We start from the raw sequence: 71574 nt of genomic DNA, 5'->3' as shown, positions 1-71574 counted from the left end.
GTTACGTGCATTTCCTCAGCCTTTTGAGTCCCTGAAGGAGAAGGTTGGGGGGTGGTTGTGGTTTTGTGCTTTTGCAGAGCAGTGCGACCCAGTGCTAATTGGACTAGGAAGAATCCCTGGGAAGAATTACAGCAATAATCTGCTTCACTTCCTGCACCAAAATTTTTGTTACTGGCTTTCACCTTAGCAGAGTCACATTTGCATCTAAAGTCATCACACATTAATGTACCCAACTCACAGCCTCAACTGGGGAACTGTTTTCTTAATATTGCTAGTTTAAAATAGAAATCTAAATGAACAAACAAAAAGAGAATACCTGGAGAGGTGGGCATTGGGGTTTTAAAGAGGCACAAGATGAATTGAAACAATATTTTGAAGTAGAAAAAGCTAGGGGGAAAATGTTAAATAACTTCAGGGCAAAAGGATTTGAAATCTAGCATTGCAATACCACATAAAAAGCTCAAATATTTTTGATCTTCAAGATACTGAAAAAAAAAGTGAAAAATAATATACTAGTACCTGCATATACTAAATTTCTTAAGTAATATGAACTTAAAATATACTGCATCCTAACAACTCAAAAGCCATTTAAATCCTCTTTAAAAGTTCTGAAGCATTTCCCTCAGTTCTGAGGCAAGAAAAGGGAGGTGTATCTAACAGGCATAATACTATACATTAAAACAAATGCATGAGATGGTAATTGAGGATTAAGCATATTTAAAAGCTTTAAAATAATCTTGATGGAATGCAGTGTTTTACTTAAAATGTAAAATACAGTAGTTTTAGCAAGAAGTGCAGTGTGTGTATGGTTTTCCTTTTTAGAAATCTAAAGCGTTTTGGTTAAAATCGCATACTTTAGAAAACAACCTGTTCATAAACACGTTCCTCAATCCATGCCTTCCTTAGGCAGGGTAGAGAGGGGAAGGAATACTTCTGTTACCAACTTAGAGATTAGCTCCCCCTTCCAACTTCATGACAAAATGTCAAAAAAATGTCACTTGACCCAAAAATAAAATCTAGTTTGGAACAGATCAGCTCCTTCAAACTAAGATAGCCCCTCTTAAATTGCACGTATCAAAATGGTTTTGTGTGCTTTTTTTAGGGCACTATAAGGCTGCACCTCTGTCAAAGTGAGAGATGTGAACAGATGGTGTGTTTGTCTTTATCCTTCTATCGGATTAGTGTACCTCGGATTTTTTTTTTCCAAGATAGTGTTTTAATACAAATCAGTTGGTGAAGAGCCTCTTACTATAATGTTGATGTTGATTGGGATGTGCTGCCATCTGTTTTCAGTGCTCTGCGTTTTGAAAACATCCATCCCTACATCACGTAGACAAATCTCTTGATCTTTAATAGGATCAATAGGGATGTGAAGTTGTTTGTTTGATGTCACTGAGGAAACTGCTTTGAATTGATTGTTTTTTAGAGAACCTTTTGGCTATTTGCCATTAAGAATTCACAGTAATGGGAAATGGCATAACCCTCTTGAATTAGGGGAATCTTACTGTGAAAATAATGAGGAATTAAGCCAATTGTTAAACTGATAGTGATTTATGCCAGTAATTAGGAGTATGGTTGCCTGTTGTCTCTGAGCTATTTTTAGTTGACACTGAGTTTGAACTAGACTCAGATTTCTAGTTCCACAAGAATTAGCTGTGGAGGTCAGTGGGATGTGCAGGTTCAAGGGTCTGGCTTTACCTACCATGAACAGATTTTTATTTTTTTCTTTCATGCATAAAGGAGGAAGAGCCCAAATCTTGAAAGGCGGTCCCTCCTAAGGAAACACACTCCAGGCTTTCAGTGCTGTTACTGGAAGGATCTAGCAATAGAAATCTGATCATACAAAATGCCTATTGGCCTTTAACCGAGGAGGAAATAATCTCTATATTCCACACTCAGCAGGAGATGTGCTACACAATATTGCTCACTGTCATTACTGGTGTTAAAGGTTGCCAAACTATTGGGTTTTATGCTTTGTATTGAAAGTTATCTAAATACAGAGGAATGTGGAAAATTAATTTCTGTTATTATTGGTATCTATTGCAGATCTCTTCTGTAGTATTGTATAATGGATATATCTAAATTTTCCTGCCAAAACTGAAACTTAGTGACATTAGTATGACTGATGTAGGAATACATTAGATTAAATGTTGTTTATCTAACTTGGAAAATACTAGATTTCATACACTTAAAGTCACCAGTTTGGATGTTCGGCAGAGTCATTCTGACTCTACACTAATATTTCAACATCTTTTGTCCCTACTGGAAACTTTAATCCTCACTTTTAGGAAAGAACTTGCATCTAACTTACTTTAGAAGAAGTTTGAGGTATTCTACCATTTGAGATCACAAAACCTGAAATGAAGCTAAACCTATCTAGAGCTGATGGTAGCAGCAACAGGAAAGACTGTACTAATTCCCAGGTCTGAAATTCGGCACTTTGTACATTGTGTGGCAGAGGCTTAGTTCATCTTTGATGTCTGAGCTCTGTCAAGTAAGTAACTTCTGGTCAAACCTGAGGCAAATCCTATTTAAGAATGACATCCTCATGAACTAGTCTGTGGCGGTTTTTTCTAGCTGGGCGTTATGGGAGGCATAAGCCCACGCAGGGCGGCAGCTTCTCTATATAACCCAGTTGCCTGTTTGGGCAAAGCAGAAACCAGCTACTGTCCTCTGCCTTGCTTGCTGGATTTATCACCCTGTTCTGCCTAAAGATGGTGCTGGATATGGAAGATACAGTTTACCTGCTAAATAATGCAGTGAGTATGCAGACTAATAAATCCCCACAGAGACACAAAAGCGGAAAATTAGTGTTTCAGCAAAGTATAGTTCAGGTAGCAGCAGTGCTCAGCTCTCCCACTGTACATGGTGGGGTGCGTGAATCTTAAATCGTTGCTGTAATTGTTACTTAAAACTGATACAAATGTGTAATAGCAAGGAAAATAGGTGAAATGTGGAATGGTGTTGCCTAGCATCCTTATTTTTGACAAAATGCATGTTATATTCCATGTACTAAATCAAGGAGCTGAGATTCCGATCAAATTACTAGCTCGGTTTTGCTCTGTAAAGGTTTTAGCAGAGGCTGAATGCCTCTGATATCTACATCATAATTTTGAATGATTTGAATTTCACTTGGACTTCGCCTCTGGGTATTACTGCACAGAGCAAGTCAAGCCAGCAGCAGCAAACAGTAGGTGGTGCTGAATGACGTGGATATACCTGTGTCCTGTACAGTAAATAAAGTAGTCTGGTAAAATGCTAAGACCGGCTGCTAATATATACTGCCTTGACTCTTACGTGAATGTAACAGTACTGTAAATAAGTGTCATAAATAACTGTTGTTTTGCGATTCCCTTTTACGTGTTAGCTTTTTTTAAAGCACCTATCTGAAGTTCAAGTGCAAAAGAAACAAAAAAACCCTGCTCCATACGTTGTGGATGTTAGTACGACCCAAGTTGTCTAACATACGTAGCTATCCAGTAAATAAAAGATGGTCCTCAGGAGCCTTGGATTGGATAATAAAGGTGTCCTTAGCTTTAAGATCATGAAATGGCATAAACTCCTGTTACATTAAATAATAGCATTGTTTCTCTGATAATCACAACAGTGGTGTGGTTATGGTGCTTATAGCAAACTTCAGGCAGCTGGGTTTATGCTCAGGTCTATACGTAACAGCTAACACATGTGGCTGTCACTTTTATTGGGGAAGGCTACTATAATCACAGGGCTCCACATGCGATAGGTCTCTGTGGTGATTATAGGCTACTTAATACCACTTTCTTTGTGGAATGGTAGTTACATGCTGAATTAAAGTCCTTTTCCTAGAAAACAGAAGCATTTTATCTTGGCGACTTGCACTTTTCGCAAACGTCTGCAGTCATAGTTGTTAACTTGTTAATTTTAGGTACCGTTGCACTGCTTGCTTTTTTTATTATTATTTTATTCTTCTGCTGCCTTTTAATGAGGTTAAAAACTATTCAACTATTCCCTCAGCACCTGGTTAGAGCTGGCAGCTTAAGTGCTTCTGTAGTTGGCTGTGGGCTGGGGTAGGTGGCAGCTGGGTGTGAGCCGTTAGCGGAGAGCCCTCACCATGGTGGGCCACGGGGTGGGAGAGCATGGGCTGGGGGCTGACCCTGGCATGGGGCAGGACTCGTGCTCGGTCTGCTGTGGCAGGGGTTCTGGTGGAGCGCTTGGACAAGCCCCTAACAGATTCCTCCTGTTCTTTGCCAGGAGCAAGATGTGGAGACTGTGCATGGCTCGGTCCATGTCACCATGTGTGGGACTCCCAGGGGGAACCGGCCAGCTATCCTCACCTACCATGATATTGGGCTGAATCGTGAGTAGATTGATTTAATAGCCTGTTTCCTTAACACTACTGCTGTAACCAAAGGTGTGGAGGCGCTGACGGTTAGGAAACCTTTTCCAGGTTCTTGCTTGTGACGTGGATTGCAACCTGTTAGATGGTACCTAATTCCTTTCTTATAGCGAGTTTAACGCTCAGATTTTTGTTATCCTTGCAAAGTTATTACTCGCAATATTTCACTTCAGCAGAAGATCCCTGGTAGCTCATAGTGACTGCGTCTAAATGCTGTAAAAACATCTGCGGGAGGGCTGAGGGTGTCTTGCCAGCAGGACTGAGAACAACGTAGCTGGTGCTTTGTCTTGGGTTCTTGTCTGATAACCAGTCTTATGCTGCCATGGGTTTATAAGAATTACATGTCGAATCAGGATGATGAAGTGAGTGCTGGCATTGTGTCCTTAGCCAGTGTTAAGAACTTTAAGTGCCTTTTTATCTTATCTGTCATACCCAAGAATATAATGACCTAATACGCAGATCTGTGCTGATTTGTTCTTTCATCAGTACTCTTTGCTTAACATAATTTACTGTTTCTCAATCAGTTATCAATATTTACATTTAAAAACACCTGCAGATCCTTAAAGTCTGGCTATTGCAGGGTGGTCAATATTACTCAAAAGAAAACAATTCTGTTTTATTGCCTGTTTTTTGTGAAACTGCATTACTTCATTTTGGATTTTCAGTGGATCGGGGCAGAGCTTCATCTGGATCCCATCTTTGAATAAGACTCCTCTTTTTAGAGTTACAAAGTCTATCTTTATGGTGAATAAACTTTCTCTCCCTTCAAAAGGGGAGGAACCTGCTCCCAAACTTGCATGTTCTCCTAAAGCTGGTTTTAGCTAAAAATATTTTGTATACTGAAATGATTTTGCTGGTATGTTGAAGTGTGAGGACATTTAGAAACACACAGGGAATACTGAACTGTTTTCTAGGCATCTCAGAGATGGTGCTACAGAATTCATGCTTTGCACTGCAGGAGGAAAATACGCTAACCCTCTTGCCACAAAAATAATGCTTAGAAATCAAGTTACCTCAAAGTTGGGAGCTTACAGCAGTGAGTATCCCAGAAGGACACTTTTGTCTTGAGCTGCCTGCAGCAGCCAATCATGTAATGTTTATCTTGTAATATTTGGGCAACAGCACAAGTCACGATCTCAGCCTTGGATACTTCTTTCCTCCATCTGTTTTGACACAATCCAAAGAAAAATGACTGGACAAGTAAATGGATGATTTAATCTTAAGCTAAAACCTGGGATGAGTACTCTTTGACTGCATTTTGTTAGTATTTTCACTTTGCATAAAGAATAATTCTTTGAGATTTTAGTGTTCCAAGCAAAAAATTCTGGCAGGTACCAGATTACCATGGGTGAATCTTAGCTGGCCATGAGGAAGGAGCTGTTGAGGGGTGCTGCTTCAAGGTGTAAAAGCAAGTTGGCACAGGTTGCTTTGTAGCAGGGCTTGGCTGGTCTTTCCTCCCTAGAAACAAAAGGACTACCACTTTTCCCAGGCTCTAATGTAGCTCGCCTGACTAAACTGAATTTTCATTAACCTGCAGGACAGGTTGAATGATTTTATTGCAGCTGCAACTTAGTATTTCCCCTCTGCACAATTGTTCTGTATTTTCTTTTCCTTCTCAAGATAAAACTTGCTTCAATCCTCTCTTCAACTTTGAGGATATGCAGGAAATCACCCAGCACTTTGCAGTCTGCCATGTGGATGCACCTGGTCAGCAGGATGGAGCACCATCTTTCCAGGCCGGGTGAGTTGTCAGGGAAATGGCCCTCGCTTTCAAAGCTATCCTCTTTCCGGAAAGAGAATCTTGTTCTGCACTTTACATAAAAAGCCCTTGCAGCAAACACAGTAGTTGGCTTTTGAACCGAAATCCTGATACGGTATTTAAGGTACTAGAGCTCTGGGAGCTCTGTTGCGTCGTGCCAGTTTGCAGTAGACTTTGGGGCTGTAATTTTGTGTTTTATCTCAGATAACTTGATAACTTGTAAAGCGGTTCCTTGACAGCTGTCTACATCTATCAATTTAAATATTGAGTTAACCTTGTTTCGTAATGACATCCTGAATACAAATACAAAATTGAATCATTACTGTAAACAAGATGGCCATTATATAGTGGCTAATGCCTTTCCTAAATCCATGGAATTTTATGGCATGGCAGCATGGTAGATGTTGATAAATAGACTTGATAACCTACCTGGAAGATCCAAGCTGGACAGTAGTGATGTACCCTCACAGAATGTCACAGGTAGCTGTGTACTATTGACTGCATGTCATGTAGGATGCTGTAACTCTTGGAAACCTTGTGTACCATGAGCACTGTCTTTGCCAAAATGCCTGTCCCATTTAGGTCAAATGAGAGAGGTGTGCCTTAAGATGTCCCTTGGTAGGAATCATCTTGGTTGAGGAAGGGAGCCGGCAACATGCCCAGGGGAGGATACAAGGCAAGGAATAGTTGTTCTTTAAGAACTAAGTACTAAGGAGCTTATATGTACCCTTATTGCATGAGCCAGTCTTTTTCCCTTCTTAATTTTTAAGCTGGTCTGATGCTGAGGAGGTCACAATGGGCCAGGTTCTCAGCTAGTGTTAACCGCAATGGCCCGGTCGTCTACCAGAGCAGCCTACAAAGCTATTTCAGTCATCCCACTTCGTATTTGTTGGAATCACGAGCCTTTAAGTGTCTTAACCCTCATGTCCTGAACAAGCCTTAACACTGGGGAGTTGTCAGCTGCGTAGGGATCATCATGATATCTCTAGTAAAGGCTGCTGCTTAACAACGTTGCAATGACAGTACAAGAAGCTGTGTTACCTCTCCCAGCCATCCAGCTGGGAGACCAGCATGCTCAAGTCAAGTCACAGCTCTTGAGGCGACGCTAGCCTTTGTCATGACAAGGTTTAGTCTCCCAATGAGAAAATCGAAGAAAATAAAGGAATTTTGCACTGTTTTGGGCGTTTTTATTTTGGAGAGTAAACTAGAGAATCATTAGGTGTAATCCTGACTGGAAACAAAGATTTGGATACATCCTAGGCAGACGTTCTCCAACTACTTCAGATGGAATTTTTTCCATGCACTGCTTAGCTGAGATTTTGCTCAGAATTTTATTTCTGCTCTGCTGATGACCAGGAGCATTAACTGACAGCTGCTTTTATTGAACTTCCTCAGCAGCTTCATAGCTCTTCCTGTGCCTTCATTTTCTCCATCAATATTGATAGAAACCTATCTTCATTTATCCTTTGTCAAGTGTGTGTACCTGAAAACATACATGCAAATTACTTGCTAGAGATCTGAATCTCATTGCTGTAGTCTGTGATTCTGCAACACAGGGAGACTTTTTTGTGGTGGACCAGAAGTACAAATGTGGTTGGAAACTCAACCCTCAAGTTCAAAGTTTTTCATAGATTAAGTGCTAACTTTTCTTCGAAGAGATTCATTACGGTCTGTTTAGCTCTCAGCTGGACCAAACATCTACCATCCTGTAACTCGCATAAAGTGCCATATAGATTATGTTCATATTTCTGCTAAACAACTTGTGCTTGCTCCTGATTTAACCCCAGGCCATACTGTCAGTGATCTCATAATGAGCACATTTGGTATTAAATCTACAGTGACTGTTGTGTCTCTGAACTATCACAGCCTACTCTACTGGAAGTGCTGTAATAACTCCACGACCTCATATTTTTTGTAGGTACGTGTACCCCTCCATGGATCAGCTGGCCGAAATGCTTCCTGGAATCCTGAAGCAGTTTGGGTGAGTGCAAAATTATTTACTTATTTTCCTGATTCTTCTCTATGCGTGGCACACCGAAAGAGCAGGGCAGAGCAGGTAATCTTGCTGCCCCTGAAGCTTCAGCCTGGCTATCTGGCATTTTGCTTAGTAGAATTACAGTTGCAGTGGTCCTTTGGTTCCTCAGTTGGAGATGGATTGCTTTTGCCTTTGTTTCTGAAAGAGCTTATTTTTTGGCTTCTTTTGAAATGTCTGTTTATTTTTAAACAGGAAGCAACTTCGAGTGAAATCCCACGTGCCTAATTTAGGGGCTTCCTCCAGTGTTTTCGGTGTTGCCCTTACAGGGGCAGGGCACAGACAATCTGTTCTTCCCACTGTAACAACCCACGTTTTCCTGTGGGGTTGGCAGAACCCCCCCCATGATCCCGCATGAAGAGGCTTACTGTTCCACTCCTGTGGCTTGAGTGTCTTAGGGGGTCACTCCAACCTCCTCCAGAGCCGCCTCTACTACAGAGCGCGGATGCCAGTTTGCCAGTGTCAAAGGACCTTGTGGCAGTGTTCCTCTGTTGTCTACCTGCCACGAGCTTGTGTGTCCTCCCTTAAAGCTTAGCTTTAGCAGGAGATGTACCTTCCCTGCAGGGTGGTGCTCCCGGTACACCATGGAAAGCACAGGCAGGCACCTCCCAGGGGGTTTCAGACCAAGCAGAGAGAACCTGGTGTTCAGGGTTAGGCAGCCTTGGAGAACAGACAGGCTAAACTGCTGGTGGGGCTTTTAATCTCAGACCAGCACCCCAGTTTAGACATTGTTTAGTTGTTCTAACCAGCAGTTACAGTACCTTGGATCAGTTTAACCCCACTAACTTCTGGAGAGATGTGTTTTTTGAAGTGCCTAATGTGAGGCACAGGGTTGCCAGTTCTGCTCTTGCACTCAAAAAAGTGCTAGGATCATGTTGTCTCCTTGAAAATCAAATTGTTGTGTGCTTACAAAGCCTTGTTTGAATATTGCTAATGAGAATGAAAATGATCCTCAGGTATTTTCCCAAAAGCATTGTATAACCTGTTTTTCTGAGTGGTTTTATCTAGTCTTCCCTTCCATGTATTTTCTAAGACCTTGAAGGCGATGCTTTAAAACCAGTTTCAGTTAATGCAAATATTTGTTTTGTCTCTGCCCTGTTTGGTTATGAAGTTTAAACTTAATCGCCCCAGTGGCTGGATACCATGAGATGTTTCCCTGCCAGCCCCCTGTCAGAGAGAAATCAGCATCCCAGTTGGATAGCTGTACTGGGGAGGGCAGGGGGAGCCTGGGGAAGGGGGGAGCTTTGTACTTAGCCTTCAGATTTCAGGACTGTATCTTTGAAGTTTTTCTGGCAGAGGCTAACCATTTCCTTCCAGGATCAGAACAATGCTGTGGTTGCTCAGTATATTTAAAGAGAAGTGAGAGTTGCCGCTGCCCTGCAATGCATGAGGACCACTGTCCTGCCAGTCTGCCAAAACCAAACCAGCTGCTGCATCAGGCTCCTTTACTGGGGCCAGTGACATTGCTGAGGGCCCAGGGCTTGCCCAAGCTGCAACCCACCCTTCTGCAGATACGCACTGGCATGTGAAAGGGGAAGGCTGCTGATGTGGGTTTGGTTATTGGCAGTGCTCTTACCCACTCACCTCTTCCGTTCTGTTGCTGCGCAGGCTGAAGACCGTTATAGGAATGGGAACTGGAGCCGGTGCCTACATCTTAACCAGATTTGCTGTAAGTTTTGTGGAGCTTCCCTAAAGCAGTGAACCTGATTTCCCTGATGTCTTGTCTGCCCCGTAGCATGCACAGAAATTTCCTGCGCTGCCGTGCCCATTTAAGTAAGCAGTTAGGCTTCTAAGTGAAATACCACAATCTGCGGGATAGCTAATCCAGGAGACCCAGATTTTCCATTTTAAGGCCTGGGCTCTACCCAGTTAATTTGCAGAAGGTTTTTTTAATGGGAGTTCTCTATTTAAACTGAGGGTGGAGAAAAAGTTAAATCTTAATGTTCTCCAGCTGCTCAGTTGAATTGCTTCAATGAAATTTTTTTTCCCATACATATACTTGTTTTGTGCAAGATAAAACTAGACCTACCGCCTTCCTCCCCAGGAGATAATTTGCTAATTTAATTTTTCAGCTGACTGTCAAGTTGCAAAGGAAATGTGATGAATCTTAAATCTTCTCTTTTGCAGTTAAACCATGCGGAGATGGTGGAGGGATTAGTTCTCATTAATGTAAACCCTTGTGCTGAAGGTTGGATGGACTGGGCAGCAACTAAGGTAAACATTTTTAAGTTAAAAGAATAAATCACACTGCGAGCCTGTCAAGCATGAGAAGCTGGGCAAGCTCGTGTGTCAGGCATGGCTGCAGACACAAAATATCCCAGGCTGATTCCTATGGGGTTTATTCTTCCATTTGCAAACACACCTCCTGCAGGGCTGGTGATAAAAATGAGTACTTTGAGGAAACAGATACCCGTGGTATAATGGAGCTACTGGATACTGGCAGTTCTTAAGAGCTAGTAAAGGCTGAGGAAAACCTAGTTTAACCTGGGTGCAGAGTAGCATTGGAAACAACTCCCTTTCAAGTAAACTTCAGGCGTAGTTTAACATTCAGTTCTTTCTTGACCATGGCTTTGTTTACCAGCACAGTCCAAAAGGTGAACAAAAGCACAGAAAAATGTTCAGAGCAACACTTTCCAGGTTTCAATCATCTGAGTCTTCGATGCCAACAAGACTCAGAAAAGGGCATTAGCTGTGGTGACTGTGGACAGATTGTCCCTACAACCAGATTTTTAAGTGAGAATGTTCACATATAAAGAAGTTTGTTAGCCGTATTTTTCTGTAGTTAGAAGAAAGATTGCAGTGTGGGAAAACAGGCACTGAGAACTGGTCTCAAAAATCTTCCTGGAATATATATATTATATATATATATAGTATATATAAATAAGTGTAAATGTTACATTACATGTCACTCAGATTTAACCTGTTAAGATACTTTTCAGGCTAAACTGATGAAAGGCACTTTGTATCATTCAGGGCCATGTTTAAGTGAATGGTAAACACTGAGTACAAAAATTAGCATGTCATCTTTTAACTACCCACATAGTCAAACCTATTGTGAGTGTCTAGGGTGATACTAAATGTAATGATAACCTTGTAATACTAAGAGAAACTTGCTAAGGTGGGATGTAACATTTTTTTAAGGCTTATTTTTTAAAAAAAAATTTGCATAGCAGTTTATTTTGCTAAGTTTGATATGGAAGTATATTTAGTAACTACTCTACATTGAGATGTACCAGCTGACCCATTTTGATTATCTCACCCAGTGTCTCACTGTAATTAAATTCTTCCATATCTGTGCCTCTGTCTTCCACCTGTCAAGTATTGCTGACCTTGAGAGTACAGCAGGTGCCCTGTATCCTTCTGTCCATCCAAAACAAGTGCACATACCCTGGGACTTGAGCTTTAGGTACCAGCTCCAGCATATTGTCAGTGTGGGTTGTTAGGGAGCAAGTTGAGCAGTGAGGTTAGATAACACCAGTCTGGCTGGGTTGCTTGGTGTTCTTGCAGGGAGTGGTTCCGTAATATACCTGTGCCACTGGTAGTGTGTTCCCTATATAACTGCATTAATAAAGACATCTTGTGAGAATGACTTAAACAAAACCAGCACCTAATAGTGTTTCAGTTGGGCTGAGGGGAAAAAAACAATCAATCCAGGATACTGTGCATATGAGGACAGCAGAGAAACATCCATGGGTCCACTTATGGGTAATTGAAAGGTTTCAATTGTTCAGGGGTTGTTTTAATACCAGCTACTTAAATAATCTTGCTGTTCAGATTTCAGGTTGGACAAATGCTTTACCAGACATGGTCATTTCACATCTTTTTGGAAAGGTAGGTATGTTGAAGAGATTAGTCTGATGTGTTCAGTCATCTGTACTTACCTCCTGGGGCTGGGGAGAGGGGGAAGCCTTCACCTAAACAGTAAAGTATAAAGTTAAACTGAGATAGGATTCACGCTTGTGTGCCTGGTATTTTGGAGGTGGTACGCTGCCATGGGGCTTGCTGTGTCCTGGCGACTCAAGTGCATCTCGGTCATGACAGCTCCAGTAGGGGCAGCTCCCTGTTCGAACAGCCAACACCGAAACATGAGTATAAGCATCATAGGTGCCCCTGTTCTGAGCAGAATTACCCCACAGATACATATTTGGTTTTTTAATACCATAATATACTTGTAACTGAGAAAGCTGGTTTTTAGTACTAATGGTGCTCTTCAGCGCAAGCCTACTTTAATAGAAAGCGCTATACTGTTTTCTGAGGCTGCATTTATTAACAGTTTCAAGTACAGCAAAGTAATGGAAAACTTCATTCTAGCGGAACAAGGAACTAGTCTATAAAGAGTTTAGAACCAAACTTTGAAAATGTTAGTGATTGAAGTCCTTGAAGCTTAGTTATTTACCATTGTGAAACTGAGCTCCACATCACATGTGTTTGTAAGCTTTCAACATTTGCTTTAGCCTGGAAACATTTATTGAGGCTTCTTACCCTGAGCCTTTTTTTTGTTTTTAAAACCTCACACTTGCATGACTGTAACCATCAGCACCACAACGACGTGCTTTGCAATTGTAAGATCCTGTCATTACAACATACTGAAGTTTTAAAGTGAAAAACATGGTACTGCAGTCAGAGGCTAACATTGATCCTGGGTGATGCCACTGGGTGCTAGAAGTTGTCCCTTCCTTAAAGGTGCACTCCTGTTGTGTAGATATGAGTCTGATAGACGACTGCTGTGTCATGTCTTCAGATCCTTTCAGAAATAGCCCCTATTCTGAATGATTCTGTCTCCACTGTAGGAAGAGATTCACAGCAACCATGACCTGATCCATACTTATCGTCAGCATATTATTAATGATATGAATCAAACCAACCTTCATCTCTTTGTCAACTCTTACAACAGGTAAATACATTTACCTGATTTCTAACTGGAAACTGTTTTAAGAGACTGTCAAGCTCTTAGAGATGGCGTTACTTGTGTGGCGGAATTCTTTGTGTTCCCCCCCAATATAAAGTTCTCCTTGACTATGCGTGTAGGGATCTCAGGTGGTTTGCTTATGGGAGAAGGACTTTGTGCATTTGTGGGGAGAAAGATGGTACAGTGGGACTGAACTAAGGCATTGATACTTCAGGCTAAGAGCAGTTCTTCCTCAGTTGTGGAGATGTATCAGATTAACATATGTGAAAGTGCTGTCTATAGACTAGAAGGATGTGGAAGTATCTGTAAAATTTCAGTGTATCAAGAGCCTTATCCTCTACATTTTATTTTTTTTTTGTTTTTGTTTAGTCGGCGAGACCTAGAAATTGAGCGCCCTGTTCCTGGAATAAATGTTGTCACCCTTCAGTAAGTATCTTATTTCCTACCAGTTCACCTGTACATGATGTGAGCTAAGAGGTGTGATCGGTAGGCGCATTGCGTATGCATGGCAGAGCTGCTGCTGAATGTGCTTACGTGCTAGAAAAGGATCTCGTAACTTCTTGTAGGAGATAAGAGGTTACTGCAAGTCAGGGGCCACCATTAGGAAGACTTCCCCTCTTCAGATTTCACAATCATATCAGCTGAAGGGGAAAGTTAAGTAGTTCCTGTCACTGTGTATCTGTAGTCTTGGGCTTACAGAATAAGTATGTGAAAAGTAGATGTACTTACCTTCATCCAGAAATACTTTGTAGTTAACGGATACTACAGCTCTGGATACACTTGAGCTGTGCCTATGCAACCAAAAAATCTCAACCCAAAACTATTAAAAAAAACCAACCAAACAAAAAACGTTCAGGGAGATGGAGCAAGTGTGAGAATGGCCATGTGCCAGATCTCCTGCTAATAGCTTTTTACTTAGGCTGCAACTTGTGCAGTGTAACACTTGTCAAGTCTTTCTCTGCTGATCTGCTGGTGCTTGCACACAGGGGACTTGGGGAATCTGCTCCTCTGCCAGTCTGGTTGAAATTGGATGGACAAGTCAAAAAGTCGGAGCTCAGAAGCCTGGGAGGGGGAGGGGATGAGACTTTGATGCTGATACCCACATTCAATTTCTTATAAAACAAGGAATAAGAGCACTAGGAAGGGCTGATGGGCTGGTGGGGAAAAGGACATGTTCTCGGGCAAGCTATCAGAGCATGTCAGTAGATCTGCAGCTAATACACTGGGTTTGATGTGTATTTAAGGTGTCAGGAGTAAAAACACAACCAATTTCACACACGTAACTGTCTCATTCTTCCAGTGACACAAAATGCAGGTTAGGGCAAGTCCAGGCCAGGTCAGAGAGATAATACGACTGCTTCTGTGTCCTTCCTTGCAGATGCCCTGTCCTCTTGGTGGTTGGTGACAGCTCACCGGCGGTGGATGCAGTGGTGTGTATCTCGAGGCGCGTTGCTGCCGTGCAGAGGGGCAGGCGAGCCAAGAAGCTGTGTGAGGCCGGCAGAGCTCACGCCCGCGCAGCAACCTCGCTGGCTATCGATTCAGCCCAGCTGGCTCTCCTCTTTCAGACCGCGGGAGAGCTGCCATTAATTCCTCACTGCTTGTCCCCTCTGTCTGATCACCATTATTTAATAGCTGCTGCATTAGGAACAATCGCCACAGCAGTTCCAGTGAACCACAAATACTTTCCTTTAGAGAGGAATCTGCTGCTGGTATTTTAACTTGTTCTCTGGTGTTGGAGCTGTGCCCTGGGTCACTGTGGAAGCGAAGAGCTTCTTTTTGACCATTATAACTCTCCCCAGATGACTGGATGACTTCAAATGTTGTGCCTCAATGGGCATGCCCAGTCTACTGGCCTGTGGCCATATGGCTGCTCACCACTTGGGATGCTACCAGATGACCCCAAATCACAAGATAAACAACACTTGTTGCCACTGGAGGCCCAGAAACAGATTTTAAAAATCTCTTTAATTCCCAGCTAATGGGTTGGTGTTTACATGGGAAAGAATACAGTCAGAAATGTGAACTGACCTACTCGGGTTTAAGGATGTATATACTTATACATAGAATCTTTATACAAAAGCCCACAATACTCGATTTAGTCTGTTTTAAGTGAGAAAACAAGGTATTTAATCTGTTCTCATCCAGCAATTCATAATTAGTTATGTATAATGCTTTACACTGCTGTTCTTTAATACAGGTTGAATGCAATTCAAAGCTGGACCCGACAAGGACCACACTTCTGAAGGTAATAACAAAAGCTGTTCTTTTAAAATAAACACTGCACTCATTTAAAATCAGCTGGCTTAACTGAAAAAGCAGAGCAATGTGCTGCAGTACAGATAACACAGTGAGAATGCGGTTCTGATGTGGAAAGGCAGTTCCTTCAGGGTGAGAGTATTTTAGTGGGATAAATGAGCCTGGGGGCTTCTTGTCAAGGTAACAACAGGGAATTTCTCAGCTCCTCCATTTTAAAACACTGGGGGTGAGACCTGAAATGCTCAGTATTTCACATACCCATAATGAATTTGACTGGAGCTGGCAAAATTGATTTCGAGGTATTTTGAAAGGTTTACAAAAAGCCATCAGCAGAGTGGAATTGCAAACCAACTCGTTCTGGTCCTGTGCTTGCCTGTCCCTCAGCCGTCTGTCCACCTGACACTGCTGCTATCAGCCACAGCTGTGTCATCTTGCCTTTTGTCAGGGCACAGTCCAGGACATCTTATGATTGGAAATTACTTGTTCTGTTTTTCCAAAAAGTTGATAAAATGCACTTCCAAACAACAAAATGACATGCAAAGGTTTTGGCTGATACATGGCATCGAGAGTATGGGTGCAGTCTTCAGCTCGTTGCTGGTGAGGTGGAATGAATGCAACAGCATACAAGTAGTGAAACCAGTTTGGTCATAATCCTGCTGGGATCCTTGACTGCATCTTTCGTTATTGAACTGGCCTGTAAAAATTATAATAAACAATGATTTTCTTATTTTTAAATGCTTTTTCCTCCTAACATTGAGGAGTTAGTTACACTGCTAAACCACCACGTGGACATGGCGGACCCACCCTAAGAAAAAAAAATCTGAACGCTATCTTTGATCCTGTGTTGGTGGCCGGCCTTTGCTCAGTCCAGGGGTAATCCTGCCGCAGGCCTGTTTTGCTGCTAAGTAATCCTAGATAGGATTTGGGGTTTCCTGTAATTTACAGCTCCACTGTTTTCTGCTTGTGGTGTGCCTTGGAACAGGACTGTTTTTGTTGGGTTGACTTTGAGGGGTGGAGTGGCAGGAAAAATGAAGTGCTCCAAAAATACTGCATGCACTCAAGATAGCTTTTCTAATTTGGCTTTCCCTGCTTCCCTTGGCAAGTCAGGCTGATGCTTGCCATCCGCAATCTCAGCAAACCATTTTTCCCTCTCACCTCTGAGGTTTAGGTGTTTGTTCTCTCTCCCCCGTTTGTTACTCAGGTCAATACAAAGTCACGTTATTGTAATTCAGAGTCAAACGTGTAACCGGGACTAATAGGCTAGTTTCTAAGAAACGGTAATCACAGCCTAGCAAAAAACATTCATTTGTAGTTCCAAACGATGCTTTGCCTGAGGGTCAAGACACTTTGGGGTTTTCTGGGGTGCAGTCATATCTTTTATAAACATTGGACTGCTTGCTTTGATGCATTCATCTACACGGTATGCTAGTCGCGCAACAAAAGAAATGTTTTTCTGCCAGATAGCTAAAAAGGTCATTATAATATGTCCTGAGCATAAATTAGTTCCTCTGGCATTATGCTAACAGGCTGTTCTCATCCCCGTTTCAGATGGCTGACTGTGGTGGGCTTCCTCAAGTTTCCCAGGTAGGATCTGGCTGACGGAAACTCTCCTAATCCTGTTCTGCCGCGTGTCAGACTGCAACAAATGGGTGTTTTTCTGTAGGGTACTTGCTGTTCCCAAATGTCAGCCAAAAGGATGGTTATGATTTCATGAGTAATGATGTCAGTCGGTCATCTGAGCTTTCTTTTTTCTTTAAAGAGCAATGAAGCGCAAAATTAAGGTTGGGAGGGGATATTATTTCCACTAATTAAGTCTTAACCAAGTAAAGGTCTGAGGTAGGAATGCGGAGGTATTATTTTATGCCTATCTACTAAGCTAACATGGATAAAGGCTTGAGGCACTAGTGTTTTAAAAACATATTCTTAATTGGGCTATTTATAGTATAGATCAGGAAAGTGGGAGGCAGGAAATAACAGTGCTATGTTCTTGCATACACTGACTCGACTCCACTGAGAATGAACTGGAATTTCTGAAATATATATAAGCATAAATTCCATGGCTGCTAATAAAACCGGGCTGGGAAAGTTAAAATTTACCTATGCTGTAGTGTTGCTTCGCTAAAAGAGCTGACCTGTAAATTGGCTTCAGAATGTGACCTAACATCTAAATGGATTTCTAAGCAACGGAATGTGGTGTTTGAAAACTGAAGGAAGAAGCTGAATTTGTTATTACCTTCAGCTGAGGAGTCCCTGTACAGGCAGCGTGTGCTCCAACAGTGGGAGGGGTGAAAAGGCTTTTTTTACAGCCACACAGGACTATGTGTGCATTGCTTCTGTTATACAGAGTCCATTCTTTGCACTGATTCTGATAGAATTATTCAAAAAAATACAGGCGATGCTGGCATGCCCAGTAATTGGGGTTGTGAGGGTTATTTGGCCCCTGCGTCAGCGGCAGGGAGTGTCTCATTGCAAGGATGTCAGTCACAGGCAGTTACGCTTGCGTATTCCTGCTAGGCATTTCCACCCTCTAAACATAACGCAGCTCTGACTAGCTGAATCTGTCCTCTGCTGACTGGGAAATGCTCAGTTACTGACCCTGTATGAACTGCTCGTGTATTTTGTAAGGCCAGTTGTTTTACTTTGGCTCACCTGCCTCAGTAACTGCGCAAGCAAAGTTTGGGCCAGGCTTTAGACCACATGTAGTCGCTTCTCTGGAAATCTCATTCTCAAACACTTGTGTCCATTTGGTAAAATAACGGGGCAGGGGAGCAGACTAGGGAGGAGAATGGTGGAATTCTCTCATGTAAATGAAATTTTCAGATATTCCGTAGAACCCAGAGAATATTTAAAATACCCCTGTTGAGATAGGGCATCCATGGCATCTATAATAGTGTCATGTAATTAACTTCCTGAGCCCTGCGTACAATAATACTCTTTCTTTTGCAGCCTGCCAAGCTTGCAGAAGCTTTCAAATACTTTGTTCAGGGAATGGGATACAGTAAGTATTGGGTTTATGGAATCGTTCACCTTGCTACCAAAGTTTGTTGGGTGTCTAAGCACCCAGAGCATCCCCTCGTCCCAGTCACGTGATCCTTTCCCTGTTGTATATGCATTTGCAAGGGAAAATAAAACACCTGGGGTGTATGGGCAAAGGGGTTTCTGTTCAAATCACATAGTAGAGGGCTTTGTAGGCAGCCTACATGCACAGATGCCTGCTTTACTTGATATTTTTAAGGTCGATATTGATAATGGTATCCCCTTGTTGCATCCCAGGATACGAGTCATATACTGCACACATTTAAAACCTTTTTAGTTCATAGACTTTGATTTGTAGCTGTTTATTCCTCATGTATGTGCTTCTGACAACTGCTGTTGTGTAGATGCATTGCTAGCCTGGGCTGCCAGCAAGGGTGAAACATCTGAAGGAGGTCTGAGTGTTGAGTTTTCCTCTGGGTTGTTGCAGCCACAGCAACGTGCCATAAAGCTCTGTCTTGAATCCCTCGGCCCTGGCCACCAATTTTGCCTTAGTAGTTTGGGCTCCTTAACTGTATGTCTGGAGCAGTGGTGGTACTTCTGCACATGGAGATACCATGAAAAGTATATATTCCACCTTGAAGGCTTCTCCAAGGGTGGTTAAGGCTGGAGAGGAAGGCAAGGGCTTCCTTCCAAGACCATGAAGCAAGTCATTAATGAAAGCCACTTCTTCCAGTCCCCTCTGCTAGCATGACCAGGCTGATGAGGTCCCGCACTGCTTCTGGCTCCAGCGTAACCTCTTTGGAAGGACAAAGGAGCCGGTCTCACACTGGGGAAGGCACGAGGAGCCGGTCTCACACTGGGGAAGGCACGAGGAGCCGGTCTCACACCGGGGATGGTGCCAGGAACCGCTCCCACACAGACACACGCATCGAGCTGACGCCGAACTCGGCAAGCAACACTGAACAATCAAGCCCCAAGTCCATGGAAGTGTCCTGTTAGGTGGCTGTGGGAGGTTTAAAACTGGTCACAGTGTGAAAAAGTAATGGAATGCCCCCTGTGTATCACAAAAACATAACTGGTATTAATCTCAAGCTATTCTGTAGGATGAACTCTGTTCACCAGGGTCTGACAGGGACCAAAGAAAAGCATCTCATTTGCTCTATCGTTATTCTTGTAACTCAGACAGTTGCTGCTATTGTGCCCTCCTTCAATGGATGCCAAATTCTAAAGGATACTTGCCAAAAGCTCATGTGGTTGTAAACACTTCAGAGTCAAACCAGACTTGCTTAATATCCTCCTTTAAAATCAAAGCTGTTATGTGCCCCTTTATCTCTTACTCTCTTGAAGTAAACTGACACAATTTGAGATGAGTTTCAAAGAGGGGGAGAAAATAAATCACTATTATGGATGGCTTTTAAAAAAGGAAACAAATGTGTTATGGCCTCATGTTGAAGCTGGAGTTGAATTCATTGTATATAGCTTGACTTCAAATGATAGAGAAGTTAATGTATTGTGCATTTATAGGCCTTCTAATTCATTAGTATTCAAGCCTGTTTTCCTATGTACAGTAATATACTACTAAAATAGGCGATTTTAATGTGACTTTGAGACGAACTAAATCTTTAAGCTTTTTTATTTCACTTTTTTGAGATTTAGTTGCTGTCTTCCTTTCCTCCCCCCCCCCCCCCCCTAAAACCCACTTACCCTAATGAGGACAGGATTTAAATTTAATAAGCGAGGTAGCATTTCTTGCTGGGTATCTTGGGCCAGAGGGTTTACCATACTGCAGAAGTTGGTGTAGTTGTAACAAGCAGGGTAGCCGTACATGCCAGCAAAGCAGAAACAGCTTGATTTTTCCCTTCAGACAGCTTCTTCTCTTTGCACCTCAAGTTTTTGTGTCCAGCACAATTGTGATAAATTTGGAATTCTGTAAGCAAAGCCAGATCCAGCTGTTCTTTGTCAGGAGAGATGAATAACTGTGGGATGGCATGTAATTAGATACTGTACATTCAACTGCCACTAATTGCTAGATTTGAAACTCTGATGAGATCTCACTGGTGCTGATAAGTGTATTCCACAATAGTGGAGCAGCAACACTGTATCTGTGAAATACAGTGTTTAATGACTGCATAAATGTAACAATCTGCTGGTTCTGCATCTTTATGTAGGCTCCTGATACCTTGGGCTACTTTCTTTGATGCTAGTGGCTTGATACCTTTCTGCCAGTCAGATTTTCACAGTTAGATGTTTGTAGGTAGTGGGACAGGATTTTCTGAGCTCCAGTATGTACCTGCTGCATTGCAGCCCTCACACAAACAAGAAAACTCAAATGCTGAGCAGTTAAAATAGCAAATGTTAATACTTTGGGATTGCTTGTTCAGAAGAACACCATTTAGGTTACTTTATATTGACTAACTTCAGCTCTTGTGTAGAATATCCATAACAGCTTGTGGGAAGAACAGACAATTTCCAGAAAGAATAAAGCTATTGTGTAAAGTCTATCAAGAAAAGTTTCTTAATGAAGTATTTGTATTTATTTCGAAACAAATAAATTTGTAACTTTGCAGTGTCTGGTGTCTTAATGTTTTGCCAGGAGTACAGTAATCTTTCTTAGTCAGAGCATATTCCTGTCACCCCTTTCTATCAATGAAATCCTTTTTTGTTCATATTTCTGCCATTCCCTACTTCTGTGATCAGAGATTTCTCCCCACTAGAACCTTCCATTAGACCATGTTGCTTGAAGTCCCATCTCATTTACACTAAGAAAACATACTTCAGTATTAAGTGTTCAAAGTACTACAGGATAATTTTGCTCAAACAATATATTTAAAAATGGATTCTTGTCACAGAGTGCTATTTATTTGCTGTTTTGAGTTTTCTTTGTCTCTGCAGATACAGTATGTCTGATGCATAGATCTGCAGTCTGTAGCTGACTGCCTTGCTGGAGTTGGGGCCGTGCTTGTTGTATCCTTTCATTCCCAATCTGGTCTGTAGATCCATTGACGTGGGATATGTTCCTCACCAGTTGTTTTAGGTCTCTTGACTGAGATTGCAGGTGCCACTGAGTTTCTAAAAGGTATTCTTTTTGGATCTCTTGCAAGACTCTAACTTCAGAAGAGACAAGATGAACCCTTCACAAATAAGTTTTAAAAGGACTCCACAAATACAAGAAGGAGAAGAATTTAAAGGTGCAGGAAAGAGTTAGAAAAATGTTTTATTTCTGTACTTAAAGCAGAAACAGTTGTCCTTTTTGACCTTAAGCTTCTATTTATCTCAGTGCTTCCTGTTAAAAGATTAGGGCTTTTTGTAAGTTGAGCAGTATGTGCCCTTCATGAGGAAGCATCCCTCAGTAGTTTTGGAGGCTCCTGTCCACGTGTTGTGAGGGGCTGGGAGCAGTGATACTCTTCAGGGTAGGGGATGGTTACGAGATAACGGATCCCAGTCACCAAAATGGCTCTGTGGTGCTTTCTGTGTTGGGACCTCAGTGAGGATGTGGTGCTCTTACCTGGTGGTTTGTTTAACATACTGGGTTTTTCAGGGACGGGTGGGTATGTGGCTTTACTGGCACTATTTTGGGCTGCTCCTTCCTCCTGTATCTCAAAAAATCCTGTAATAGGGAGAGGTAAAAGCAAATATTTGGTATGTCTGAGCCAAGGCTGTGCTAGATATGATGATTCAGCAGTCATGATTGGGCTGATAGCAGCGAAGGGCTTGATTTGGTTAACCACAGCCTGTGCCAGTGCCAGGGAAAATGGGAGGCACCTGTGCCAACTCTTACAAAAGAAGGACAAGTTGTGTTCTTTGCTGAGCTTTTCTGGGAATGGCTAATCATTCCTTCAAGAAGGACACCATGGTGTGCCTGTCAGGCCTTGGCAGTTTATTCTCGTTTAACAGGAAGGAATGCATCCAAGCCTTCTTGCAGCACAAAGGGATCTGCGAGCACTTCTGAGCAGTGAGGAATTGCCAGGGCCACTGTAAATGTCAGCTTTGCAACAAAAATATTCACCTGGCGAGGAACAGTGTGTACCTGAACAAAAAAGCTGGAGGGCAGTGTAGATGAGTGGTGGCTTACCTTTTACAAGGAGTTACGGCTCTTTCCCTGCGGTACTGGTCTCCTGGCATCTTTAATATGCTGTAACTGAAGAGATACAAGTGGCTTGCAGATTTTTTAGAAATTTTTATAAAACCCCTTCTTAGCGCTTGCAAATGCTGAGGTCTGCATTATTGTTGGGTTCAGAATTAACCCAGATACTGTAGCATCGTTAAGCCAGAAAAGGTAAGCTGAGGCTTCACCTTTTTTTCAAACTATGAATGGCCACCACAGAGCAAGTAGCTCCTGTAACATTGAGGAAATCCAGATTGGGTGACAGGAGGTTTCCAGAAAATGAACAGTTCACCCCTCATGGTGTTTTTAGGGTTATAAAGGGTGGAAAAAGACAGAATGGGCTCTCAGAGGGACCAAGAGACTTCCTGATTGCACCAATGTACCTCAATATCAAATCTTTGCCATGGTGGTGCTCTTCAAAACTGCTGGCAGAAAGGGTGTCGGTGCTGAAATGAGTTCTTCCTGCCTCTGCCTGGATCTTGACAAAAATAATGGCTAAACTTCAAGATAGCTTTCCCCCTCCCTGTCCTTGCAGAAGAGGAGTGGGAGAGAATGTTGCCAACACCATGTGGTCACAGCAGGACTTTTGTGCTGAAGGACGCTGCTTTCCTCTTTAAAAGTCTAGAGACTAAACAGCTGGAAACTTTAGCCTAGATGTGTTTGGGGGGTTTATGATTAATGTCGTGTGTTGCAAGCAATGGACTGAGCTGGAGGGAAAACTGTTTATAGCAAAGCTGCTTATTTTTTCTCTTCTAGTGCTGGAATCCTCATCCTCTCTGTTTTTGCATCTTGGGCAGAATTATTTGTTGCAACCCTCAAGGTGCAGGTAACATGGTCTGTTGTTTCTGCCAGGGCAGCACATTGAGCATCTCTCAAGTGCTGCTTGCAGATTTGTCCTCCCCCTTCCCACATTTTGTCTGGGTTTTTTGCACTATTTTGCACTGTTCCACATTCCCTGGAAAGTCTCTCCTGGTCTGTATATATGAACAGCTGTTTTGATGTGTGGATTTAGTGTTTCTACTGAGCCAAATATAGGCTTTCTGTTGATAGCTGATCACTGCTATGCCTAATGTTTAAATAACTGGGAGAAAGGATGTCAGGGTATTTTAAGAGATCAACCCTTCCCCCTCGGCCCTTTGTAACAGACAGACACAGCCTCTCACTGTTTCTATCTATTGCTTCATTAAGGGCTCTATTCATTTTATAAACAACACAGCTGCTGACCAATGTTGGGAGAAAAAAAAAAAAAAGGGAGGGAAAAAAAAAAAAAAGAGGCTTCTGATTGCAACTGCCAGACAGTTCAGTGTCTGTTCCCTGCAACTCAACGTGGGGATCGCTTCCTCACCCAGCACCTGCTGGGGTCTGGAGGAGAATTGTTATTTGGATGTAATTAAAGAGGCAGCCCCTGCCCCATACACCCTGCATGTTTTTGGCACTGGTGGCTATGGGATGTACACCAGGCACTGGATGCAGACAGCACTGGGCATCTCCAAAAGCGCCCAAGGGTTTGCAATGGGGATAGCAGGCAGCTTTTCCCAAGCAGCAGCACTACAGTGAGCTGTGACCTGTGGAAGAGCTGGAAAAAATATCCTTGGGTGACCCGCCACTCTCGGCAATTGCTTATGGATGAAGTGGATTATGGTATTCAGGTCAAGGTCAGCAGGCTGGGGGAAGGGCTGTTTGCCAGGCAGTCGCACGCAGAGCCGGGGGGGGGGGCGCGGGGGCTGGGGGGGGCCTGGAGCAGCTCCCAGTGAAGCCTACATGAGTGACAACACTTGGGAAAGAGTTAAGAGCTGCCACCAGCCTGGGCTTTGCAGCCCTTGGGTCTGTGCATGTGTGTATACATGTGTGTGTGTGCGCGTACGTGTGTGCGTGCGCAGGTTCCCGTGCGGCTCAGCACCTTGCATGCAGCAAGGTGGGCAGGGAAGATGAGGCTGTTGAGCTGGGGGTTTGCCCCCTGTGGTAGACCCGTCATCGGCACAGGTCATGGCCAGCTGCGGGTAGGGCTTGGTATGCCTGTCCCGAGCAAAGGTGCCACCCAGCCCCTCGCACACCGGTGAGATGCGAGCAGTCAGCCCCCCTTGCCTTACCTCAGGCCTACACTTGAATCTCGCCAGCTGGGAAATTATTTACTGACTTATTGCAATGCATTTTCATTTATTTTTTATGACAACCAGTGACCAAATAATAATAAAAAAATTCATTCTTTACCACCAGCTGCCAAAGTTAAAATTTAATCCAGTGGTGGTTCCCTCCCTGCCACTCATGCAGGCTTGGGGCAGGGGAGATGCTACAGAAGCAGAGCCTAGCACAAGGTCAGTGCTTCGTTTGGGAAGTGCAAAGTACTTAGGGGATGATGGGTTTCCCAGAGTAGTCCAGGCGCAGTGGCTGAGAAAGTAGCCAGGGAACCCTTCATGCAAGATCACGTGCTGGGCAGCTGCCACGTGCAAGCAGAAGACACAGAGGCCAGATGGGACTTCTGGTGCCTGTAGAGGCAGCAGGGAAATGTGCTACCTTTGCTGAACGCTGTCGCCAGAGGCTCTGTTGGCTGGGAAGTGCTTAAAAATGCAGAGGACTTCCTTTCCCAGCAAAAACTCCAAACCGTAACAAAAAAGCAACAACAAAAAAAACACACTGAAAGAGAAGGCTGGGGAGAGGGTGCTTTGTCACCTTATGTCCTGGTATCCAATAAGCAAGCCCAACACAGACATGTCACTGTTCAAGACAGGAGGCCACTTAAAGTTCCTGCTGAGGCAGGTAACCCACTTCAGGCTGGAAGGCCAACTCGATTTGTGGGAAAAAATTATTTTTTTGTAGAATTAAATAGTGGAATCCTTACTGAGGTTAGCTCTGAGGATATGTAAATGCAGGGGTATGGAGTAATGACTCTTGAATTTAAATGCTTTTTCCCATGTCTTTAATAACCTTCTTTGAACAGTTTCTGTCTGTGTGGCTGTTGCAAACAGGCTACTCCTGCAGCCTCTCAAGAGAACTGATAAAGAAGGCATGCTTAGGCAGGTTGAGTAACACACTCCACTATGCTCAAAGACTCGAGATGGGCTATCCGAAGTCCAGTAAGAGTGCTGGGGGGCAAAACAATAACAACAACAACCACCAAACCAAAACCAACCAAAAACCAAACCAACAAACTTAGAGTGAGAAACAGACCAGCAAACAAGCACATGTGAGTTGGGGAACACCTGGCTTTCCCAAGCTGCCAAAATATTCACACTGAAGGAAATGCTCTCAGAGCATCCTTTTTTACCACGTTACCGGCTCTTTATTTTTATTTGTGTGTCCTCCAGTTCAGGGCTTTGTCACAGATTGCAAACACACACTTGGACATTGGCCAGGTGAGGAGATCGGAAAAGGGAAAGAAATGGCAGCAGCAAACACATTTCACCTTCTTTTGCTTGCCTAAGCTTCTAAATGAGGTGTCAGTCATAGACTCATTAATCATTTACCATTTATGAGGCTATTTAATACCTTTAAACTATGGCAGCAGCATGCTACCTGTAAAACCTCACCATGTTGCTGTATAAACAAGTAATACCTGTTACATAGCTGGAGTAACTCAGACTGACACTGCCAAACCAATCTGTTTTTCCATTAATTTTTAAAATATTTCAGGATATGAAGCTTACAGAAGTAACTCTGTAGAACTGTTTCAGTCAGAAAGTCACAGTTTGAAAATGTGTGTGAATGGATATGTGCCTGTAGTTAATGAGAGCACTGTCTCTATCAGTTTAATAAACTGCTTCTCTTAAAATTTCTTCAAAATACTGGGAGAAAAAAACTCAAGGGTTTAATTTACAAGATGACACAGTGTTTCTGAATATTGCGGTCTTCCTGAAGTATGACATACGCACAGCACAATCCTAGCTAGCACGTCAAAAATAAAGCAACTGCCCTACGGCTTGTTTCCAGTCGCATGCACACCGAAATGGTGTTTTAACTTCTAGCCAATGCTCCATGCAAAGGCATCTTTATAAGTTACACGCTTGCTTCTTCAGGGGGTGGATAACCTGCTTTCTGGGGCTCCCAAACAAGGCAGCTTGAGCCACTGTACTGACTCTGGTGAAGTCCGTACAAAAGGCTAATGGCTATGGTCTCCGGAGCTGGTTGGAGTCTTGGCATTTGTATCAGCATGAGCGGACCCTCAAAATCCCATCCTCCATCCTTGTCCCAGCCTATAAGGCCAACAGGATGATTTTTGTGAGCAGGACATGTGTTAAACCATGTCAGCCTAGCCTGCGTTGCAAAACTGTCACTCCCATAATTTCTCAAGCCTTTCCCTAGACCATTGCAACAGAGGGGTCTAACACCACCTTGGATCCTGGTACCTCCTCAGTGCTATTACTGTTGCTTTCTCGGGTTGATGATAATGCTTCCAGGTCCCAGCAGGCACCTGGGTCCACTGTATGAGGCGCCATACAAACATACAGTGAGCATCAGTTCCTGCGGGAGGAGTTTTAACCCCCAACAGAGGCAATAAACAGCAGGGCCTTGTTCTGGTTCTGAAGAACTGAGGAAAAGCAAAGCGAAGGGCTGGATCCATGAAAGCCTTGGAGGATCTAGATCCTCAATGTATTTAAACAGTAACCACAAAAGTACTTTTGTAAAGATTCGTGATTTGCCCAAGCACACAGGGAGCCAGGGAACTGAATCTAAAGGCTCGTCTATTGCCTTAGTCCTCAGGCTAATCTTCTTGTAAACACCCATTAAAACGAAGGATCTCTACACCCCACCAACTGCAAGTCAAGTTCACTGGCTACAAGTGTTGTTCTTCCCCTTTCAGTGTCGCCAGACAGACAAGCAGTTGCACAAGCAGTAGGGTCAGTGAGGCTTGGTTTCCTGTAGAACTGTGTCTGGTGTCCCCACAAAACTCCTTTACAGCAGAGTAATAACCGCTGCTCCCCACCTGTGGTCCCTTCAGCTCCCCCTGCTCCGCGGCTGCTTGCTTCCAACTGGTGCATCTGTTCGAAACCCCTTCACGCTGCTGCTGGGCTTGGGCCCCACTGCAGACGCGTTGGATGTGTATGGGCTTGGTAGGGGCGAGGCGGTGGGCCTCTTCCCTATCCTGCTGTTTCATTTCATGGGGGTTTATTTCAGGAATCGCAATGCTTCCGAGATCTTTATTCTTCTGCCTACTTGGTTTGAGATTTCCTACAAAGGGCCTGACTGACAGGCAAACGGACAGTACAGTTGCATACGTTTTGTTCCCTTAGGAAGCCAGGCTAGAAACAGAAACATCTTGGGTGCCTTGGGCGAGATCCGTGGTTTCCAGGCATTCACTTCACAAAAAAAACCAAACCCACACCCACTGGAGCTGCGGGTCATCCATTAACTTATAATAGCTTCTTTTATCTCACAATGAAAGCTGTGTGTTTCAGCCGCTGCAGCGTTTGATATGGTGGTTGCCGCATTAGCTAATTGCAAAGCAAGGCAAGCCTATTAAGTGCCGTAGTTTTGGGTATGTCTTCTGCTCCCGTTTTCTTGTTTCTTTACGTGTACATGTAAGACAAGGGCTATATACATATAAACACACATTATATATGCACTCCATTTTATGCACCACAGACTGCATCATAGGAATATGTATATGTAAATATAGACATATATTCATGGGCATGTTCACATATGATTTTATATATAATATTATATACAACATCATATAAATGCATGCATATAATATTTTATATATATATGTATACATATATGTATAAACACACACACATATATATATAGTATTTTAAGATGGGTAAGAACTAGAACACAGGATTCCAAGTCATATTTAAGGGATCTGATTGAGACAGAGGTCCTAATATGGCTTCCCTACCAAGCACCTCAATACAAAACACTTTCCGTTTTGGAAAACTGTCAGCTTCTTGGCCTCTTTCTCGTATGTTCCTATGGACCTTTTCTTACCAAGTGATGGAGTTAGAAATGTAACATGCTCAGTCTGGCAAGTGTTGAGCTCTCATTTTGGGGGAGGTGAATAGGACACATGATGCCTTCTGTCACAGGATCCAGTGATGAGGCTGAATCTTGCAAAATCTTGGTATCCTCACCTTCCTTACCACCAGAGGAGCAAACAGGAGAGGCGATTTGCACCTGCGCTGGAACATGCAGACAGGGATCACCCTTCTTTTCTGCTACTGGGAATTTCATGGAAGCTTCAAAAAACAAGTGGCAAAAGCTTTGAATTAAGGAATGACCTAGCTCTATGAAAAAAACATGGGCCAAATCCTTGTATACAAACAAAGATGCTACTGAAGTGAACAGCTTTTGAAGATACACAGACTTTTCCCTGTTTTTACATAGGGATTGCATTATTTTCAGCCTGCTCACAAGAAGCTTTAATTTATCATAGCCAGAAAGATTTTATGTCTCCTGGGAACTAATCTGGATTCCTCTGGGTTATCAAGATGAAGACAGACAACTTGCCAGCTGAAATTAAAGCAGAATAAGTGACTGATTTAAAACAGTTGCATCATCCAAAGTTCAGCCCTGTACTGGTCCAATCTCCAGCCCATGTGTCACTCAGCAATTCTGCTATGCCATCAGGGATTTTGGAAGCAGATACTACAGTTCCCATGCAGAAACACATTTCTACACTCCCAAGTGAAGCAACAGCTAACATGCTATGGTGCATGGGTGCTATACTAACAATGTATTGGAGGAAAAGATGGCTCCATCATCCTTCAGTGATGATAAATTTATTGCCTGTAAAAGTAATGACTTTTTTACTTCTCCTTCTTCTTCTCTTAGCAAACATTTGCATGTAAAGCTACTTCTGCAGTAGAAAATGTTTGCATTTATGTTTACACTAAGCAGCATCCCAGCTGCAACTAATGCACCAGAAGCTATGCCAGGGGTTGTCCTCTCCTTTTGCATCCACTCATCCACAGAGTTGATGGGAAGCTTAACACCTGTTTTCTTATTTAGCACATGTCTCTTTTTCTCTACCCCAGCCATGTAAAACAAAGGTGTGTGTGACTGGCAAGGTGGCAGTGGGAAGCAGGACTTGTGTGATGGTAACGCCACAGGGAGGAGGAGGTAGTGGTCCCCAGACACCGTTTCTATGTGAATAAATGGACACATGAAGTATTGTCCTTCTTCTCTCACTTAACTCTCTACATTTCATCCTTTAGGTCTGCATAGCTAGCCTAGGAGCAATAAATAATCCATGGATAAGAGGATCTATCCTGAAAATATGAGCTCTGGGGTGACCATTTTGGGTTCAGAGTATTCAGTCTGTTCAAGATCAGAGCAGGTAGAGAAACTGTCAAAATGTCCCTGGCACAAGACACTCCAAGAGATCGACTTGAGTCCAAGGAGAGCGGGACACAGAGATTCTTTGACCCAGCCTTGTGCATTGAGACACAGACTCAGAGCACAGGGATTTCAGGAGAAACCTTCTTCTCCCTAGGCTTTTCCCATGAACTTTATCATGGGGTAGGATCTGACTGAGAGTGACAAAGAGGGAATTCTAGGACTGATCTCTGTGTGACAGAGACTGGGGTCTAGTCCTGAGGGTCAGCAGCATCAAAGACTGAATGTTGAGAATAAAACATCCATGCCAATGCTCATTTTCCAGCTTAGATTACATTATTCACAAAATTACATTAATGTTGTTTGAATCTCATATCTAAGCTACTGACAGCCATACTTTTGCTGTCATACTAGTGCACCATTCTTTCCTTTGGTCAATTAAACTGCTGGCCTAATAAATGGCAGTGCCAACAGGACTGTCGTTTAAGTCCTGGAATCTGTGCATAGAGGAATTTCTGGCTGCTGTTAATGGATGGAGGTCTATTAAAGTTGAAAATCCTGCTTGTTCAAGGCCTCTCCAAAAACAGTGCAGCAAAACAAGGAGATTTAACATCCTAACTCAGGAAAAAACAAATTGTACATTGGCAGCGGATGAAGATTCTCCTTTTATTTTAAAACCTCTGTAAAATCAGAGCAATGGGACAATTCCAGCATTCAGCCAATTTAATTAGCGATTTCAGAGTAATCATGGTAATGAGCCAAGTCAGCAAAGATGTCATTGGGGTTCTTGCAGTTCAGGTTGCAAAAACATGCATTGATCCACATGATTTTCCAGGAAAACTCTGTTCCATCTGGGCATTGAAACCTCACTTCAATAGTTTTGGACTTGTAGGGCGTGCAGCACCTGTTGTCTGTGCAGACACCGCAATATTTGGGTCTATATGGGCTTTTGCTCACACATCCTGAGATGGTGTAGTTCATTGGTTCATTGGCCCTGTAGACAGCCAAACACTTCTTCCCAGGCTAAATCAGAGAAGAACAGAAAAAAAGACAAATTAATATTCATTGCTGACACAGGTAGGACACACAAACCACCTTCCCAATATTTAAAGGGGTTTGAAGCCATTAGGAAGCATTTTACTGCCCTGATCTAGAGGGTGTGACAGATTTACACATTTAGACGTATGAACCCGAAAGCTGCAAGTAGGATACTCGCCATGTAGAGTTCATGGCCGTGACCAGCCGTGCACCATCACTTATCTGCTAGCTGAGTCACAGGGCTGCCCAAACCAGCCGTGACACAGCGAACCTGGCTTGCTTTTTCTTGCAAGGACCTTTTGGCTGGAACTAAAGCTCTCAGGGGAAGGTTTTCATACCAGCACGTGGAAGCACAGGGAGGACACATTTCTGACCTCTCTGCAGCACAGTAAGTCAGTGTAGAAGTGCAGCCTGCAGAGGCCTGAATGCTGCCCAACAAAGGCTGACCCTGTGTCCAGGCACAGCTCAAGGGACACGCGAAGAAACAGTCCCCACCTTGATGTGCTTGGTGATATCCACCTCACAGGGCCGCATGTTGCACAGTCGGCTTTCCTTCAGGAGCCGGCACTGGTCGTTGTCATTGGAAATCCTGGTGGAGATGCCGAGCCCGCAGGTCTTTGAGCAGGGACTCCAGGATGAGGTGTGAACGAGGCAGTTCTTCTGCCAGGCTTCATCCTCTCCCTCGTATGCTGCAGAGGTCAGATTAACCCCACGTTACTCAGCGGGGGGGGGGGGGGGGGGGGGGCAGTTTGCCATATTAAACACCCAGCTCATTACACATTCAGGCCACTAACCCAAATAATTAAATCACAGCAAAGTGGCTCAGCATTCCTGTGAACCTCCGTATCCCACCCCCTTTGCTGCTGACCTACTTGTGTCAGACCCTCCAGCGCTGCGAGCACTTGGGGCCCGGGCTCATTTCTTTATCCCCTTCGGAGCCATGCACAAGGAGGTCCTTGTCTGGGACCCCCAGGTGCTGCCACAATACAAACAATTACCAAAGCCCATGCCGGCCGGTGCAAAAAAAGGGATGAGATCTGACCTCACCATGAAGGTTTATTTCTGAGCCCATTCCATTGATCCCCTGTAGCAGAAAGCGGTTGTCAGTCTTTGCTGGATGGCAGAGGGGCTTGGGAAGCAGCCACAACCTTTCACTGGGAGGAAGAGCAGCTTGAATAGCTCTCAGAGAGCTCGGCAGCCACTTGAAGAAAGGGTGGGCTCTGTTTTGAAAGCAGCTGGCAACCCCAGCTCAGGTTCCTTCACAGCCTCAGCCAAAGTCCCTGCTGGTCTGCAGCTCACAGTACAGCCCACAGGCAAAACTGATAGAATCTCAGCTTCATTGAGCTTGCTTGGTATTGTATTTATTATTATATTAAATGCAATAATTGCTAGTCTCACTTCTATAAGACTTCTACTTACAAGAGAAAAAGTCAGGAGAGGAAAGCTGTGTGATGCCTGTTCTGGGACACACACCATGAAGACATAAGGCCGATTTCAGTAGTAAATGTTTGGAATTTGGACCTACCTCACAGTTCAAAGCTACCAGGGACAGAAGTGAGGATTGAACTCTGGTGGCTTTAGCTCACAAAATGCAGATCAAGGCTTTGTTTTGTGCTAAAAAAATAGACCAAGGACTGGGAAAAAACTCTTACCATCAAGGAACCCAAATCCTGGTTTGCCACAAGCATCCTGTGTCTCCCTGACCTCTGTTGGGCTAGTCTGGAACACGGAGCTAATGAGGCTAATGTCGCTACAATGCATCACAGAACGTTATGAGGATCAATTTAAGACATATGGCTAGGTGAACACATCTTAAACATTCGAGACTATGTTTGAGGCAAATGGTGCCACCTCTGTGCAGTGGGCTACGTGACCCTCACTATAAACGTGAGTGTGAGGAAAGAAGATACCTTATGTAATACATAAAATAGTTCAATAATGTCATCAGTCCAGAATTGCTAAAAAGCTATACTAACACAAAGGCGATTTAGCCCAATTGGCAGTGAAACTTCCACCACAATAACTGCTTTCATGTTGTTTTGTAAGTTTGGGACTTACTAAGATACAGGGACCTTAAAATCATACTACTGAAGCAATATGACACAGAGAGAAAGCCTCAGTCCAAATTTAAACTGAACCAATTCTGTTTTCCAGTGGGTCCAGACTGAAAAAAAAAACCCACCACCTTAAATAGGACCTGTAACATCTTCAAAGTACCAGCAGATGTGTGCTTCAAAGGTGGTTTTGTCACACAAGCACACTTGATGAATCTCATGTTGCCACTAAGTTCAAGTACATCACTGGTCTTTGCATGTCCTGCCCTTCACTACATGCTGTATAGGAGTCTTTGTGCCTCCTTCACACAGACTAGGTGCCTGCCAGGTCTGGCAGTACAAGGTGATGCTTCGGTTGTAGACTCTGACTTCAGTTGCCTGATGGCAAAGGAGAGGTCCACCTCACTCCTACCCTACCTGCAGAGGTGATGTGGCGTGGAGACGTCTTCCTGATTTTCTTGGAGTCATCGCAAATCCACTGCTCGCAGCACTTCCCTGCCATCTTAATCAGCTTTGGGTTTGGGCACCAGACAAGGGGAGGACGTGAGTTTGTGCACATGGGAATACAGCCCACGGCCCCATTGATGCATGTGCAGTTGTATTTGCAGTTAGGCTGAAACGTGTCCCCATTGTTATACCTGACTCCATTGAGGACACATCCTACACCGACAATCTCTGAAAGGAAAGAAAAAGAGAGAAAGACACACAGAGCACCATTAAAATAACACTGGGAACCAACAGTGCTGATGAGTTTCTTTACCAAGCTGCTCCCTGGGCTAATGGAGCCAAACGTGAGGATATGGCAGTGCTGTGGGGTGATGTGTTCAGCATGGTGCTGAGCCAAATGTAGTCATACCATCAAGGACGCTGTTTTCATTCTGAATCACAGCGGGGGAAAAAAAATAAAAAAAATAAGTAAGAAGAATCTTTTAATGTTTCATGGAAAAAAGCAGTTAGAAAATAAAACAAGTTTTATCCACAAATGCTTACTTAAAAAATCATTTCATGGCATGCTGGTAGAAGTTATTTGCAGTAGGAACAAAGTAATTGAAACAGATATTGAGTGAAATTTGAGGTTTTCATGGACATATGAAAGAACTGTATGGGACTGCAAATATGACATAGCTCTTCACAACACCTGTACCCATCTGAAGCAGAAGGGGGAGGACAGCCAACGTAGCGAAGGAACAGCTAAAACGGCACTGGATTCCTTTATTTAGGCAGCTAGATCCCAGTTTATCACAGAACAATTTTCTCGTAAAATGAACTAACATACGTATTCCAAATCCATGAAAATTAGTATTTGATGTATATTTTTAAATAAAATCACAAAAAAAAAATCACGCTTTTTGATTGCCAATGAACAGCGATCACGTTGATTCAAAAAGTAGCAACTTTTTTGTCTCAAAGGTATGGACAGTTACTTGGAACCAGTGGCAGAAATCTTCTAATGGAAAAGTCAAACTTCAGTTTCTTGTTTGGTCACACGGAGGCAGTGTGCACGCACCAGTCAGGTTGATTAAGTTTTAAATTGGAAGTTTAAATCAGAAGACTCAGTTTTTAAGTCAGAAATGGAGCTGCAATGTGGCTGCTTCAAGGCCAACTCAAATTGAAATGCTGGATTAAAAATCTGCAAAGGCTTCCTATTTTTAGAATGAAAACATCAAACACAAATCCCTTTTTCTGCACAAAAATGAGAGTGGTTGGAATTTGAAGCACAGGTCCAGTTCTCCAGTTCATGCTGAGCTCTGATTTTGATAATGCTTCAGCCTTTGTATTGAAGAGACATCACTCAGGGCTGGAGCCAGCGCTGAGAATACAGTTAAACTTATTTTTAGAAGATGCAGATGGATTGTGACAGTTCACGAAAATGCTGTATCTCCTGGCGTTTTGCTACCAGCATACCCCTCCCAGTCTGTGTTAACTCAGCCTCCTACAGGTCTCATACATCCAGAGGTTCGTCAAGAGAACATCTCCAAACACAGCGAAAAGGACGGTGGCATGCCCTCATGCAGAACCTTGTGGAGTCTGCATCTAATTAGGCCATTTGGGAGCACATCTGTGTTCCTGGTCGCATGTGCCCAATGCCTGCCTCGGCCACCTGGGCTCAGCACCCTGCGGTCTCTGTTTTGATGGAGAGAAAAGCCAACAACAAAAGGAGCGCTGTAGTGACTCCCAGCCAGCTCTTACCTGACGCCTGGGTGATCAGATCCTGGGACACACCCCAGCATGCCAGCCCAGATACAGCCTGAATTTCCCACAGTTTCACACCATTCCCTTTCCCACCACCAGTTCCTGGCTTTTTCAGGATCTTTATTTTCCACAAATTACATTGTTTCTGTAGTCCTGCATGCACTGGATTCTCTAGACCTAGCTTTTGGCATCAAGCTGCCAAGCAAATTCCTCAGAGCAGTTAGTCCCCACCACCCAGCACAGGAGTCCCACTCGTGTCTTCATTCACCCTGCAGTCAGGGCAGCAGCTCGTGTACTCAGTGCAGTGATGCAGCCTCTGTATGTCCCAGGACACGAGAAAGGACATGTCAGCAGATCCCTTTGTGTGCACGGGTGCTGAAAGCAAGGAGAAGCCCACAGCTTTCTGTGGCAGCCAGAGACAAGCCACCTCACGTCCTAACCATGGACAGACCTACTTCGCATGCCCCTCAGCTCTGCGCACTGCAATGGCCCTCACCGTAAAACCGTGAGTATCACATAGGAGGGGATATATAGTTCTGGCAGTAAGGATGTGGAAGTGCAGATTGGGAATCCTTCCAGACGTCACTGGAGAAGCTGGAGATCAATCTTCCTACATCACAGTGCTGTTGTCACAGGAATACCAAATGCCTGTGATGTATGGGAGGACTAAAAAAAAACCTCCAAAAATATCCAGCTAAGAAAGCAAGCATTTAAATAAATCAATGTGGAGCAATGTGAAGGTCTTTAAAGAGGCCTAGGAAGGCTGAGGTAGCTTTGAGACAACATTCAGCTTGTTTTCCTCTCCCAACTCAAGGCCAGCTGTAGCGATGTCACTGTTGTCAGGTGTTTGTCTAACCTGTTCTTACAGACCTTCCATGAATGTTCCACACACACTCCAGACAATACATTTGGATGATCTCATATCCTCTTTTCCTAATCCTGGATCCTTTCTAATCTTGAAAATAACTGTTTAAGTTTACTGCTCCTTGCACATACCTCCTCTTTTTGGTATTTCACCTGTATCCTACCAAAATCTGGTCAGACTGCACTTTCTGCATGTTTGTTTTTTGTGGCTGAGCTGATGCAAAGCCAAGTTCATTTCTTATTCCACTTCCCATTCTTCTGCTAAGGAACAGCAACCCCTGGTATCATTTCTGTGAGAAACTGCCAGCTACCCTGAAGCTCTTTTACTCTTCAGACTTGCCCCTTGATGAAACTTCTGCTGATATTCTAAGTTTATTGAAGCCCACTGTTTGCAATCTTTTATCTTTCCTATGGACCAGTTATTCTAGCTATTGATCTCGCAATCGATTCTCCTCCATGTTTCTTTCCCCCTTTACTTTTTCTATTAGTACCCCATGCATTCATGGTTATATTCCAGCCTAGAAGGTTGTCCCTCTAAAAGGCTTTTTCCTGTTTATGAACCTAAAGCCATAACCAGTATGTACTACTAACTTGCTAAACAGTCGACATCCTTTCTGATCAGCTATCTGTGTGACTGTACTTGTGGTTGGATGCTTTCCCTTTTAATCATTCCCAGAGTAATGACTTTCAATCATTTAGGATGTTTATGAGCAGATCAGACTCCTTCCATGTTCTGGATCTCTGAACAAGTGAATGTATCCGTGACACACAAAACACTACCTCATTTCTTCTTCTTCTTCTTCTTCTTCTTCCTGAATAAAAGCATTCCAACCACATGAATTATGCCACAATATGCGTTTGTTATGACAGGCAGGAAGTAATCTTTCTGCTTCGTGGTAGCTAATGTGACTGAAACCATTGTAAGATTAAGGCTCAGACCTTAATTCGTCACCAGGAAAGTTTGCTAGATGATTAATTCCTGACTGTCTTGACAGGATGTCATGTGCTGTCCTTCCTAGGGACCCACTATTGGGAATAAGACAAAAGCATCCCCTTACTGTCATGGTTTTCATGTAGGCGCCCTCATCCCTAACCCACTACAGCACCTCCTCCTGTTATGGGGAATACAGAATCATCTACTTGCCAACCTGAAGACCTTCAAATGCTCGTTGCTCCTTGCTCTCGGCTGCAGCCAACTCAAAGAGCAAGAGTTTGGATGTCATTTCTCATCCAGCCAACTGCCCCGAGAATGACTACAGCTGTAAGGAAATGGAAGACGATGAATGGAGAAGCTGATGCTCAGACAGTCAGGTATCTCATAAGCTAAATCTCAACCATTGCTCAGACTGGGGAGAGCTGCCAGTGTATAGCTAAGTCAAAAATATATGTACATCACTTACGTGCACATACTCCTATTTCGTACCTAGGTCTGTCTCCACTGTAGTCGCAGTACAGGCCCCTGTGGAAATCACAGGTGTCGGCCTCCGTGCAACTTTCTCCACGCTGCTTGGCACATGTCTTGCAGCAGTCGCAGCCGTCTGTGACCAGGCTGACACCTACCGAGCACCGAGGTGGAGACTTCGGACACTCGCATGGCCACTTACAGTACTGAGTCCGCGTGTAGGCCTCTGTCATGGCAGGGACGGCAGGGGTCATGGTGGTGGAGGTCTGGGCAATGGCCTACAAACAAAGAAGCACAGCTTGGAAAGCGTTCCAGAGAAAAAGGGGCTGCAACCCCTGCGGTGATTAGTCCTCAATTAAAATCCCCCTGGGTCTAAAGAGGCTGCAAGGAAACCAAAAAATAAACGTCAATGAGCCATGGAAAGGGAGAGGTCACTGCTCCCTTGTAAACCCCTTCAGATGCCAGCCAAGGGCAAATGCTCTGCAGCTTGGACTGGCATACAAACTGCAGAGCCCCCACCAGCTGATACTCAGCCTTCCCCAGACCTTTCCTCTCTAAACGGAGGTCTCTCTCCATGTAGGAACATGTCAAACCCCTTCTGACACATGAGAGGAGGGTGTGACGGGTCCAGTTTCTGTCACCTCGTGGTGCTTGGCTCTGGCAAAGGATTGTGCCACCCCATAGCTGTTGTCCCTGTTGGTTGACAGCTCTAGGGCCTCTTGGCTACTCAAAGGCATCTTCACACAACAGTTACTGCCCTTCAGGTCAAGAAGCAAGATGAAGGTCATCGTGTTGCAGAGTGAAGGCACATGTGGCCCTGTTTGGACCCATCTTACTCAGACTTATCCATATCTGTGTGGGTCTTGCAACCAAAATGCAGGACTCCATAAATACATGAAGGCACTGTGAGCAGGCTGTGAGCCCACCATCCTTACAGACACCCAGTCATGAACCTCTGTGTTGTGACGGTGAACTGAAACGCACAGGCTTAGCACTCCATCACAGACCTCCTGAGGATGCTTTGGCCATTTCATCTCTTCTTGCAGTACTGCTAATACCGCAACAACTGCTGCCTTGCAGTGTTCTAGCACTTGGACTGGAGTATAGATGAGGTTAGAGAATGGAAAAGATAACCTTTAAAACCAGAATGTGGCTTACCAGCTACGAATATCATGACATACAAGTTCACTCACCTCTCTTTGAAAAATGCTTTGCTTTTCTCCACCCCTATAACACCACACACATGCAGTTCAGCTCCCTGACAGAGTTCCAGTCCTAAAAAATGAAGCTACACTATGGCTATAACATTTTTTAAAAAATTAAAATAATAATTTAAAAATTAACTTCAAGTCAGTCATGTATTTCCTGTAGGCACTCTGAAAACCACCCTTACCCACCCTTCACAGTGTCTAGACTACTATATTCAGCAGAAAAAATGGTCTCTGTGAATCCTGAAGTAGTCATGGGGCTCCTAGGTCTGTCTGTGATGGGCTTTTCCAGGCCTCACACTGTAGTTCCCATCATGTTACCCTGGCCCACACAGTCAAGCAACTGGGATGCTTCTGCAGTGATTTTCCACCTATGCCTTTTGGCACATGCTTTTGTCCTACATTGTGGGACCTATAAGTCAGATGAGCATAAGTGAAGCTTCATAATGTTAGTGTTTCTCACATTAGCCATGCACAAATATTTGCCAGCATGGTGAGCAAGGAAGGAAAACTTTTATGGGGAGGATGCTGCCAAGTTTCCATTTCCTGACCACCATTTCCTTTGCAAATAAGAAAAAAACCCCTGCAAGTTAATTCCAAACCTGATAATCAGATAAAAAATCTGGTCAAGGTAAATCAGGAATAAACAGAAAAGGGATTTCCTGTAACGCAGTGATGGTACTGCAGTAGGCACATTCAGGTCACTATTACTAAGGTAATGGAGTGCTGGTGTACCTTAGCGCATAGCAAAATGCACAGAGAGCAGAAGTTCATTGCCTTCTGCACTCTCCAGTCCCTGCAGAGCACACTCTGGATGACATTTAACAGCACCAGCTGTTCTTGTGGTGCAGGAAGGGTGCAAACCAGCCCAGTGACAAAGCAGAGTTGTGCCTTTTCCACCAGGATCACTGCACAGAAAACCTGAGCTGCACATGGGGGTCAAGCGGGGCACAGTAGCTCAGGCACAGAAAAAAAAAAAGTGATTATTTACAGGCTATCAGCAGCAGATGGAACATGACCCTGCCTGGGCACATGTGGTCCAGAAACTCTTTCTGGTGACAAGGTGTGAGGGCTGCAAAGAGTAAGTGTGGAACCTTACAAAGTTCAGACAAAGAAAGTCAAGATCCTGAAATTACTAAGGGAATCCCCTCCATTCCTGGCTACCTTGTACTGTACTATATATTCTCCAGTGTTTTGTCCTCTTTACAGTTTCAGATGTCTCAAACAAAAGGTTTTTCACCACTTCTGCATGAAGAAAATGCCTTAACCCAAGACTTTGTGGGGAAAAGCATCCCCAAGAATTAAAGACCCACAGCCGATGAGCTGGATACCTCTGCAAAGCTCTTTTATTGTCTTCTACACCTTCTTTGTTAGCAAACTTAAATTTTACTGAAGTACACTCCTGAGCCTTCTACTGCTGTATCTGAAGGTGTATTTAAGTATGTCAGTAATTAGTTACCCTGTATTTAGCGCACAAAAGTGTTAACACATTGCTAATCATTGCCAAACAGGCAATGTGTTTGCTCTGGGCATAATTCCCAATTCCATTAAGGCCCCCTTTACAAAGAGCTGGCCTTAAAGTTGGCTTAAAATCACCTTTAAACTCATGTTTAAACTAAAACATACCAATATAATTTACTCCCACTTTAAGGCTCCTTGATGCTGCCAAAGTTGTTAAAAGAGGAACATTCAGATCAATGAAAAGCCCTGGCCTTTAAACAGTAGTATTTTTCATTCCACTCACAATAATTTCAGCAAGGTGCAATAATCTGTCACTTGAGAAAAGAGGCCTCTTCAAGTGCAATAAGCCTATTTACTTGGTTGCTGATCATTAAAAAAGTGCTTAATAATCAAATCCAGACACAGAGAGAAAAGTCACACAGCTATTTAAAGAGCACATTGCCACAGCCCAACCCTGTAAGTAAATCCCTTCACAGTCCCTTGTTTCGGTTGTCAACAGGAGCAAGCGAACAGCTTCTACTCTGTGTAGATATGAAAGGTAAGAAAGTGTTTGTGAATCAACACACAGTAGCAAAGAGGAGCCCTACTAGTCCTATGGGTTTAGTTCATATGGAAGGACTGAGGCTGAATTCTTGTAAAGGATTGGGGTCACTAGCTGTTGTGGTTCTCGGATGTGCCTGCTGAAATGTCCTGTGGTGTGGCTGAGTAAGCTACGGGAAGGACATTTAGTGTGGCCTACATGAACACCTTTAAATAATCAGTGTGAACAGGAGTCAAAATACTCTGACTCCCCTATTTCACAAATGGGGAAGGAATGGAGAGGTGAAAGTGGCATCATGTCTTAGGCTCCATCAGTACCCAGCCAAAACCTAACCGTTGGAAACTGTTGTCTACTGGACACTAGAACAAGTGCACAACTTATACAGCTTCCAGGCCTTCCTCCTCTCCGTTCCTCAGTCCCTCAGTTTTGCTATGGGAGAAACACTTGGTAGATTTATGAAATTCTTGTCTTTTCCTTTTCCATGGTCAGCTGTCATCACTGGGATATCTAAACCCCTTTGACAAAGTCGTTCACCCCTACTACTTCAATGTTGCAGAACATTTTGGGCTATAGACACTTTCTTATTAATACGTATGATGGTTATGTCATCCTGAATAATGTTTTATAAACACCACAATAAAGACAACCCTTTCCACAGGTGCTATCAACAGGAAATCACATTGTAATGGTATTCATCAATGGCCATACTTAACTAGAAACAAATAAACAAACAAACAAACAAGCCCCTCATGTAATTTAAGTTTTCAAGAATCATGCTTTCATGGCTAATATAATGTATTGGAGGACAATAGTTTTGTAAGAAATCCAAAGTGAGAGTGAAGAGAAACTTAACACCAAGAAGCACGGTGGTAGGGGTTTGACAGGTTTATTTTAAGATGTCAGAAAGATAAAAGAATGTGCCTGCTAGCAAATGAATTTTTCCAGGTACTGATAATTAACTTGTTTGGTATAATTACTCTTCAATCTTGGGGTCTGCAGATCTGTTATTTTGGATGCTAAGGAGAAAATATTCCATCACAAGTTATTAGTGAGCTCTAATTTTGCTGCTTTTGGAGGTACAAGCCTATTCTCATTAAATGATGAAGCCTTTCTCACCGTGCCATGACTGATAACTCTCTATTAAAGTTGCTCCTGATTTATGCTTGGTAAGCTCCAAAATTACTTTCTTTCTGAATCTGCAAAGAATACTATTTCACTAGCAACAATTTGCATCTGATTTCTGTATTCACATTCAAGAGGAGAGAAGGACAAAATAAAAAATGACTCACTGCTTGCCATGGCCACAAACTCAGTATTTTTAGTAGCCGTCAGTTTTACTATGCAAGTCTTAAAGATATAAAATGGATAGCAGCATTTTAGCAGCATGTTCTACCTACTGGCAAAGTCTATTTTCAATTTGTCAGAAAACACAAATTGTAGGTTTGGTTTAGTTTTGAAAACTGGAAAGACCAAGTTACGGTGTTGAAATTAGCGTATACAGTCCAAATTGCAAGCCAGCCAGATATACAGCAGCATTTTTACATGATGCATAAGGAAACCTCCAGCTTTGCTTTTAAGCAGCAAAGTCCTAGATGCATTGCAATATACTCCTTTGCTTCCAGTTCTTACACGTGTTTAAAAATATATTCATGTGTATTGATTCACTGTTTCAGTGCCGCAAGATCTCACTCTTAAAGCCTTTTTCTTTCAAGTATTTTTCTCATTATGATAAGCTGGGTGAAGGTGGGGAGAAGCTATCCATGTTCTTCCTTTCCAGTTTATTACTGGGAAAAAGTCCAGAAAGGACAGTGACTTCTAAATTCAATTCCTCTGGCTGTTGGCAGAGCTGGGGAAATGGTTGTGGGAAGCTGGCAGATAGAGGTCTGCTCAAACCACTGTACCTCATCACCTCCTGCTGTTTTCACCCTGGTGGTAATTTGTTCTAAAAGAAGGACTTTTGAGCTCACTCTTAGCTGCACAAGCTGTGTTTTGCAGGGCACATGCCAGTGGGTGGACCCCTTTTAATTTCCCACAGCAGAACACATTAAAGGAATATTTTTAACCTACAGTTCTGAGCAAATGCCAGCCTTTCTGAGCAAATGCCAGATGTCACTGATGGAGGGATACAACGTGATCTGGATTATCTCCTGTCCTGCATCTCTGACACATTCACAAGAGAAAACGGTCAGTGAGGAAATCTTTATTAAAATGTCCTTCTTACTACTGTGTGATCAAATCAGCTGATTTGCAGACTGACCCAAACATCCTTACTGGTGGGTGCTCATGCATCAAGGCCTGAGAGCATCGGGTTGTCACTGTTTAGAAATAACTCCAGATTTTGCAGTTCGGCTGTCCCAAACAGGGACACTGCAGTTACAAACACCACTTTAAGCAGGCACCGAGAGATATATCTCCCAGGAAAGGCTTGTGCGTTTGTACTGTCTCTCTGCCAGACAACACATCTGCTTTCTCCTGGTTCCACCTACTGGCTGAACTGTTTAGACAATACAAGAAGAAACGCCTGTAGAGCCAACGCCAACACCACGTACCACCCTAAATGTTCCCATTAACCAAAATGATTTCAAAAGGCATCCCAGGACACTCAGATCCACACTCACACTGTTGCAAAAATCCTAATGCTAACCTGATGTAGCACAGTTCACAGGGGAACACAGTGCCTGGAGCTTAATAAAGAAGCAGAAATGAAAAGACCAAATGAAATAGAAACAATCTATTAAATAAAGCCACATACCCTTCCATCCCTGGGCAAGCATAGAGATTGCTTAGTTTCATCTCAGAACAGACAGAGGTTAACAACTCCTAATGCATGTCAGGGAGATGGACGCATTAGCAATGAAAACAGGACCTGGCTTACATCAGTGGGTTTAAACCAGGCCCTCAGGGTAGAGGTTTTTTTCTCGATCTTGCTAAGTTGGAACTTCTAAGCTGAATATTCGCATTATTATTACACCCACAACAGATGGGTCAACAAAAAGCCAGTTCTTACAGCAAGATCAGTAGTAATCACTGTACTATCAGGACTTCCTCCCTGTTACACTCTTGCTACAAATCCCTAAGTCCCCATGAATGCTCATGAACTATCACAAGGTAACACTAGTGACAAGTAAGCTAGCATCAGTACAGAGATATAAATCAGATTCTGCAGGACATGTAATGGTAAGAGGAAAATATGATTATTCAGGGCTCAGCTTCCTCAGAGCACGCATGAGCTTCTAGATACCTCATTAAAATTGATCCCAAACATGAAATCTCGAGAGCATACTGTAAGAAAACAGACTCTGAACCCAGAAAATATAAGACAGTTTTATAGATGTCAGGTGCCAGCGGGATTTATTCTTGCTGTGCACTGTAGGCTGAGCAGAAAGGAACATTCTGCATGAAGTATAACATTCAATAGCCTAAGAAAATAAAATATCCACAGTGAGTCAAACATCAATATTTCTGTGGATCTATGAGTGATGAACAATCAACTTCCAATAACTTTATTTTGGGAAATGTATCTGTGGGAAGAATGTAGGCAGATGTTTGGAACAGTTTAGACAATTACAGAGTAAAGATTGCATACATTCACTTCTTTGCCAAAATATTGCTTATACTGGCAAACTCAGCGTGGCACTCACATTTTCTTCACATTTTTCCACAGAGTGTTCACAGGGAAAGAACTTTCCTGTTAGAAAGCAACCTGATGTTTCATAAGTCCCATTTCATATTGAAAAGTTTCATGCTGTCCAATTAAGAGTAGCACTTGCTTAGAACCGGGTGACCTAAAAATGTTTGGACACCATTAACAAATTGACACTGCCACCACAGACTCCACTAATCGGGATGTCAAACAGCCTAGTTTCTGTGCTCTAAGAATATTTTAATGTCTTGCACTGCACATGTTCAGTTTGTGCAGCTAATGAGCTCATCCAGTGAAACTAGCTTGAACTAGAGTTTGAAAAGTAAAAGGGAACATCTGGAGGAGCGATGGGGAAAGTTTCCAGAAGGGACAAGCAGACAGACTTCGATTTTAGGAAAGTGGAAAGTGCATTTGGACCATACAAGGTCATAGGGTTACAAACCGTCCTAAAACTGTACAGAATGATGTTGACATACGAGCCACAAGCTGGAAACAAAAGCAGCATCACAGTTCCAGCTCTGAGACAAGAGCAGACTGCTTGGGCAGAGGTTTTACTTTGCAATTAGCCACGTTCAGCATTTGCTTATTTCAAGTCACAGCCTTGAAAGCAAGAGGAAAGATGCCTTCTGTCCTCTTACTCCCTTGGGGACACTCTGTCCCAAGCTGGGCAAAAAAGTAAAGTCAAATTAAGAATCTCTACTACTATTATTTTTTTCTCCCATGGTAAACTAGCACAGATTCCATAGCATTTCTCAAAATCATCTTGGTTTTCATGATTTTTCTAATAAAACCAGAAATTTGCATTTTCAAGTATCAACAATTTTCTGTTTCTGTTCCAATGCAGAACATTTTGATGTAAAACAACTTTTCATTTTCGCTAGTATTTACAATCTCAAATCTGAAACACTTGGCTTGACCTAATACCTGTACTTCCCTAGAGCTGCTGATGAACTGACAAAGTGGCGCATCCCTACTCCTCTAAGTAGTAGTTTTCCTCCCAAGTCAAGTTTCGACTGTTACTCCCCCCAGCTTTGCCTTTCCAAGTTGATCACTTAATTTTCCAACTGTCAAAGCATCCTCCTCCTTGAAAAACCATACTAAGGGCTAATTACCTGCTCTCATTTTGCCACTTTGTTTAGATGGAATATAGAAAAGAATCTTGGTGAGATCTCAATAGCTAATTCACTTTCTGAGCTATGGTTTTGAACCCTCACTTTAAATGGGATATAAAGGAAATGGCAGTACAGAGGATAGCAACCAAGATGGTCAGAGACCTAAAGGTCATGATTCATGACAAGATGCTGAGGGAGCTGGGCTTGGGTAGTCTGGCAAAGAGGTTAATGACTGATCTAGTATCAGTCCACTCTTCTCAGTGGTAGCAGAGGGTATACTAATGGGCAGCAGCCATAAAAACGTAGTTGGGGAGGTTTAGTCTGAACACGAGGAAGGCAACTTCTCCACTCGAAGAGCAGTGCAACACCATGACAGGTCATCCAGGGAAGCTCTCAAATCTTCATCCTCAACTGTTTGATTAAACACCTCCAGAGGACACTGACAACCAGCGTTCCTGCCAGCCTGTGAATACACACCTCTCCAAAACCACACATGGAATAAAGAATCATAGAACCAGTTAGATCAAAAAAAGACCTTTGAGATCATCAAGTCCAACTGTTAACCCAAAATTGCCAAGTCCATCACTATATTATGCCCCTCACTGCCACATTTACAGTCTTTTAAATACCACCCAGGATGGTGACTCAACCACTTCCCTGGGCAGCCTGTACCACTGCTGAAGTGTTGCAGCACAAGCAAGCTATCAGGCTGCAACAAGGCGTTGCCATCAGTCAGATTATGCTGTCCCTCCTTCCTCCACACTGCTGCTCCTCCATCCAGCCCACACTCCTCAGGGCTATTTAGCCACCTGTCAAGAACGAGCTACAGCTGCACATCATCCATGTCCCTCAACCCACTGCCTTGGAGGCAAGGCCACGACTGCAGATTATCAGTGTTAATCAACCCATAGCTTTCAGTCCTCTACACTTGACCACCCTTTCAGTGAAGAAAATTTTTCTAATATCCAATCTAAACCTCTGCTGAGGCCATTTCTTCTTGTCCTGTCACTAGTTATGTGGGAGAAGAGACCGACCTCCACCTCACTACAACCTCCTTTCAGGTAGTGGTAGAGAAGCAGTAAGATCCCTCCTGACTCTCCTCTTCTCCAGACTAAACCACCCCAATTCCCTCAGCCACTCCTCATAAGACTCGTGCTCCAGACCCTGCACCAGCTCCATTGCTGGTCTCTGGACACGCTCCAGCACCTTTACATCCAGTTCAGCCCAAAACTGAACACAGTATTCGAGCTGCAGCCTCACCAGCACCGAGTACAGGATGATTACTGCCCCTGTCCTGCTGGCCACACTGTCTCTGATACAGGCCAGGATGCTGTCAGCCTCCTTGGCCACCTGGGCACACTGCTGGCTCATGTTCAGCCGGCTGTCAACCAGCACCCCCAGGTTCTTTTCTTCACAGTTTTCCAGCCGCTCTGCCCCAAGCCTGCAGCTTGTGTGGGGTTGGTGTGACCCAGGTGCAGGACCCAGCACTGAGCCTTGTTGAACCTCATACAACTGGCCTGGGCCCATTAATACAGCCTGTCCAGGTCCCTCGGCAGAGCCTCCTGCCCTCAAGCAGATCAACACTCCACCCCAGCTTGGTGTCATGTGCAAACTTACTGAGGGTGCACTCAATCCCCTCATCCAGATCATCGATAAAGACATTGACCAGGACTGGCCCCAGTACTGAGCCCTGGGGCACACCACTTGTGACCGGCCACCAGCTGGATGTAACTCCATCCACCACCCCTCTTTGGGCTCGGCCATCCAGCCAGGTTTTAACCCAGCACAGAGCACACCCATCCGAGCCATGAGCTGCCAGTGTCTCCAGGAGATGCTGTGGGAGATGGTGTCAAAGGCTTTACTGAGGTCCAGGTCGACAACATCCACAGCCTTTCCCTCATCCACTAGGCAGGTCACCTTGCTGTAGAAGGAGATCAAGTTCATCAAGCAGGACCTGCCTTTCATAAACCCATACTGGACGGGCCCGATGCCCATGTTGTCTGCATGTGCCATGTGATGGAGCTCAGGATGATCTGCTCCATAACCTTCCCAGGCACCAAGGTCAGGCTGACAGGCCTGTAGTTCCCCGAATCCTCCTTCCTGCCTTTCTTGTAGATGGGCATCACATTGCCTGACCTCCAGTCTGCTGGGGCCTCTCCAGTTTTCCAAAACTGCTGATAAATGATGGAGAGCAACTTGGTAAGCTCTTCTGTCAGCTCCCTCAGTACCCTTGGGTGGATCCCATCTGTCCCCATAGACTTGTGCACATCTAAGTGGAGCAGCAGGTCACCAGCTGTTTCCTCCTGGACTGTGAGGACTTTATTCTGTTCCTCCTCATCCCTGTATTCCAGGCTGAGTACCCAGAGGGAAGCTGGTCTTACTATTAAAGACTGAGGCAAGGAAAGCACTGAGTACCTCAGCCTTTTCCTTGTCTTCTGTGGGAATGTTCCCCACCTCATCCTATAAAGGATGCAGATTATGACAATATGACCATAAAGCCAAACAAACAATAAGATGTCTTCATCAGTTTGGTCCTTTGTTGTGCCACCTAAAGTCTGGTTCTGGCGCAGAGAAATAAAAACTAATCTTTTTGTTAAATGGTGCATTTAATGCAGACTAAAGAATTCTATTTTGCAGGTCCATCCCCTCTGATATCATGACCACAGCCAAAAATGCTATTTAGGAGCTAATTATTATTTTATCTGATAATAGGAAACCTACGAGAAATAGGGTCTTGTAGCTGAAAGTTTTCAAGAAACAGAAGGAAAGAGAAGCTGCTGCTACTGCTAGTTTAATGGCCCCTTTGGAACACACGGCATGCACAGCTTTATCCAAAAAAACATAACTGCCACTTAATATAGTGCTGTATCATTATATCAAAGCCACCTCAGGACTCTCAGTGAAAGCTGAGAAGTAAGACTGCATTGCTACATCCCTATGGTTAACTAAAAAACATATGAAACCTACAACTTGTCTGAATAAACAGCAGCATTTCCAGGTAATGAGTCCCATCATGAAAGGATATTTTTGAGCCAAGCATGGCATATTGTCACAACTGTAGCTTGCAGTATTTAATGAAATCTGTTAGATAGAGAATGCAGATGGAAGACATATAGGTCAGCAACAGCCTTAGGACCGACAAAAGACACCAGACTTTTGCACACTCTAGGAGGACCTGAAGCTAATTCAGAGTCTGATTGCAGAACATTTGGACCCAGCTTGAAATGATTTATCTTTCCCTTTGCCAGGCGAAATCAAGGCCAAAGCCTCTTATAGCATCTGAAGTGAGTTAGCTCTGTGTGTGCAGACATCAGCAGAGCAGCATTTGTACATTTGGAACAAAGGCATCCACATCAATATCTGCCTCAGCCTGGTCATCAGATCTGGGTATAGTCTGGCCACACTTCTTGGAGGAAAGCAGCTTTCCTTCACAAAATCATGGAACCAAAATGTTCAACCAGAGTCTTACTAGTGCTTACAGCTGTTCCTAGAAAACCAAACCAGCAAATCACTGAAACCAGACCCAGAGTGGGAGAGGGATATCATCAGATTGGATGTTACAGTGGGAATGAATAATGGTAATGCTGTGATTCTAAAGTACCATCAATGCCCATCCATGTGACTCCTGTGTTGTGCTTGCAAGGGCAAGTCTTGTGCCTTGGTCTCCACATGGCCCAACTTAGGTCTACTGTGCTTCTGGCTCCATCCTCTCTTCTGCTTCCCACTACAGAGACAGCCTGAGGGCGTGGGCACAGCTTCTCTGCTTCAGCAGTGAGGATGTGGAGCAATCAAATGTGACCCTTTCTGTCTTTCTCCTGGAGTGCAACATTTATTCCTCTTCCCAGCCAAGTGCCAAAGCAGAGCTGCAGTACCTAGAGTTCACAAATGACAAGAGGACATTAGAGGATATAATTTGGTCCAGAAGAGGAGAAAGTATTATCAGGAACGTACAAAGAGGAAGAACCTGAAGGATTCACCACTGGATAAAATCTCCCTTGCCCAAGATCAGGTCCCATTCAAACCAGACAGAATAGGAAAAAGAGATTAAGTGAAGGATGAAAGATGCAGAACCTCCCTCACTACCTCCAGAAACCCCAGCATGATAACAACACTCATTTGCTTCCCATATATCTTAACACCCCTATGTTCAACACATACAGCAATATTGCTATACTGGGAGGCCTTGTGATACTTTCACATCTGTATTGTGACAGGTTCAGCTGATATCACCCACATGAGATCCCCTGAGAATAAACAGGTTAACTTCCAAACATCATGGACCAATGCTTATTGCACTTAACTTCCCATACCCAGAAACATCTGTGCAAGGGTTTACTGAATCGCTGGTGCTCACTGCATGCAGCTAGAAAGGAGTACGTGATGTACCACAGTGGAAAACAAGTTCCTGTGTTTGGTACAAGTAACATGGAGTTCCTGTGCCCTGGTTATGGCTGGGACAGTTCATTTTCTTCTCAGTAGCTGGTGCAGTGCTGTGGTTTGGATTTGGCGTGAGAATAATGTTGATAACACACTGATGTTTTTAGTTTTGCTGAGTCATGTTTATACTAAGTTAAGGACTTTTCGGTTTCTCAGGCCCTGCCAGCGGGAGGGCTGGAGGGGGACAAGAAGCTGGGAGGGGACACAGCCGGGACAGCTGACCCGAACTGGCCAAAGGGATGTTCCATAGCATAGAACGTCATGCTGGGTATATACGCTGGGGGAAGAAGAAGGAATGGGGGGGTGTTCAATGTCCTGGCATTTGTCTTCCCAAGTCCCCGTTACACGTGACGGAGCCCCGCTGCCCTGGGGATGGCTGAGCACCTGCCTGCCGTGGGAAGCGGCGAATGAATCCCCTGCTTTGCTTTGCTTGTGTGTGCGGGTTTTGCTTGACCTGTTAAACTGTCTTTATCTCAACCCACAAGATTTCTTACTTTTACCTTTCTGATTCTCTCCCTCATCCCACTGTGGAGGGAATGAGTGAGTTGCTGGTTCGGGTTAAATTACAACATACTGATAACATTATGGGAAATACAGAAAAGTTAGTTTTCTTTTATAAGGCCACAGAAGTGTAAAGGAACCTTAATCTCTGTATATGAAAATCAGACTGTGTTCTAAAAAATCTAGGGATTATTAGGCAAATGGGTTTGATTACACTAATTTGGACAGATATAGGGAAGACTGAAGAGATGGCAAGAGCTGCACCCCTCCACATCAGCAACTGTGCACAGTGTGCAAAGTCTGACAGAAGAAAACTCAAGAGGGTAAAGGAAGTATTCATGGTGCTAAAAACTTTTTGAGCTAGGCATAGTAGTATTTCAATTAAGGAAGGGAAAATGGAGCTGAAGACAATGGGTTGTACTGATGTTCTGAACAAGTGCCAGGCATCTGGAAATCTCTGAAAACAGAACCATAGGGGTGTTAAGATACATGGGAAGCAAATGGGTGTTGTTATCATGCTGAGGGTGCAGAGGCAAAAAGAGACTTACACAGTCAGGACACAAACCACAAAACCTCCCTGCAAGTTAGTCATATGAAATGGTTAAGGCAGGGTGAGGAGTGAACCACAAACTTGAAATAACTGGCGTGCCCGTGTTGTCACAAGGATGAAAAGAGAACTGAACACGTCTACTTCCTCCCGCAACAAACTCTACAGGCACCTTGTCACATCAGCAGTGGGACAGAAACAGTGCCATGGCACGCTACTTTCAACAGTAAAGTTTTCTGTCTTCACTATTATGTGAGTCCCTTCTGCCCCTTTCAAAATCCTAGCCAATATTCCTATTACGTTTCTCTGAGTGATATAAACTGATTCACACAATTAGACACATATTCAAATAACCTACTTCAGGTTCAGGGATCTGAAGGAAAGTATAAAATGATACACAGCACAGAGCAGATGCTGCTTTAAATCACTTCCCCAAGGAATTGAAGCATTTAATTCCCTGGGAACACATCAACTTCCTGATCTCTTTTATTCCTGAATATGGTATCAAGCTTTTAGCCATATCACAGAGTACCAATGTCACATAAACTGCCTCTTAAAATCACCCCAAAAGATTTAATTAGACATTTTGTCACTGTGTTTTAGAATGTACTGAAAAGGCTCTCAAAAAGGAAATCTGAGTTCCTTTGCAACAATATCTGATGCCTAAAAAGAGAAGCAAGCAGCAGAATGCTAAGCAAACACTTCTGAACATTTTTTCTTAATCTGACTCAAAAAGTGAAAATCCACAGAACAAGAACACACACACACAAAAAGACTAAAGACTTTTAAATAAACCCAGTAGATTCAACAGAAATGTAGCTGCAAGCTCTGGATGGGTTCAGATGTGCGGAGCATGGCTGAAAGGGAGCCCGTGCCCTTGCACACCAGGTGGACAGCAAGCCAGAAACATGGTGACCCATAAGCTAGAGGAATGATGAATTGTTGTAAACTCATATTAGAATTCAAAGTGAGATTAGCACAAATGACCTTGCCAAATCTATGGTGAGATCATTTAGCAGGAGTGTGGTGATTAGCTAGAGGCCCCCTTTTCCCAAGCTTTGCTGAGTTTATCTGCCCCAAGTCCCTGGAACAAGACCAGGAATTTACTAGCTCAGCATGTGGAGCAAAGACATTACTTGCCAAAACATGTATACAAAGACCCTTCACACAGATGATATTTGAGGTCATGAGGGATAAAGCTATGAGGATGAACAAAACCAGTAAACAAATCTGGATTTTGTTAACTTTTCTAGATGATAGTCAATACCCAGAAGTAGATTGTAGTACAGGTTTTGTAATCAGAAAGGAGGGGATTGTAAAATGAATATACTCAGTGAACTCATCATCAGATGTACCAGATTCAGGACACTCCCGTGATGAGTTATTTTTATGATCTGTTACAAGAGGCAAGCCTGTCCACATAGTTCATAGTCTACCAAAAGGGGAATGGTAGAATGAAGCATCCTCTTTCTTTGACATCTGGGAAACTGAGATCTACTGATATTCTTACCCAGCTCCTCAGCTCAGTCTCAGCGGTGGTGAGGTGTGCAATGCCCTACAGTGCCAGAGCCTAAGGGAATGAAAAAGGACATCCATCAGAAGTCCACAAACTGAGTGCCATCTAATATGAAACTAATCCCTTAAAGCTGGCACCAATCTGAGATAAATGAGTTCTTCTTAAGAGACTCTAACCTATCTGGGGACCATGCTAGAAATCAACATCATCACTGCTTTCAGTGAAACGAAAAAATAATAAAGCAATTCCAAAGAGTGACTTTAATAAGGCATGGAAAACCATGAAGTGTTTTTACATTATTATTAATTTGCTGAATGCTGTCATTAACTTCACTTGAGCTACGGGTCCAACCAACCAACAAACCAACCTCCACTTCTTTCTTAAGAAAGGAAAAAAATGCTGCTTTCCAGACAAGTCCAACAGGAGGGCAAAACTTTGGAGTACACAGCCATCTGAGGATCAATTCATCCCGTTAAAGGCAGAAAAAGAACTTTTTCCTTCTCAGTCAATGTAGAAGCTACTCAGTTCTTGCACAACAGAGATGTCTGATCAGCTTTCCCTGAGAAAAGGAAAGAAAGGAGAGAAAAAAACAACAACAAAACTCTCACAAGATATACTTTTGTTTATCTGGGAACATTTCCTCTCACTGGAGAGTGAGAGGCAATCCGTTTTGATTGGGACCTGGAGGTACCAATGCAGTAAGACATAGTTACAGGTAAAACTACTAAAAGGAGACAATGTAAGCAACTTGCATTTAATGGCAGTTGCTTAAGAGAATGGATGTTCCTTTCTAATGCAGACCACAAGCCACATGGTTATTGCACAGGGATGCATCTTGTTTGCTTCCCGCAGTCACTGCAGTCAGGCTGCCAGAACAGCATGACTAAAACATAAATGCCTTAAAAGAATATTGTTGCTAATGAAATGCAGATGTTTGCACAGTCAGACTGATACAGAGCTAGTCACCAAATAACAACCACTGACAATCAAACGCATATCCACAATGGCTCCAAAGATGTCACTGAGCAAATCACCAGCTCACCGTCCAGTGTTGTAAAAGACTGCAGATTTGGTTATAAGCAGCTACCACATTGGCAAGACGCTCCCTCAGCAGGTCAGTGGGAAGTTTTGCACTGGTGAGATTATGTACAAAAGACCCCACTCTCTTCCGCTTCCCCATGCAAGAAGCTGCAGTTGCAGCTGTTGGATGCAAAGCCTTGACCTCTCCCTGCTGCCAGCAGACAGGACCACTGCACTGACCACACAAGAGACTCAGTAGCTCATCTAGAGAAAATGCCGAACTTCAGGGCTGCTAAAGGTCCAGAAGATAAACTCCAGTCTGAAGGACTAGGGCGTGACTTTGCAATTTGATCTGAGCTGTTAGCCTCCCTAGGCCTGCAGAACAGGAGTGGTAACGGTCCTTTTGCTACAAGAAAAGAACACCGAAGATTGTGAGCTGCCCAGACCATGGAGGAATGAGCAGCTGCCATCAAGGGAGATGGCAGTCAGAGAATAAGGGCAAGGGAGATCCCAAGAGAATTCCTCTATGAGGATATCAGTATGGATTGGGAGAGGTAGGAAATCCAGAGCTGCTAAAAGGGCTATAAGCCTGTCACTATGCTGGTGATATGCCTGAGAAGAGCAAAGTTCTATCTGTTCACCCATAGAAAACCAAGAATTCATCTTGTTAGCATATTAATTTTGCTGAGTATGACTTTCAGAGGTGTCTGTAGGACTTCAAACGGGGGACACTGCAGCTGAGCACCCTCAACCCATCTACTTCAGCAAAAAGACAAAGTTTTTCCCTTTTGTTCATATAAGAGGAATGATTATCTGACAGCCAGAGTATTCTTCAGCCTGGGTATACAGAAGCAGAGAGGTTTCACTCAGCATGCAACAGTTCCCCACCAATGGATGTGATACCACCAACGTCGTCAATTAAATAGCCATGCAACACCAGAATGAAAACATGCGATGAAGATTTTGTTCTGGTATGAAGAGCTGAAAAATCCTTGGCATATAATTTATCCCAAGCTGAAGTCCAGTAGATACTTTCTCATCTTATTCAATAAAAATTCTGTTTATAGAATTTTGGTACATCGCTTCTGCTTGGGATTTATTAATTGAATTGTAATTACTGTGAATTAAACTTGGAAGGTATAATTACTTTCTCCTCCCAGAACACAACACCAGAAAGTGGAGGTTTCAAAGGAGAGAAGTGTTTTCACCAAAAACAAGAGGAAATACTGGTCTTTGTGAACAAAGTGTTAAACCACAACGGGATGTATAAACATGTGGGGATGTGCACAAAAAAAAAAAAAAAAAAAAAGCTCAGAAAGCTCCTCTGGACTGATACCAGAGGGGAAATCTGCTTTAATGAGAGAAAGTGGTGATGCTGAAGCAACACAACTGCAAGATTTGAAGGGTTAAAATGTTTACTGAGCCAGTAGGAAACACACAGCTGTATCAACAGGAAAGTGGAATCAGGAGTCAGAAGCTCATTTTTTAACTTGTCTTTTTTTCCCCTCAAATTTACCAAGAAGATTAACAGTTGAGATTTAATACAAAAAAGAAAGACCTCGACTGTGCAAGTTCTGCAGCAACAAAGTACAGAGAGGGAAGAGAGCAGGCTCCAGTGTGCTGGCAGCTGGACAGCACTTATCAGCAATAGCATCCACTTTCCAGGCCACCACGAAGAAATAAAGCCTATTCAAGTTCAAGGAAGTCTCACACGATGCGAATTTACCAGCTTGAGGATGACTGCCAGACCCTATGGCTGAGCTGATCCAGAAGCAGCCAAACCACTGTGGACCAGACATCTCATGACTGTCCATTTCTCAGCATACACCACATTTCCCTGGGTCTCCAGGCCACTTTTCTCCTCTCTCCCTTACTCTCCTTGGCTGAATAACCCTATGAAGTTGTAATTTTGATTTTCTATTTCCCCATTTCTTCAGCCAGGTTCACAGCCTCAGAGGGCTGTCCAAGTCTCATTCGTTTCCATTTGGATTCAGACACCAGCAGAGAAAAATAGAGATATTGGAACACTGATGTGGATCTGGTCTCAGGTTCCTGACCCTAAACAGAGCTCTCATTAACCTTTCCAAGAACACAATTGAATTCAGCATTGTAATTGTAACACACAAGGGCTTTTCTGCCCACCCCCACCACCCAACAGAAACTATCTGTTAATGCACTGTGTAAGCCTGGGACAATGCTCGGTGTCTGAAACCCCTCCAGCTCATCAGAACCACAGAAAAAGGCATGAAAAGCATTTAGCTTTATCAGAAGGTGAGCCAAAAGATGAGAATTTTGCTACTCACATGGCACTTGGGGTGTCCTTCTTACTCAGCGTCTTAGAGTGATTTAGATCCATATCCTGGGCTTTTTGTCTCATGGGATTACACGATTCAGGTTAAATGTTGATCTATCATTTCATGCAGTAGATCTTAATAGCATCAGATAATTCATATAGGTAGCAGATTGGCAAAAAAATAAGTGAAAACTGTAGGAAATGTACATCACTTAAATAGCATTAAAATGAAATAAGATGACCACAAAATATTATGAGATTTTGCAACAGAAGGAAACACTGGGGCTTTCCACAGGCAGAGGCTGAAAAGCCAGTGCAACTGCTAGGAGACAGCAGGTCCACTGGTAACATTCAGATCACTGGGAATGACTACTAGTCGTATTACCTCATATAGGTTTGTTTGACATGAATGAGAAGAGAATAAAAGTAGTTTTGTCCAAAACAGTGCTCCTTCAGCACTGAACTGGGATTCATGAGGAAGTTCCCATCCACGGATGCTCTGAGATCTTCTCTGCACTCTGAATTCAAAGAGAAGTTTCTATTGAATAGTTTGGCCACTTGATAGCATTCTTTAAAGAAAACCTTGTATTTGGATTCAAAATATTCACTTTGATATTCTCTTACAGTCATCAAAGTTTCCTTACCTTGTCATGGACTGTTTCTCTACATCTTGTCTGTGTTGTCTGGATATCCATGGAGCACCACATTTAAAATGTTATGGAGCTGGCATCGGAAGGAACCGTCTTTTGGCTGCTAGCTCATGGCTAGGAACATAATTCTTTCCCTTTCTGAAAATCAGCAGGGCTTGTCCCAGAGTATTTGGCTTGCAAGGCTTGGATGAAGCTGGTTAAGCCTTCATGCAAGTTCACACGGCCATCACATTGCAAAACAGTTTTGCAGCAGGCCAAAAGCCCATCTCCTGCTCTGGAGCCCCATGTCAAGAGGGGGCCACCTGAGGCTGTGGCTGCACAGACACCTGGGTCACTAGTCTAGGCTTAGCTGCCTTGGCCAGCCCCACGCTGTAGCCCCAGGAGTGTGTCCTGGATGCTGTCAGGATAAGAACATGGGGTTCTCTCACCCACATTTTGGCTGCCCATAGTGGTAGCTGAGCAGCGCACCAAGGATGAGGAGCCATCAGGATCACAGGGAGAGACAGCCAAGGGGAGCTTGGTGAAAAGATCACCCATGTAAGTCTCCCATGCAAGGCTTGAGAGATGGACTGATCCAAACAACTTTTCTAAGGGGCATTTTCTTTTTTAGCATGCACTGCTACAAGGCAGCAATCAGCAGAGTGATGGCTACAGACAGCATCTTCTCCCATGTGTTATGGAAAAGGAGGAGGAGTGGTGGTGAGCCCCAGAACAGGGGGAACAGGCTGTTCCTGAAGAGCTGGCCCAGAAATAGCAGAAAGAGCAAACCCAGGCAACGGGAAGGAGGGGACTCAGAAGGAGTTAGAGCCAGCTCTCAAGCCAGTCTGGTCTTTGCACTACAAACATTATTCCAGACACATTTGAAGCTCAGATCCTGTTTTAAAACACAACAGAAAGCCCCCAAGAGCATCTGTACCTTCCCTCCCACCTCCCACAAAAGCTGACACATTGCAAATGGGGAAGGAGGAAAAAGAGAGAAGCCAGTAGATTTGCCTTTGGCTTTTACAAGGCTCCGGGGACAAAGCCATTGCTTTCGAATTAAATACAGTGGAAATTACTAGCAAGGAAATGAGAACACCTCCTGGCACAATTACGTGAAGAAAAAAGAAAAAGAGTGAAGATATTAGCATAGGAAAACTATGCATTGTGCTGGAGAATTAATGGTCCTTCCCCTGAAGCCAGTGGAAACAGAACTGAAATTCAGGGCTTCGGTGAAAAAGATGCCAGAGTATGAACCTAAAGTAACTGGTGCAAGCAGTAAATGCAGAGGCTGATATACTCAGAGGTGTCAGCTCTCCGGATGGGAATGCACACATGGCACCTGCATGAGCAAGCAGAGCATGTTGCATTCTGCTTCTAGGAGGGATTTCTCATGGTGGAAAGCAGCACCTTTCACAAGAATGAAATTATTGAATAACTCTGTTTTCATCTGGGACCCAAGAGATGAAGAGACTGTCCCAAAGGCAGAGAGGATGTCTGTAGTAGAGCCAAAAAAAGAAGTGAGATTTCTTGTTCCTACACTGTAACTATACCATGATACTCCTCCTACACACAGCTAGTAAACTAAGTTGTTTAGTTTTTACTGGATGCAAAAATGAAATTGTTCCACTGAGCTGACTCTCAGATGTTGTCAGTTCAGCAAAGTCAGTTGCTTAGTGTTTTAACTTTGAACCATCGCATGCACTTGATGCCTGCAGAAGGGCAAGACTCTTTCACCTCTCCAACACCTTCCAAACCAACAGATCAGTGGTGATAAGCAGTTTATAACTTGCTGGATCTGTGCAAAGTGATGAAATGAGTCCTTCACCTGTGATTCACTCTTGCCTCCATGCAGCTACGATACCTGCTGGAGACGAGGTCTAAACCAACGAGGTGACAAAATTCCCATTTCTGATCCAGACACCTGCTGACACTATGAATGATAAAAAATAATAATAATAAAAAAACCTCCAACAACCAACCTAAAACCAAACCACAAAAAAAAACCCCACCCAAATACCAAGAAGCCTTGCTCAGGCCAGGGTATCACTGCAGCTTTATCATAACCCACTGACATGGGGAATCTGGCACCTTGGCACTGAAGCGCTTTGGCAGGTCGCAAGGAGGAAATTGCTTAGATTTCATGCCCATCGGTGCCCACATACCTCCCAAAACCCACAACATGCAAATGCTGCCACTTCCCCATCCTAAAGACCCCAAACGGGAAAGCAGCAACATCACAGCCTGTAAACAGTTGACACTACTGCTTTCGTACACAGAGGAGGACACCAGCTCTGTGGTTTGTCTCCAAGAGGATAAAGACGAATTTCTAATTATATGAGTACCGACATTTTTGCTTGTCTCCCCTAACTGGCGCTGGCTGCCTGGGGGTCCAGAGAGCGGAGCCTCGGGCCAGGTTCGGGCACCGGCATTCCCCAGCCACCGGTGCACGTGTGGGGGGCAGCGGTGCCCCCTCCCCAGCAGCCCTGCACAGTACCCTGCTGTTTCCGAGCATCTCCCCCGGCCAAGGCTGCCCCTCAGACGCAAGATGTGTCAGAAAAAAAATAACACTTTTGGGAAGTGTATGGGGAGTGAGTGTTAAGCCAAAATATTCCCAGCCACCCAGCTCCCGCTGTAGAGACAGTTTTTCTAAGAAAGCTTCCCCTGTATGTTACAGGGTGAACAATAAAACCAGGCTCAACACCTTTATGGTCATACAGTCCCATGGGAATGAGACAAATGCAATTCTTTAATTATTCCTCTATAAAATGGTACGATCATCGAGGATGCAGAGGTGTTAAAGGGATTTCAGCTTTGCTGCCATAATATCCATTTACTCCTCTAATAAAATACTCCAGCCTCCTAGATGATACTCCGAAAGCATTTTAATATAGTTAGGGGAAGGGGGGCGACAGTCAAAGATATGGCACACATGTCACCTCTAGTCCAAACAGACTGCCTATATGATACATATGGAAAAAGTGACACAAACGATAAAAATACTCAGGTGTGGGGGTGTGGGGTGGTATATGCGTATGTGTATTATATATATGTATATGTACATCACACAGAATTGGGCATATAATCTAAAAGAAGCAGAAGCATCTTATCTGAGCCTGAAACCAGGCACATAATGTGTCGCTCCACCACAAACTCAGGAGCCCACCCACACACAGGCAGCTTTTGGTGGGCAAGGAATTCACCAGCCTGTGTGTGCATGATCACACCACCTCTTTGGGGAACCCTAGTGCATTGAAGAAGCTTAGTACTGGTTTTGATGCAAAATCTGGAAAAATAAGTCAAGTGACCTCCAGAAATCCACTGTCTCACAGATGTCAACTTGCAGTCTCTCTGACCCCTCTGCCAGGCTCATGGAGAGCTACACCTCATAGAAATGTTCAATTAAATGTGATTTTAAAAATGTACACTTGGCACTCTAGTAAAACAGTGAAAATTAATACTGAATGATCTCCATGAATGAACTGTTAAATAGCAGGGATGTCATTATTTATTTAATTACAGTAACTGCAATAGCTAGGGTCAAATGTGAAAGAAAAACTCACAGAAAGAAGCCAATGGAATTTGCCCTCATTCTCTTACAGCAATGTATATCAGCCCACATACAGATGCTGTGGGTATGACCTAGTCCTCTCAGACCAAGATCCAGCAGGAAGTATTGCCAGCAGTGCTGATAAATAAATCACCTGCTGAATGGCCAAACTAGTTAACGGAACCTGGATATTTTCCTAATTAATTTTCCATCCTTATTTTCTCATAAAAATGTAACCAAAGAGTTTTATCATGTAATCCACTTGCAGATTCTCAGCACTGGCTGCAGGTTTTGTGGTTTGGTCCCTCCTTGCTAAACAGCTAAAATGACCCAGCTGTTACTCTAAAACCAGGGAACTAGTAGCCTGCGGGCAGTCAAGTACATATGCCAGCCGTTCAGAGGAGCACTTAATTCCTCCCATATGGATTTCGATGCCTCTGCCTTCTTATCAGACCAGATACAGAAAGTTCTTTGTCAGAGCAGGTATAAGCTGGTGATCATCATGCGAGCTATAGCCTGCTTGGTCATCATACACATCCAGGAATGTATTGGTGGACTTCAAAAACCAGAAAGGAGGGCTCACAAGTCCAAAAAACACAGATGCAGTGTGACCTCTTGCTTCACAAATGTGAGAATGCCACGGACATCATGTAAGAGGTATGGCAGTGACAATGAGATACGTGTTCAGAGCAGAGTCAGGAGATGCTTTGAGATAGTGTAGAACTTCCTGGGGAAATGGCCAGTCTTTTTGCAGGGGCCTGGTACATTACTTGTCAGCCCAGGGCAAGAAGGCTGGCCCCTTCATGGAGTAAAAATAGTTCACCAGAGTCACTGCTTCAGGTGATTCGTGCTGTCCCCAAAAGGCATCAAACCGAGTTTCAGCAAAGTCATGCTCCCTTCTTTCCACTAATCTTCCTTTCACAGGCCAAGCACATCTATATGGAGATGAGGAAGCTTCAGCAAGAGAAAGAGAAAATCCCCCACTCATCTTACTGTTGTTTTGTTACTCAAAAAGCTTCAGTAAGGAAAGACCAAAAAGGAAGGCAGGATGGTAGTTTGGAAAGCTGACAGAGCATGGAAAGGAATCAAAACTTCTAAACCACTGAGAAATTAAAGTTTGAGTTGCATTCATGAATGCTAGAAAGGGGAAAGTGCAACCGTTCCTGTACAGCTAAAAATTTGCTACCTTCTAATAAAAAAAAATAAAAATAAAATTAAAAAAAAAAAAAAAAGATAATCCTCGAGTCATCAAGAGCAATTTTGGTCAAAGTTGTGAAGTCTGTGGGGATTGCACTATTTCTGGTGGCACGTGGCAAGTTTTGTGTCAGATACGGTACAGAATGACAAAGTTGCTTACTACTACTGACGTTACTGTGTTCTTTCCATTATATACAGATACAATTTTTCTATATTTCTAAATCTAATGTAGCTACTAATTCAGTCAAGCTAGACAGTTGCATGCTAGAGATGTAATAATCATAGAATACCAGGTTGAAAGGGACTTCAAGGATCATCTGGTCCAACCTTTTTTTGCAAAATAAAACCAATGCTTCATATCCACCTGGAAGCCTTTCAGTGGAGGTGATTTCAGTATGTTAGGAAGAGAAAGGACAGGTTTACCTCAAGCTGGGTAGAAGAAGTTTGTTTCAACTCTAACAAAAAGGTATAAAAGCACTCAAAGCACTACAGGTTTTGTGATTTCTGTTCATCTGTCAATGAAATGCTAGACCAAGTGATCTTGCTATGCTGCCCCACCACCAAGCATGAGACATTTTTTCTTCTAACTCCATCCGAATCTGCAAGGCAATCTCTTAGGAGAAGGTCCTTCTGCAGGGCTGGAGTTGCTCCATGACAGCAAAGACATCACTGTGCATATGTCCAGCAACATCAGGATCTAGGTGACTCACAACCCTCCGTAGATGATGCATAAGCCCAAGATTATTTCTGCAAATACCTCTCAGGTTTCCCTGTGTGCTCATTGCACACCATTCTGGAGTTCATGAAACTTGGCCTTCCAACTTGCTCATCTCTCATTTGTTAAGTAGAATGACAGATCCAGACTAGTAAAACAGAAGAACAATGTGGGAGCTATTGGGAAAGAGAAGAGGAACACAGAGATGACCACACAGTCCAGGAATGCATTAGTAACCCAAGTATTAGAAATCCATTTTTCAAATTGTGCTGCAAAGCTTAGCTTAAGTGTTATCTTCTTCCACAGCTGTTTCAACCTAAAGGATGTCCTTTCCTTCCCCATCCACAAGAAGAATTACTTGTAGAGCAGAGCCAGCTGTTGGCGCCCACAGAGATAAAAATGCCTTTTCTCCCTTCTACCTTCCCACAGCTAGCCCAGATGCAAAGAGTACAAGTCAAAGCCCAGCAGCAGGCTATTAGAAAGCACAAGGGATTAAGAGGACTCCATTAGCTTCATCCAGGATGCCAGAACAAGCAGCAGCAAAGAGGGAAACACATAAGGTTTCAGTATGGAGGCAATAAATAGCAGAGGCACCAGGGGAGGTTCCATCCAGACCTGGGAGACCACCAGGGTGCAGGAGAACCAGTCATCCTCACCCACACCCAGGAAACCAAAGCAGCACTAAGTAGCTGCTAAAGTAGCAGAGTCAGAGTCCCTTGGCCCAGGAACACATCTGTAAATATAAAGCCCTGTGACGCCCCTGCCAGCCTGCAGGAATGGGATGCTGAAGGGAACTCATCTCAGGACGCAGCAAATCCTGGGTGGGACAAAACTTGAAAGAGGGAGTGATGGGGAAATTGGGTGCTATAAACCCAGTCCAAGAAACTAGGTCCGAATTCTTGGTGGACCTCAGAACACAGAAAGAAAACGAATGGGTAGGCTTTGTTTGGGCCCATCATTGCCCACTGACAGCTGTCACTCAAAGTTTCTATTTAATAGAAACAAAAAATTCTGGTTTTAACATAAGGACCCTAAGAATGAGGATGATTGAGCTGTATTATAAGAAACCAAAGGGGCAATCAGGGGGAACACCTTAATCGAGGGTGCCCGCCTGCACCTCCTGCTGACAAATCTGGAAGACTTAGGAAACCTTACCCTGCTTTCTGGTCCACAACATGGGACACCGTCAGGCTTGATACTCAAATGTATCTTCAGCTGAGGCTGTGGGCATTCAGCTTTTGCCAGGCTGCAGCTGCCAGTGTTCACATACATGATACTATTTTATTTATTTATTTATTTTTTTTTTTTAAACAGCCTTATTTTCACTTGTGCATGAAAGCCAGAGCTGTCCAGACAGGAATGCTCAAGGCCCCTCTGGGACACTGAGGCCATCCAAAAAGAGCAGTTTTCACTAAGCTGAGTACTGGAAAGATGCTAAAGCAACTCTTCACATCCTGACATGGGTGCCTATAGCTTCTGAAGAAAGAAGTCAAATGTCCCATATGGCTATGGAGGACTTCAAACGTTTTTGGCTGGTGCCTTTTCATAGCTCCTGGGGAGGGCAGGAGAAGCTAAACATGCACAAGCCTTTCAAAAGACAGACACCCAGTATAATTGTGTAAATCTCATGCTTTTGCTAAAACCCACAGCTATCATTTTTAATTAATACCTTTCCCTGGAGAAGCCCCAATAGCAAAGTACTCTCAGCGCAGACAGGACTGTGTGAAATGGGGACATGACCTGCCCGAGGGGACACAAATAGGCAGTGGCACACTGCAAGGGTGGTGAGGAAGCCAGTTCCTGCCCCCGGCTTTCTCTTGGTTAACGCTAGCAAGAGACTGTCGCACACTGGCTACTGATGGCTACCAAAGCAAATTCAAATACTGACAGAAGTTAGGAAGAAAATGCATGAAAACCTGCTGCTCTTAGCAAAGCTATGTGTGAGTTTGTGTGTTTAGGAGGCATCTTCATCAGAAACAGTCTTTGGTCAGGACCTCTGATAAATGTGAAGCACATTCAGTGCTACCTTTAGGATGTTGCCTTGGCAATGATTTCCTTCTGCAAGTGGATTTGTGAGGGGGACTGCCAAATAAAAGATCAGTTTTGGGAAAGCCCCACATATGATGCAGCCATACCCACAGGGATTAAGTCTACCAGCTTTGAGCCACCAGATACTCACTTGCATAGCTGAATCTTAGCTGCTGTAACCAGGATAATTTTAATCAACATCTACAATTTATGGACGTGTAGGATAGGAGACTTTCTAAAGAGAAGTTTATCAAGCCTGTCTCTGGTAATCAGATACTGTCAAGCAACAGGGAATGGTAGAAGGTCAAAGGGACAAGACACATCAACTTTGAACCTACGCTGCCTAAGATTATCTGTGCATCACTATCCATGTTGCAAGCCTGTAGCCTTCCGTTAAGAAGCACTCAATAGCTAAACCTCAGCTCACCTCTCCTGGAGAGCCACAGGATTTTGCAGGCGAGAATAAAGGTGTCTGGAACCTTTAGCTTTAGACTACATATGAGCTTCTAGCAGAGCAAATAGATAAATTAATAAATCATTATGTAGCTTTTTTTTTTTTGGGGGGGGGGGGGAGGGTCATGTTTGGTCAGAATGTGGTTTTGCCTGGAAGTCCAAAGAAATGTAATCATTTTTTCCTGCCACCAAATCCAAACATCTTACAAATTCTTGGCCTCACATCCATAGCAATAATTTTAGAAAAAGAAGAAGGAAAAACCACGCATTATGGTTCTCAAACCACTTTCCACACAGGCGGAGGCAGCCCTGAACTTGGGTCATTATCAGTGACTATCTAGTGAAATCAGTGTTCACAAAGGAGATGGTGCCTTTATAAAACCATCTTTGAACATCTCTCTCCTCCCTCCCACCCACTAAAGCCAAAAGTCTGGTGTTGTGTGCCATGACTGCCATCACATCAAATAGAAGTGTCAATAGTTGCCTACTAGTTATGTGATGAAGTGCAACACTATTCTTTGCTATTTGACTTGCTGCTCACTAGCACCATTAAAGGAAAAGCCTGCAGGTTTGCATTCACTCCTTTTCTATTTATTTTAATTTAGATTTCTAGATCTACACACCACCCATTCCTCCACTTCAAATGTTTTATATACTTCCAGTGCTATTCTTCTTCCTATATAATCTCCTTTACTAATTTTCTACAAAGTGCAGAATTTCTTTTCTAATCATCATCCTGGTTTGGGACATTTCGTCCCATCTAAACAAGGGGTCTCATATCTGCTGAGTCATCAGGACTAAAGGCTGAAGATCCTGGCTCCAGTTCCTCAATGTACCACACTGAAAAGGGGTCAACACATCCAGCCTTAAAGTCCTTGCTGAAAAAATGACTCAGCCACTGAGGAATCTCAACCTACTTGATGGGACTTGGGCTCTCATGGTCTCTGCCCTTATCTCTATGAAAGGAAAACAAATATTTAAGAAATGTTGGAAAACTTATGCCTGAAAGTCCAGCTATGCTCAGCTATTTTTCTCTTCCCAAGCCCATCACCCGTGAAGTTATGCCCTAATAAAAAACTTGTTGATAAAACTGTTTAAGAACTCATTAACTGCCTGTAGCTTAATACAGTACTGGGGGGTAAGGGACACTCCCGCAGAACCTGACAGCTGTCTTCTGAAATGCCCTTTGAGGCCTGCCTGACCTTCCCATATCAACTCTGCCTTTTTCCCTCAAACAAGTAGGTATATTCCAGTCATATTCCAGATAATCAACCATCCTTTTTCCCAGTGGAGCATCTTTTTCTGTCCATATTTCTTCACCTATGTGAAGAGTGACAAGTCACCAGGGAGACCATGGGCCTGTGTACAGTGACCTGCCTGCTGCTGCCACTCCATGGATGCCTCTGCAGTGTTGAAAATATCTTTATTACTGTTATGATGATGCCACAAAGATGCAACACAATAGACAATGAGGTGGGATAGTGTCAGAGCTTTATCAGCACTCATTTGTTGTGACCATTGTAACTTAGCTAAAATATGTCTCATGAGCAGGGTGGCCAATACCAGCTAAATATTCACTATATCCCACAACAATGGCAATATCCCTTTGCTCCTTCAGACACTGTCTCCTTAAGCAGACTAAGCCTGCTCCTTTCCTAAAAGTCCTTTAAGTATTATGTAGACTAATACTGCCTGCCAGTTGCACTCTGCAGCCCCTCTCATCTATCCATGCTGTACACTCTTTTCACCCCTGTTTCTCCATTTCCCCATTATGTATGCCTTCATCAGCTTACTAACCCCCCCATCACATCCCAGTTCAGGTTTGAAAAGACCCACAGAAAGCCAGTTCATTAGTGGGGAGAAATCACCCCAGCTCAATGATTTCTAAGCGCAACCTTCTAAGGTCCAGCTCCATGGGGGTGACGACAATGCCCCTGGGACCCTCCAGAAAGACATGGCTTCACCTGCTCAGTTCATTGGACAGCTTGAACTGAAACAGCTGAGACCCAGGACTCTTTGTAGGCTATTTTTGATACTGTTTCAAACTCTTTTTAGATACTCTTTTGACCATATATGCTGCCAGCAATATTTGGATTGCACTCACCCCCACAGCCGGCACATGTGTCTGCATGCACTCACCCATAGTTACATGCTACAGCAGCTTTTGTTACAAGCATCTTTGATATCAAAGAAACTCAGGACAACCACTAAGATTTATAAGGCTCACACAGATCTTCCCTAGTAACACTGTCAGGGGGTGGGGGGTGGCGGGTGGCTCCCTCTGTGTGACTTTTTACTTGCTCAGCAAAGATCAACTGAGGTAAGAACCAACCTACCTCAGAGAGCCCAAGCGCTGCATTTTGTTTGTTGTTAGTTTTGTGTTGGATTTTTTTCTAGAAGAGCCCCCGTTATCAGTCCATCTCAACATTCACGCAGGACTTATCACTTCTCCATCTGCTTTCACACAGGTGCGGCTGGTGTACCACATCACGTGTGTTACCTTCTTGCTTTAAAGCCCCGCTTTATCTCGCAATACACAAGCCAGCCTGATGCCGGCAGCCCTGCAAAGCAAAATATCCCCGGTGCAAAGCAGTTACGTTACCCGCCCCGGAGCAGAAGCGGGGCACAACCGCGGCTTCGCCTCTGTCTGGCTCCGGGAATGCCCCGGCCTGGAGCCGGGTAGCCCAGGCGGGTCCCGAGGAGCCACCCTCTCTCCCGGGGTCCCCAGGGCTGCCCGAGCCCCGAGTCCAGCGTAGCCTCCGGGGATGGGGATGGGGAAGGGGAACGGCGCGGTCCCCAGGCGGCGTGCGGCCGCCGCCCCCGGGGTGGGGGGGGAGGGGGCCGGGACAGGCACTGCCCGCTCCCCCCGCCCGCCTGCCGCCATCGCCACCTTCCCGAGCAGCGCAGCTCGCAGCCGCCAGCCGCCCCGGGGATTTCACACAAGCCATAAGCACGCACCGAGAAAAGTAAAGTAAAACACCTTCTGAGATGAGCGGCTTCCCCATACAGGTTTTTTCCAGAGAGGGGGGAAGGAAAGCAGCTACTGCTTGCGTGGACTGGGCAGCTACAAGAGGTCGGAGAGGGGGAAACAAACCCCCCTCCTCTGGCCGCCCCGCGCAGCTGCACACCTGCGGGGAGCGGCCGGCCCGGCCCCGGCCGCTGCTGTGGCACGGCACGGCTCCTGCTGTGGCACGGCACGGCTCCTGCTATGGCACGGCACGGCACGGCTCCTGCTGTGGCACGGCACGGCTCCTGCTGTGGCACGGCACGGCTCCTGCTATGGCACGGCACGGCACGGCTCCTGCTGTGGCACGGCACGGCACGGCTCCTGCTATGGCACGGCACGGCTCCTGCTGTGGCACGGCACGGCCCCTGCTGTGGCACGGCACGGCACGGCTCCTGCTGTGGCACGGCACGGCACGGCTCCTGCTGTGGCACGGCACGGCCCCTGCTGTGGCACGGCACGGCACGGCTCCTGCTATGGCACGGCACGGCACGGCTCCTGCTGTGGCACGGCACGGCCCCTGCTGTGGCACGGCACGGCCCCTGCTATGGCACGGCACGGCACGGCTCCTGCTGTGGCACGGCACGGCTCCTGCTGTGGCACGGCACGGCACGGCTCCTGCTGTGGCACGGCACGGCTCCTGCTGTGGCACGGCACGGCTCCTGCTGTGGCACGGCACGGCACGGCTCCTGCTGTGGCACGGCACGGCCCCTGCTGTGGCACGGCACGGCACGGCTCCTGCTATGGCACGGCACGGCTCCTGCTGTGGCACGGCACGGCTCCTGCTGTGGCACGGCACGGCACGGCCCTGACCCCGCACCGGTCCCGGTCCCGTGCTGCTTCAGCCCCAGCCCCTCTGGGCACCGCTGCCCGTCGGGGACCTGCCCTTTCCCCTCCAGCCCGCTCCTCCACCAGCCTCACCCTGGCTGCTTCAGACAGGAATGGAATGGGTGATCTTCTCCCTCTCATGCTCCACAATACAAATAATAGCAATAAAAGATAATAATAATAATAATAATAAAGGAAAACCAAACGCCAAACCACACTACAGTTTTCTGTGCAGATCCACCTGGATGGTGAGCAGAGATGGACTCAACTCCGAGACACTTCTGCACTCTTCCCCTTTCCTTTCCTTTCCTTTCCTTTCCTTTCCTTTCCTTTCCTTTCCCCTTTCCTTTCCCCTTTCCCTTCCCCTTTCCTTTCCCCTTTCCCTTCCCCTTTCCTTTCCCCTTTCCCTTCCCCTTTCCTTTCCCCTTTCCTTTCCCCTTTCTCTTCCCCTTTCCTTTCCCCTTTCCCTTCCCCTTTCCCTTCCCCTTTCCTTTCCCCTTTCCCTTCCCCTTTCCTTTCCCCCACAGCTCACCTTTCCCCCCGGCTCTCCCCTCGCCCACCTCCCCGGCCTTGCCGCCCGCCCTCCCGCCCGCACCCCACCGCACCCGCTCTCCCAGCCCACCCTGCACTAAACCCAGGCGTGCTTGCAGCAGACGAGTCTCTCCTGCAGTTTCCAAACTCACCTGCAAAATGCTGCTCGTTGCTAGAATCCAGGGCAAAAGCCACCTCATCCCTGGAAGCCGGGATTAAATACATTGATTGAACCCAGATTTAGAGCCGTTTTGAACAAAAACACCACTTTGGGGAATGCAGAGCAATCCTGAACTGGCAACCTAGCCTAGGCACTCTGCCTTTTTCTCTTGGCTCTTTGGGGATTTTATTAAAGACAGATCTGACGTCAGGGTGAAGGACAAGCCCTGCATTTTTCCTCTGGAGAAACTTTTCCTGCCTTCACTTCTTCATTTTTGTGTGTGGTGTTGTCCCACCTCCTGCATTTCAGCGCATCGCCGTTAGCCAAAGGGCTCTTAAAGGGAACGTTACCGCGCCGTGCTCCAACGTGCTGTGCCTTGGCTCGGCCCCGCAGCACCCAAAGCTCACCCCTCCCGCTGCTCCTGGCATCCAGACCCTTGCCACTCCGCGAGTGCAGCAAGAAACATTGCATCGAGCTTTACTGATTACGACGAATGATCCGACATGTACACAAATAGGCAGAGGTGCTAGATTTATTTGATCTTTAAAAAGGAGTGGCTTTATTTGAAGCGTGGAAGGATGATGGTCCTGCAAGCGCACCCCATGGGAGGCAGTCTCCTGGTTCCCTCGGAACCCCCCTCTTTAAAGAACAACCCACACAGGAAAAGAAAGGAAGGGCACACTATCCCCTCCCAGGCTACACATCCCTTCCATCATTTCGGTGGAGTGTATCAGAGTATGCATCAGCTCCTTATTTCTGTCGTGTGCCAGCAGTGGGCATAAATATTGCCCAGGTACATGGGAGTGCAAACTCCATTCTGAACAGAGCTAAACTCTCTGATGACCTGTATCACTGCTAATGTATAGCCTGATATTAGCTGGGTCATCTCCTTATGATATTAGCTGGGTCATCTCCTTATGATTTTAGCTGGGTCATCTCCTTTTGCCCGGGCACAGGCACAGTATTTCCCTTCACCCTTCTCAATCTGAATTTGAAAGGATTTACAGTCTCTTTCATCCTTAAAGTGAAATAGAATAGTATAAGGAAAATATATTAAACAGCTTCACAGGTTTTAAACCCAAAGGAGTTGAGGTGTGGGCTAAAAGACTCATCAAGGCAAATTTAATAGTAGGCAAATGTTCCTGCTTGATGTAGCAGGCTAGGCAGCTACAGGTGGTGAACACTGTGACGGCCAAACTGGAACTGAGACGGTGCCTTAACCTCTGCTCAGCCTCGGCTATCTCCTGTAACTCAGGTGTGCCTGGTCGCATCGGAGTGAGCTGCTCCCAGCTCCCCCCAAGCAGCTCCCCAACATAGGAAGGACATGGACCTCTTGGAGCAAGTCCAGAGGAGGACCACGAAGGTGATCAGAGGGCTGGAGCACCTCTGCTAGGAAGACAGGCTGAGAGAGTTGGGGGTGCTCAGCCTGGAGAAGAGAAGGCTCCAGGGAGACCTTAGAGCAGCTCCCAGTACCTAAAGGGGGTTACAAGAAAGCTGGAGAGGGACTGTATACAAGGGCATGTGGTGATAGGACAAGGGGGAAAGGCTTTAAACTGAAAAAAAGGCAGATTTAGATTAGATATTAGGAAGAAATTATTCACTGTAACAGTGGTGAGGCACTGTCCCAGGCTGCCCAGATAAGCTGTGGATCCCCCATGCCTGGAAGTGTTCAAGGCCAGGCTGGACGGGGCTTGGAGCAACCTGGTCTGGTGGAAGGTGTCCCTGCCCACGGCAGGGGGTTGGAATGAGATGATCTTTAAGGTCCCTTCCAACCCAAACCATTCTATGGTTCTGTCCCAGCCCTCCAGGGGAGCTGGTGCTCTGATGGGGTTTGGTCCTTGGACCTGGCACATCTGATGGTGGGGTGGGGTGGGGTGAGAGCAGAGCGGTACTCCAGCAAAATGTATTCTCACAGTGGCTTTCATCCCTTACGTGCTGTGTGACGTGACACAAACATTTTAATGATTTTGCACCAGCTGGATCAGGGAACAGTAAAAGGACCAGATTTTTTGTGTGACAGTCTGGACACCCAGCTGCTTTGGGAAACAATTCAGCCAGAGCTTGGCTGCAAACTGGAGGAAGTGCCACCTTCTGCCTTCTTCCTCCAGCACCTTCATTCCTACCACCGCCCTATCCCAGGACATACCACCTTGAAGACCAGGTTGGGGACTGTATTTTCTGTCAGGTTCTTCCAGGGCTGTTTCTGTTCTCCTCCTTCTATATCCTTCCCTTGCTTCCTCATTCCAACTATCTCTATTTCAATATTTCTCTCTCACCCCTCTCTGTCACCAGCACGCACCCTTCCTTGTATACCAGCAATATTCAGTCACAGGGACTCTCTCTGCTGAGGAATCTAGAAAGAAGCCTACAATCTTCATGTCACCTGGGTGGTGGTCATCTGCACGTGGCTACCACTCAGTGCCTGACTTCAGGGTCCAAATCCCTGGATACTTTGTGAAATGAAAGGAATATTTTGAGAGTGCAATTCCTCTGACCTAGGTGAAATGGCCTCTTAAAAAAAGAGGTGAAACCCGATGAATTAGACTAAGGTAATAGGCTCTGATGTAAAGTAGGTGGCTAATACCTCATCCAAGTCATGCTTGGTGGCTTGGAGCTGAAGGGGCCATGCTAGCAAGCCTAGCAAAAGTAGCTTTGCAAAGGAATGAGGAACAAGATTTCAAAGTTCCTGGGTTACAAGACTCCAAAATTAAGGGAAAGAACGCTTTATAAATGACACCAGAAATGGCAGTGTGTTGGTTTTGGTTTTTTTCCCCAAAAAACTTCGGTTATCTCACTTTCTTTTGACTATTTCCACTGCATATTTCATTCTCCTCAGTGAATTCCTTAGCAGATGCTGTGTTCAAACGTGTCAGCAAGGACAGAGACTTTGAGATGTGGACGTCTGGCTGCGTGTAGCTCCACAGTTCGTGTCATGGGATTTTGTCATATGGTGGTTATAAAC

At 44.4% G+C, this 71574-nt stretch overlaps 2 protein-coding genes across 5 annotated transcripts in view; one reads left to right on the top strand and one right to left on the bottom strand.

The window, feature by feature from the left end:
- The window catches only part of NDRG1 (N-myc downstream regulated 1), a 74487-nt gene extending 53614 nt beyond the window's left edge, over positions 1-20873 (top strand). For 2 of the 3 annotated variants that reach the window (XM_056331070.1, XM_056331071.1), the window contains exons 4-16: positions 4231-4336; positions 5996-6116; positions 8053-8115; positions 9775-9835; positions 10294-10380; positions 11941-11997; positions 12957-13060; positions 13445-13501; positions 14454-14505; positions 15273-15320; positions 16880-16915; positions 18278-18329; positions 19041-20873. In XM_056331070.1, the coding sequence (XP_056187045.1) occupies positions 4231-4336; positions 5996-6116; positions 8053-8115; positions 9775-9835; positions 10294-10380; positions 11941-11997; positions 12957-13060; positions 13445-13501; positions 14454-14505; positions 15273-15320; positions 16880-16915; positions 18278-18329; positions 19041-19306 (1110 nt within the window). In that variant the 3' untranslated portion in view covers positions 19307-20873. Of the gene's footprint in view, positions 1-2607; positions 2760-4230; positions 4337-5995; positions 6117-8052; positions 8116-9774; positions 9836-10293; positions 10381-11940; positions 11998-12956; positions 13061-13444; positions 13502-14453; positions 14506-15272; positions 15321-16879; positions 16916-18277; positions 18330-19040 lie in introns of those variants that run through there. The other variant, XM_056331072.1, reaches the window with a different exon arrangement.
- A 9466-nt stretch (positions 20874-30339) lies between these two features.
- CCN4 (cellular communication network factor 4) lies at positions 30340-68895 on the bottom strand. 2 transcript variants are annotated; one of them, XM_056332578.1, is made up of 5 exons: positions 68605-68895; positions 37237-37516; positions 33205-33454; positions 31221-31422; positions 30340-30710 (listed from the first exon to the last, which is right to left on the bottom strand). In XM_056332578.1, exons 1-5 carry the CDS (start codon positions 68650-68652, stop codon positions 30411-30413), a joined length of 1080 nt encoding a protein of 359 aa, XP_056188553.1. In that variant the 5' UTR covers positions 68653-68895; the 3' UTR covers positions 30340-30410. The 2 variants fall into 2 exon arrangements, with proteins under 2 accessions (XP_056188553.1, XP_056188554.1); XM_056332579.1 differs by lacking the exon at positions 68605-68895 and adding an exon at positions 48805-49053.
- Between the last annotated feature and the right edge of the window lie 2679 nt (positions 68896-71574).

The sequence above is a fragment of the Falco biarmicus genome, chromosome 3 (assembly GCF_023638135.1).
Source record: "Falco biarmicus isolate bFalBia1 chromosome 3, bFalBia1.pri, whole genome shotgun sequence".
Taxonomy (NCBI): domain Eukaryota; kingdom Metazoa; phylum Chordata; class Aves; order Falconiformes; family Falconidae; genus Falco; species Falco biarmicus.
Note: the sequence above shows the minus strand (reverse complement) of the source record. Positions and strands in the feature narration are given on the sequence as shown.

Excerpts from the sequence above, each read along its gene's own strand:
- CCN4 (XM_056332578.1), bottom strand. The coding sequence starts at position 68,652 with ATGAGGTGGCTTTTGCCCTGGATTCTAGCAACGAGCAGCATTTTGCAG. Across the intron at positions 33,455-37,236 it reads CGAAATAGGAGTATGTGCAC|AGATTGTCGGTGTAGGATGT; the intron begins GTAAGTGATGTA and ends CTTTCCTTTCAG. Across the intron at positions 30,711-31,220 it reads ATATCACCAAGCACATCAAG|CCTGGGAAGAAGTGTTTGGC; the intron begins GTGGGGACTGTT and ends TCTCTGATTTAG.